Here is a 70,265-nt window from a genome sequence, read left to right on the forward strand (position 1 = left end):
GTGCATATGGCTAACGTGGGACCTGGGAAATCGAGCCTCAAACCGGGGTCCTTAGGCTTCACAGGCAAGCATTTAACCACTAAGCCATCTCTCCAGTCCCTCCCCCCTTTTTTTGGTTCTCACTCTGGCTCAGGCTGACCTGGAATTCACTATGTAGTCTCAGGGTGGCCTCAAACTCATGGTGATCCTCCTACCTCTGCCTCTTGAGTGCTGGGATTAAAGGTGTGCGCCACTACGCCTGGCTAGGCCTGCCGTTTTTAATTGGGATGCCCCAATGACTCTTTCCTGGGTACCTAGCACATTTGAGAGTGGAAAACTTTGCAATCAATACCCACTTGGAAAAAAAAATACACTCAATGGGGCTGAGGAGACGGTTCAGTGGGTAAAGTGCTTGCCACACTAGCATAAGCACCTGAGTTCAGATCCCTAGCATTCATACCAGGTATGCTGGGCATGGTGGTGCATGCCAACTCCTTGTCTCAAAGCAAAAATTTTATTCTAGGCGCTGGAGAGATGGCTCAGCAGTTAAGGCGTTTGCTTGCAAAGCCTAAGGACCCATGTTCTATCTTTCTCCAGATCCCACGTAGGCCAGACACACAAAGGTGACACAAGCATGAAGTTGCACATGCGCACTAGGTAGCACAAGTGTCCGGAGTTCAATTTCAGCAGCCGAAGCCCTGCTGTGCCAATTCTCTCTCTCTTGCTTGCTCTCTTTAAAAAATTTAGAGCCATGCCGGGCATAGTGGTGCACGCCTTTAATCCCAGCACTCGTGAGGCAGAGGTAGGAGGATCACTGTGAGTTCAAGGCCACCCTGAGACTACATAGCTAATTCCAGGTCAGCCTGAACTAGAGTGAGACCTTGCCTCGAGAAACCAAAAAAAAATAAAAATAAAAATAATTAAAAAAAATAAAAAATTTAGAGCCGCCAGGCGTGGTGGCACATGCCTTTAATCCCAGCACTCAGGAGGCCGAGGCAGGAGGATTGCCATGAGTTTGAAGCCACCCTGAAAATACATAGTTAATTCCAGGGCAGCCTGGACTTGAGTGAGACCCTACCTTGAAAAAGAAAAAAAAATTTACTCTGCAGCTGAGCATGGTGGAGCATGCTTTTTAAAATTTTTTTTTCTTTCTTTCTTTTTTATTTATTTGATTGTGAAACAGGCAGAGAGACAGAGAGAATGGGCACGCCAGGGCTTCCAGACACTGCAGACAAATTCCAGATGCGTGCGCCCCCTTGTGCATTTGGCTAATGTGGGTCCTGGGGGATTGAGCCTCAAACCAGGGTCCTTAGGCTTTACAGGCAAGCTCTTAACTGCTAAGCCATCTCTCCAGCTCTGGAGCAAGCTTTTAATCCCAGCACTCAAGAAGCAGAGGTAGAAGGATCGCTGTGAGTTTGAAGCCAACCTGAGACTACAGAGTGAGCGCCAGGTTAGCCTGGGCTGGAGTGAGACCCTACCTGGAAAAAAAAAAAAACACTCTGTATCCCAGAATGACTTCAACCTTTGGGGCATCCCTCTACCTCAGCATCCCATTACTGGGTTAATAGATGTGAGTCACCACATTTGGCTTCCATTTTCTTTTTAAATGACATTAAAATTTTTTTATTTATCTGGGCATGGTGATGCACACCTTTAATCCCAGCACTCAGTAGGCAGAGGTAGGACTGTCATGAGTTCAAGGCCAGCATGGGACTACATAGTGAATTCCAGGTCAGCCCGGGCTAGAGCAAGACCCTACTCGGAAAAAACAAAGGGGAAAAAAATTAATTGAGAGAGAAAGAGGCAGAAAGAGTATGTGCATATGAGAGAGAAAGAATATGGATATAGGAAGGCCTCTAGTCACTAGGCCATCTTGTTCAGTGGCTTATGTGGGTACTGGGGTCCTTTGGCTTTACAGGCAAGTGCCTTAACCACTAAGCCATCTCTCTAGCCCTTTAATAACTTTCTTGTTTCGTTCTGTTTTCCAAGATAGGGTTTCACTCTAGCCCAGGAAGACCTGAAATTCACTATGTAGTTTCAGAGTGGCCTTGAACTCAGGGCAATCCTCCTACCTCTGCCTCCTGAGTGCTGAGATTAAAGGCCACCACGTCTGGCCCAATGACATTTTTAAGATTTTTTTTTTTTTGCATGTGTGTGTTGGGGGAGGGCATGCCAGAGCCTCTTGCCACTGCAAATGAACACCAGCACTTACATCACCTTTTGGGTCCAGTTTACATGGGTGGCTTGGGAATTCAAACTGGGCCAGAAGGCTTTGCAAACAAGCACCTTTAACCACTGAAACATTTTTCCAGCTCCACAACCCTATCCCCTCTCTCTTTCTCTCTTTTTCTTTTCTTTTGTTTTTGTTTTTCAAGGTAGATTCTCACTCTGGTCCAGGCTGACCTGGAATTAACTATGTAGTCTCAGGGTGGCCTCGAGCTCACAGCAATCCTCCTATCTCTGCCTCCCGAATGCTGGGATTAAAGGCTTGTGCCACCACATCTGACTTGCTTTCAAAAAATAATTTATTTATCTGAGAGAAAATTAAAGAGAGAATGGGCATACCAAGGTCTCCAGCCAGTGCAAACAAACTCCAGGTGCCTGCACCACCTGGTGCATCTGGTTTAAATAAAATATTTAAAAAAAAAAAAAAAACAGGGCTAAAAAGATAGCTCAGTGGTTAAGGCATTTGCCTGCAATGCCTAAGGACATAGGTTCGATTCTCCAGTACTCACAGAAAGCCAGATGCACAAAGTGACACAAGGTTTGTCCGCAATGGCTAGAGGACCTGGAGTTTCCATTCATTCTTTCTCAAATAAATAAATTTAAAACACAAAAAGTCTCTGTGTTCAGAATGACAACACGGCTACCTAATTTTCTAAACCAAGTCCACTTTATTTGAAATTTTCCACATGCCACAAATTTACATGAAAACACCCATTCAGAATGCAGTTCATTAGCGCCAACACAGAATTCGGGAGTGGATGTGGCTCAGATGCCGACTGACCACCACAGACAGTTACGCCAGCTGGGCAGCGAAGGGGCAGTCGGCACTGAAAGGCAGGGGATGGTCACTTAGCACCTGGTCACAAGATATGGCATGACTCCTGGCCCAGGGAATGGCTTTGCCCATCCCCCCCCCACCAAGTACACTGAGCTCTGATGGTTCTGGATAAAGTCACACACAACAGGTCACTGTCGGAAGTGGCAGCGAGGCCCAGGGAGATGCCACTGCTGGCTGCAGACTGAGGAGTCACCCGTGCACACACGTGAGCACACGCACAGCACACTCCTCCTGCTCCGGAAATCCTCACTGACACGCAGGCCTTGCACAATACATTTTGCCACCATGGTGAGAGATCTGGCTAGCACGCCCCTGGTTCAGGAACAGACCCTGCTTAGCTTCAGCAGTGCCAGTTCTAGTGGCTCTGGCCCTGGGCTCCCGGAATGGCACAGCCAGAGCCAGCTCTGTGGTGGCAAAATAGGGTTCACCGGCCAGTGGTCCTCCAAAGAGCTCTATGAAGTGTCATTTCAACATCGCTGCCAAGCCGCTTGCATCAGACCCATGGCTGGTCTACGACTTTGTGGACTATCAGCTCACCACGGCCAGGCCAGCAGAGCCTACGAGCTTCCATTACGACCCTGCACCCCAGCACGAAACAAGACCAGTCACAGAGCTCCCAGCATTACAGCGGGGGCACTAACAGTGGCAAGTAACAATGACTGCCACACCCACAAAGGTGGTCACTGTGCCCTCTGGACATTGGGTTTTATGGCTAGGACCTGTCATCTGTGGGAGTGCAAAGTCATTCTCTCTCCTTATTGAAACAGGTCTCATGTAGCCCAAACTAGCCTCAAACTCATGTAGTTGAGGCTAACCTTGAACTCCTGATCCTCCTTCCTCCAGCCTCCTGTGAGCTGGGACTATAGGTGTGTACCACAACTGACTCTTTCTTCTTTCTAAGTCTGGGGCAATTTCCAAAACTTAAAGGGGGCAGGTCACAGAAAGAGCAAGATGAAGGGGCACCCTGTCACATCTCTGAGGGGAGTATGAGGCCTTAGACCCCCACAGGCCCCCAGAGGCCTCATCTTAGTCTTCACAGCTGCACTGGTGGGTCTAGCTTCACCACAGGCCCCTCCAGGCCCAGGTTAGCCTAGCAAGCAGCCTTCCGCTAGGCAGTTTTTAGCAGTGAGAAGTGGAGGGTGTGGTTTTAGCCACCAAGCTTGCCTTGCCGCCTGGGGCACACAGCACCCGATGGATCCAGAAGCCAGACCTGGCCTCTCAGGCCTCACTCTTGCAGGACTTCCGTGGGCACCTGACGGGCGGCTGGAAGGATGGTCTCTGTCAATTTCTCTCACTGAAAATGACAAAAGCCACTCAGGGATTTTAACTCAGTAATATGCAGCAAGCTGCAGGGTCTCCGCGTGTGGAGTCCAGGGACACAGGGTCTGTGGCGGGTGGGGCTGAGGTGGAGATGCAGGCAGCCACGGGAGAGCGGAGACAGCTGTTTACACACCGGGGTGATACACTCACCTTCCCATATGCGTGCTTGAGCCCTCTCACACACAGAGCCCTCGTGCATGCAGGCACACGTGTGCACGCGCACACACGCACACACGCACGCACAGGCGGGGGTGCTGACCCCGCTCTCTCGGCAAGCAGCACATGGTCTACCACTTAACAGCCCCATCCTGCCAATTGGGGACCATTAGGGTGGGTTCTTTTCCAGCATGAAATGCGGCAGAATATAAACTGCAATTATCACCGGTGCCAAAACAGCACTTAGTGAAAATAAGCACATTATTGACATCTGGTGAATCCGTCTCCGGTGGAGGGAGAGAAGGAGCAAAATTCTTGCTCCAAGTCAAAGGACTGTTGCAGGGGATGCCGACAACACAAGCTCTACTGTTTGGGGGTGGCTTGCCCCCAGCACCCCATTCCTAGGCCCCTCCTTGCCAGCCCTAGTGACAAGTGTGACACCACGGACTAAGACCACTTGTTCATGTGAACTGGCCAGCAGAGAGGACAGGAACAGCCTTCGTTCAGGGCAGCGTCTTAGAGAAACGATGGCTTCCCGCTTGGGTAGGACTGGGCTGGAGGAATGCAAGCTGTAAAGGCCAGAGCACCAGGTGACCCAGGAGCTCCAGGCCACTGGCTCCCTCCTGGGCTATGATTAGCCACAGCCTTGCTTTGAGGATAATCAGTGGTGGGTCCCCAAGGGCCCACAGCACAGGGCCGATCACTTCATGGTAGCCTTCAGGGTGCGTGTGGGGAGGTGCTTCCCTCCTCCGAGACCCTCGTCTACAGCTACGTGGACAGCGAACCACCGCGGTTACTGCACGACCGCAATGCCAGGGAGAGGTGGGACGGGCTGTGGCTCTCAGAGGCTCTGGGAGTCCTCTGGAGGGACCTGAGCTTGGAGACGGCTCCTCTGGCTAGGAGTGACGGTCACCAGCTGGCTGCTCCAGACAGGAGTGAAAAGCAGGGTGAAGGAGGCCTACACGACAGACCCTGGGCGAGCAACACAGCCAGACTGGTAGGGGCCAGCATGAGGGTGTTTTTGGGGCCCAGGGGACCAAGCAGATTGGGGGTGATTCCAAAGCCCAGTCAGAAGCCCAGGTCTCCCCAGGCCTGAGCTGCAGAGCACAGCCTTCCCCAAGAGCCAAGGGCACACACCAGGGGCCAGTTCACCAGCAAGGGAAGTTGAGGGTATCAGAGTGAGAGGCTCTGTTGTCATGGAAACAGGAGACAAGAGCAGGCCGGGTCTGAGGGTTACTGGTGGTGAGTGAGGTCTGCAGACCATGGGGTCTAGGCTGGAAGCCACACCAATGGTGCAAGGGACCCACCCACCCCATGGGGCGGGGCAGGAGCCAGGGGGACACAGTGCAACCACAGGTCCTGTAGAGGTCCCTGCCAGGATAAGGGTAAGGTCTCCAACTCTTCCTCGTCTTCCAAACTGCTCCACTGAATTCTGTCTTGCCCTTTTGTTTTTGGGAGAGAGGGGTAATGAGACGGGGTCTCATGTAGTCCAGGCTGGGCTAACAACTCACTATGTAGCCAAGGATGACCTTGATCGCCTGCCTGGTCCTCTTGCTGGAATTACCGGCATCTGCCACCACCCTTAGTCTTGTGCGGTGCTGGGACTGAATCTAAAGCTCTGAGCAGGCTAGGCAAGCGCTACCAACTGAGCTACGTCTCTGGCCCTCGTTAATTTGTCTAAGGACTAAACACAGTTGCGTGCCAGGTTCCAATCTTACACAAGCACTCAAGTTGTAGGATTTCTACCTGTGCTAACACAGCCCAAGCACACCCAGATCTTCTGGGCAACACTCAAGGCACCCCAGGGAGCTGTGGGGGGAACAAAGTGGCCCCTCCAGCTCAGCCTAGGAGGCCCCACCCAGCACTCCTGACCCACAGGGTAACTGGGTTAAAAATGTATTTTTTTTTTCCCTCTGAGGTGCTAGGGATGGAACCCAAGGACTTTCACATACTAGGCAAATTCTGCCACTAGGCCATAGCCCCAGCCCTAAAATGTCTTAACGGGGGCCCCAATTCTACAGTCGCAAACACACAGATGTCAGTGTGGACTTCTCATAGGGAGAGTGTGGCCCACCCCAGCCCCATGTGGGGCAGACATGGCAAGTGACCATGAACACAGGAGCAAAGGGACAGCACCAGGGAGGGGAGCAGGGCCCCTGACCAGACCCTGCGGGCCAGCCTGGCTTGCCCACTGCCCTCACCTCCACGGCCCACCTGATCACTTGTCACCAGACTTCACTGAGCCACAGTCCTCAGGACAGTGAACAAGAGGAAACACAGGGAGTCAGGACGGGTGCCACAGGGTGACTGAAGAGACGCTTTCTTCCTGTCACAGAACAAGAACCCCACTGTCCACTGGCTCCCGATGGAGACTCGCCCGGAGAGGTTCGGCTGGGGGGAGTGGCAGGGCCAGGACGTGGACTTCTCACCACCACAGGTTCGGCGGCTCCTCAGCTACTCTGCTTTTAAACAAGGTGATCTCGTCCAGGTGCACCATGGGGACATCCCGGATGACATCCGTCAGGCCCTCGTGGAGCAGTGGGAAGATGACGACGTTCAACGCGGGCCTCTCAGCCTGGAAACTGAACCAGACATGAACCATTACCGGGATCCAGGGATGGAGCTTAGCTGGTCGTGTTGCCTAGCATGCACAGGGCCCTGGCTCCATCCTCAGTACCACATGAAGTGGGTGTGGTGCAGGCCAGCAATTCCAGTGCTGGGGAAGTAGAGGCAGGAGGATCAGAAGTTCATCAAGTAAGCAACATAGAGGAGGTATCAGACCAGGCAGGAAGCAGTGGCTACGTGCAGGAGGAAGCTGGGGGGCACTCATGCTGCCATCCCCCCCAAGCCCATGCGAGTCTGAGGCCCGGACTGTGGTTTATGGGAGTCACCTGATGTGGTTGACAGACAGAACCGGAGTTGGGGTAGGGTGGGACAGCCAGGGGGAGCAGGCCCAGAGGTTGTCCTCAGACATGGAGGCGGAAGCCACTCACTGAAAGACACAAGTGACAGGCCCAGGGAGGCCCGCCCTGCCCTGCGGAGACTGGAGGGCAGCAGGGTCCAGGGTGGTGTCACCTAGGGGTGGCTATGCGGAGCAAGCTGCAGATCTAACGCTTCTGGCCAAAGAAGGACCCACTGTAGGATGAAGCCAAGGGACAATGACCAAGTCCACAGGGCCCCAGGCAATCTGAAGAGGCAACAACCCCAAGACAAGGGAGGCGGTTCACAGGCTATGACAGACAGACAGACGGGGAGGTGGCGCACACACAGAAGACCGCCTCCCCGACCGTGGCGCACAAGAACTCGGGGTGCCATTCCACGCGGCAGCACCGTGCACGAGGCCTCATGCCGGGTGTGACGGAGGACAGAGTTTCCTGCTCTCCATGACCTCTGGGGACGACTGCAGACCCTGAGCCGGTCAGGGACAAGTGGAGACCTAACCAGGTGAGAAAGGACCCGGTGCACGACTGCCCCGCCCACCAGGCGCAGAGCCACACCAAGGACGCTCCGGTGCTCATCCCAGAAATCCACCCCACCGGGTTGGGGCACAAGGCAAGAAAGCACCACAGCAGAAAACCCTGACACTGGCCAGAGCTCTGGCAAGCCCCTGCCCAAGTGCCTTTCCTTTTCTCTGTGGGATGTATGCGCACGTGTTCGCATGTGAGCAGGTGTGCACGCTGACGCGCGTGTGGAGGTCAGAGAGCCTCTGGCACTGGTCCTCGCCTCCTTGTTTGGGGAGCGCCGCTCTCTTCAGCACTGAGCCACTGTGTAGCTGAGTGCCCGGCTTCTGGGCACTTCTCCATGCCCACCTCCCACCTCACTATACTGCGCTGTCCAGTTTGGGGTGTGTTCTGGCACCTGGACTCGGGTTCTTATTTACTTATTTTCGAGGTAGGGTCTTGCTCTAGCTCAGCCAGACCTTGAATTTGCTAAGTTGTCTCAGTGGCCTTGAACTCACAGTGGTGATCCTCCTATCTCAGCCTCCTGTGGGCTGGGATTAAAGCTGTGTGCCAGCACACTGACTTGGACTCAGGTTTTTTATTTTTTTAATTTTTGTTTATTTTTATTTATTTATTTATTTGAGAGCAACAGAGACAGACAGAGAGAGAGAGAGAGAGAGGGAGGGAGAGAGGGAGAGAATGGGTGCACTAGAACCCCCAGCCACTGCAAACAAACTCCAGACGCATGTGCCCCTTGTGCATCTGGCTTACATGGGTACTGGGGAATTGAGCCTTGAACCGGGGTCCTGAGGCTTCACAGGCCAGCGCTTAACCGCTAAGCCATGTCGCCAGGCCCTGGACTCAGGGTTTTACACTTGCATGGCAAGCACTATCCACGGAGCAATCTCCCCAGCCTTCTGTTTCTTTTAAGACAAGGTCTCACTAGGTAGGCCAGGCTGGCCTCAACCTCCCAAGTGCTGGGATTACAGGTGTATGCCGTATTTGGCTTCCACAGCTCTCCCCTGCCCCTGCCCCCCCCCCCTACTTTTCTCTTTGAGGAAAACTGGAGGCTTCGGGGGTAAGGGCAGAATCCCTGGGCCATGTGCAGCTCCACACTCACACTGCCAGAGGGTCCTCAGCCAGCGCCCTCACGGCCCTCTCAAGCCACCTCTCCTGGGGTGGGGCCAAGCACCCAGGCCCCAGGCCCCAGGCCCCAGGCCTGACAGCTCGCAGCCCAGCCTCCTGGGAGAGCTCCGTGACGCTGGAACTCGGCAGCCACTCAACTCTGCATCTGCGCAAACTCCGGGGCTTCGGCACGTGCTCAGCCTGCCAGATGGGACTTCCCTGAAGCAGTGCCACAGATGGCGGCGAGCCAGGACGCTGACTCCAGCCACCTCCCCCAGAAGCTGTTCCGGCTACCAACAACTCTCCAGGCATTTTCCTTTTTTTTTTTTTGCATACGTGGGGGTGGGGTGGGGGTGGGGAGGTGTAAGCCCGTGTGCATGTGCATATGGAGCCAGAGGTTGACGTCACACGCCTCCTTCAGTTGTACTCCACCTTACTCTTTGAGACAGGGTCTCTGCTGAACCCACAGCTCTCTGATCTAGCTAGACTGGCTGGCTGGTAGCCCTGAGGATCACCCTGTCTCCAGCCCCTCAGCACTTAAATTCCAGGCATATGCCACCACACCCAGCATTTGACATGGGTCCTAGGATTCTGAACGCAGGCCCTCATGTTTGCATGGTAAGAGCTTAACCCACTGAGCAATGCATGAGCCACCACTTTGTGCCCGTTGGGAGAGAGTGGCCAGAGGCAGGCTCTCACTATAACCCAGGATGACAGAACTCACTCTGCAGCCCTAGACTGGCCGTGGACTCATAGCAATCCTACCTCAGACTCCTGAGTGACGGGCCAAATGTGTGCACACCATGCTGAGCTTCCTTTTTTTGGGACACTGTTTCATGTAACCGAGACTGGCCTCAAACTCATTCACTATGTAGCCAAGGATGGCCTTGACCTGATCCTCCTGTCAACCCAGGGCTGACATAACAGGAACATGCCACCAGGCCTGGTTTGTGTGGTTCTGCAGAGCAAACCCAGTGCACTGTACATGGTAGACACACTGTACAGACAGCCACAGCCCAGCCACTAATTCCATTCTCTAAAACTGACATTCAAGGGCTGGAGAGATGGCTTAGTGGTTAAGGCATTTGCCTGAGAAGCCTAAGGACCCATGTTCACTTCTCCAGGTTCCACACAGCCAGATGCACAGGGTGGTGCATGCATCTGGTTGTTCAACTATAGTGGCCAGAGGCCCTAGTGAGCCATTTTTTTTCTCTTTCCTTAAAAAAAAGGGGGAGGGGGAAGGAGAGTATTACCATGGGATATTTTTTATAATCATGGAAGTTGTTAATAAAAATTTGAAAAGAAAAATAAATAAAAGGGGACTGGAGAAAAAAAAAAAGCCGGTCTAATGGGCTTGCCTCAAAGAAAAAAACAAACCAAACACCTGCCGTTCAAGTCTAAGGCTGTGGGTGGTGGCCAGACTTGAAACAACCCATTGTTCCACCCTCAGCTCTTTTCCATGTGCCTGCAGGCCAGGCCAGACCAAGCCCTCCGCGGTCCTGGGCCGAGGGCCCTGCCCCAGTGCTTGGCAGGCGCACGGCAGCGCGGCGGCAGCAGGGCGGGAGCCGTCTCGTGGCTCTGGAGGCACAGAGACTCGCGAGAGCCCCGCGTTGACAGAGCACCCCCGAGACCAAGAGCAGCTGCCCAGAGCCCTAGGCCCCAGCAGTGTGGCAGCAGGCCATGGCGGAGGCGATGCCAAATGGGCCTCCAGACAGTGATGTGGACATCAGATCTGTCAGACCACACCTCCTCTCGTTCAAGGACAGGATTCCTGAGCACTGACCGGGCAGAGACTGCATGGCACTAACTTGGGTTCACACACAGCGGCAGAGGCAAGAGTGAGTAGGACCCTCCAAAGGTACAGTAGTCCCCTAACACCCTGTAAGTGCCCAGCCCACCACTGCTGCAGGGAAGTGGCACTCTGCATGCCCTCCCCTGACTGGCTCTGGTACTGGCTCGGGACATGCCGGGGCCGGTCACAAACATTCCCGGGCTCAGGTCCCCTGCAGGGAAGGAAGACAAGACACAAAGAGTCCTAGAAGTAGGAGGGGAGCCTCTGGTTGCAGGAAGCAGCCTGGGCCATGCAGGACCACCATGCAGAGTCCAAAGCAGGGAGGGCATGCAGGGGAAGCAACCACTGCCTGTGCTGGAACAGCTGGCGGTACCTCCCTGGTCTGTCCGTGGTGGGAAGGCCCAGGCTGTTCCTGGAGGACACTGCTCTCCAGAGAATAAAGACTGCTTGGGTTGGAAAGCAGGGGTAGGTTCATTTAGTGTTCCAGGGTCATGGAGGGAAGACCCAAGCTGAGCTCCAGCTCATGGACTCTGAGGGCACAGGGCTGTCAGATCTCAACAGTGCCACACAGACCAACGTCCATGGTGTATCATCAAGCCCCATAGAAACCAAGAGACCCCAGGGAACACCGGGTCTTTTCTAGCCCCAGGGGCCATGAGGCCTGGTAGGAAACAGGCCCAAGCGTGAGAATCCAAGGACCTTGGAGGGCCCCTACGCCGCAGCAGTGGGGAAGCAGGCGGCAGCAGGAGCAAGTCTGGGGTGGGTCTGGCAGAGGACCTCAGCCAGGGTCAGGGTCCTGGCACCACCATGCTTCAGATGGACATCCCGGCACGGCAGCCACGCACTAACCTGGCCAGGAGAGACGGCCTGGATTTCTACAAAAACCAAGGAGGCACCTTTCAAAGCCTGGGCGCCAACAGGAGCCCCTTGCCAATGCCTGTTCCCAGGGCCAGTATAGGGTCACTGAAGAAGCCCAAATGGGGACACGCAGAAGAAAAGGACCCAGAAGTCAGCAGAGCCACGCCGTCCAGACAGTGAGGAAGGAGGCTGGGGTGGTGCACAACTGCCATCCCAGCACTTGGGAGGTTGAGGCAGCAGGATCATGAGTTTCAAGGCCAGATTCAGCCACATGACAGGTTTGAAGCCAGCCTGGACTACATGAGGGGTGGGTGTGTGTGTAAAATGGCCGAGAAGGGTGGTTCATGCCTTTAATCCCAGCCCTCAGGAGCTGAGGTCGGAGAGTAAATTCCAGGTCAGCCTGGGCTAGAGTAAGACCTCGAAAAACTAAAATAATAATAATAATTAAAAAAATAAACCAGGGGCTGAGGAGATGGTTCAGCAGTTAAAGGTGCTTGCTTGCAACACCTGGTGGTCTAAAAATTAATTAGTTCAATTCGCCAGCACCCCCATAAGTGAGCTGCAAAGTGGAGCATGTGTCTATGGTATCAATAGGTCCAGGACAACGGGCAAAGGGCCAGGAGAATCCGAAACTCTCAGGCCATAGTCTGACAGTCCTTTTCAGTCTAGCAGTTAGTTTGCAGCAGAGAGCAAGTCTACCTCAAAAAAAAGTGAAACAGACACCCTGAAGCTGTCCTCTGACCCCACACCCGACCTGTCCCATACACACATTTTTTTTTTCCCCAAGGTAGGGTCTCACTCTAGCCCAGGCTGACCTGGAATTCACTATGTAATCTCAGGGTGGCCTCGAACTCATGGGGATCCTCCTACCTCTGCCTCCCGAGTGCTGGGATTAAAAGTGTGCGCCACCAGACTCAGTTCAGTAATTTTTTCTTTCGAGATAGGGTCTCATTCTGGCCCATGCTGACCTGGAACGCACTATGTAGTCTCAGGCTGGCCTCAAGCTCACAGCAATCCTCCTACCTCTGCCTCTCCAGTGCTGGGACTAAAGATGTGTGCCACCACGCCCGGCTAATAATTTTTTTAGGTGTGGGCTGGGGAGATGGCACCACAGGTGAAAGCGCTTGCTGCACAAGCCTGATGACCACCATCTGGATCTCCAAGCCCACGTAAGGCGGGCGCAGCAGAGCACAGGTCTGTAGTCCCCGTGCATCTACCCGCAAGATGGGAGGTGGAGCCAGGAGAACGGGGAACTCATGGGCCAACTAGACTGGCCCTCCCAAGTGGCAAAACAAGTCCCTGTCTCAAGCTAGGCGAGGACGTTGTCTGACCTCCACACACCATCACAAAGAGAATCAGGAAAGGGAAAGATTCCTGCTCCCTGCTTTCTGCATACATCCTCATGGGAGCCAGGCCTGGGGGAGGTGCTAGGCAGCTGGTTGCTGAGAGCCACAGTGCCACCTGCTGGAAGCCTGCAGAAAAGCACCCCGGGACAGGGCAGCACGGCTGGATAGGGTGCGGAGGCTGAGCGCCCACAAGGGCCAGATACTGACCCCGCGGGGAAAGACTGCTGAGAGGCGGGGGTAAGTGGTCCAGCAGAGCCACCCAGCAGAAGATACACCCACAGAAGGGCCTCTACCAGTCAACTGTGAGGACGACCCGGGTCAAAAGCAAGCCTATTTGAGAAAGGCTTTGGGCAGACCACCATCTGGACTCTGCATATGCGATGGTTTGATTCCGCTGTCCCCGTAAACTCAGGTGTTCTGAATGCTGGGCTCCCAGCTGATGGAGATTTGGGAATTGAAGGCAGTGTATTGGGGGCAGATGTATGGGTGTTATAGCCAGCTTCCTCTTGCTAGTGTCTGGCCCACTCTCCTGTTGTCCATCATACACTGGCCAGGAGATGTCGTCCACTCTCCATTCACACCATCCAGGAGCTTCCCCTCGTCTGCAAGCCAACATTGACCCTGCTTTCCCACAAGCTGCTCTTGGTCGGGTGTCTTCTGCCAGCAATGCAAAGCTGACAAAGCTGAGGGTAGCAGCTTATCTTTTTCCTCCTGCTGTGTAACCCAGGCTGACCTGGACCTCGAGGTCCACCTGCCTCCGCCCTGAGTGTGGGGACTACACGCACCACCACACTGAGCTTGCATGGGAACCTCTGTACTTGCAGTGAGACGGCCTGAGCCACCTAGACAACTCTCTAGCCAAGGCTGACCCTGAACTTGTCACTGCCTTGTCTCTGCCTCCCAAGGGATGGTAATGGCAGGCCTGGACTGCGCAGGTAAGCGCCATGCAGCTAAGACCGGACCCTCCGCCCGCTGCACCATGATCGGGGCATTTCACCTTCCCCAGACCCCCGCTGGGAGCCGACAATGCTCCGCCATGAGTCCACACCACTCACCTTCGGAGAAGCGACTGCTGCAGGCTCTTGCAGGTGGCGAGGGACTCCCCCGTAAACATGTGGCACACGACAACCTGCAGGCACCGGGCCATGAAGGCCAGCACGGCCTCGGGCTGCAGGGTGCCGCTGCGGGACACCAGGCACAGGCGCTGCAGGGACGCGCACTGGCTGAGCGCCTGGAAGAACTGGGCGTTGGCACTGAAGTAGGGCTGCTCCAGCCTGCAGGAGAGAGGGCACATGATCCCACCTGAGGGGCTGTCCCCACACTGCCACACCCCAACACAGCCCTGTGGAGCAGCCCAGGGAGAGGACTAGGGACCCCGGGTCTCTGCTCCAACCACCCACTGTCTGAAGACCTCGTTAGGAGCTGCTGGCTCACGGCCAGCTGAGATCCCTGTACACTCTCCTCAGCACCCCACACACTGCCATTCTTATCAGGGACAGAAGTCACCTTCCCTGGGGAGCCAGTTTGATGGCAGACAGGAGAAAGTGGGGACCCAGAAGACCAGGGGGTGGGTGAGGGGCCAGGCTGGACCCTACCAGCCATGACAGGATAGACAACAAACAGCTCCAAGGCTAGGCTGAGTGAGTGGAGGCAGGAAGTGAGGACACCGCCTGTAAGTTAGGGACGGAGCTCCGTCCACCACACCTGGTCTCAGAAGATGGGTGGAGCCTTGCAGGAGGCCAGGCTGCTGTGAAGAGGGTTATCAGGTAAGTGTGGGACTGGGAAGGCAGAGGAGACGCCAACATTCCAGATCCTCAGGCATCTATCCATCCAGACAGAAAGCAAAAAGAACCACATAGAATTTTTTAGGTTTTGTCTTTCTGTTTTGTTTTGGAGGTAGGTTCTCACTGGAACTCACTCTGGAATGCCAGGATGGCCTTGAACTCATAGCTTTCCTCCTACCTCTGCCTCTGGAGTGCTGGGATTAAAGGCAGGTGCCACCACACCTGGCTTAGTTTTTGTCTTTTGAGACACAGTCTCACGTAGCCTAAGCTGCCTTGAACTATGCAGCTAAGGATGATCATGAACTTCTGATCCTTCTGCCTCCACCTCCTGAGTGCTGGGATTCCAGGCGTGCGCCACAACACTTGGTGTATGTGCTGCTGGGGACTGAAGCCAAGGACTTCTGCAGGCTGGGCAAGCACTCTATCCACCAAGCCACAGGCCCAGCCCCGGGCGAGTTTTAAGGATGAAGCGATGGATAAGGGGTGAGGGTAGGTTACTGAAGCTGTTTAGCTGCCCAAGAGGAACATGGCTATGGGGCCTGGGGGACACCTGGCCATTTGAGTCCCTTGAGATGAGAACAGAACAGATGGGGCTGAGAGACATGCCCAGGACGAGTAGGAGTGACGAGAGGGATGGCTGGATGAGAGACAGGAGGAGGAAGCTGAGGTAAGCGGACGTGGGTGCACAGCACGAGGTGGGGGTCCTGGCGGGGCGCTGCGGGACTAGCCCCTCTGGGACCCCGGGACTAGCCCCTCTGGGACCCCGGGACTAGCCCCTCTGGGAACTGGTCTTCTGGGATGTAACTAAGTTAGCCTGAGGTCAGTTCCAAATCCAGTGTAAAGTTTCTTACAGAAAGGTCACACACCAGGAATGCTGGTGTGGCACATACTTTAGGATCACAAGTGTGAGGCCAGTCTGGGCCACACAGATGGGGGAGGAGGTGTATGGAAGCAGAGACAGCCAGCCAGGCGTGCTGGGCTCATTCCCAAAATCTGTGAGTTTGAGGTCAGCTTGGGCCACTGCGTGAGGTCTTGTCTCCAGACAGAAGCGGTGGTGGGTCTGCAAGCTGGGTGACACCAGACACTGACAGCGTATCAGAAGCACCGATGGACCCGCCCTCCCGGCCTGGGAAGGAGCCTGCCCTTCCAACACGTTGACTGAGCACTCTGGCTGAGGCAACGCGCTCGTCATTTCAAGCCCCAGCCTGTGGTCACTCATTCCCATGGCCCCAGGACGCTGAGCACACATGCACAAGAGGGCTGAGGGCAAAGACGCTACCTGCAGACAGATGGGTCCTTCCGACCCTTCCACAGTGATTAGGACCAGGAGTGGCAGCACACCCGTCATTCGGGTCATTCAAAGATGAAGGCAGGGGGTCAGGAGCTCAAAACCAGCTTCAGCTAAATCAACAGTCTAGACAGATGGACCAAGGCAGGTCTAGGCAGAGACCAACCCGATACAACCTGTGTCCTGCGGGGAACGGGGCCACCTCTGCTCTGCATAAGTGCACACACCTCCTTTTATCTTCACAAGCCTTGCGCTCCCGTCACAGGTGCCACTGGTCACCTGACCAGAGAAGCGTCGAGGCTGGCAGAGGCATCTGTCTAGAGTAGGCAGGAGGGTTTCAGGAGATGAGGGAGTTGAGGGCATCTGTGGGAAGGAGCTGACCACCATGACTGAACCACATCAGAGTCCCAGACCTGTCACCACTGGAAGGCCCCAAAGGGAGTATACGCAGAAAGATGTCCTCAAGAAGCAGCTTCCCTCTGCTAAATGTGGGTTCATCCACCCCCAACCCCGCCCTACCCAGGCCACCTGTGTTTGACCATGGGAATGTCACTCCTGGCCAAGCATGGTGTGGTGGTTTCAGTGAGGTGTCCCCCATGGCCTCATGAGCTCTGACCACTCAATCCCCAGCCGGTGGCAGCTGGGGAGGTGGAGCTCTACTGGTAGTGAGTTGCTAGGGGCGGACAAAGGTTGGACAGAGCCCAGCTTCCCACTGGAGAGCGAGCTCACTCTTGCTGCTTTGTGCAGAAGTGATGCGCAGCCTCTGCTCCGCCAACTTCCCGGCTATGACGAAGCTTCCCTCAAGACTGTAAGCTGAGGCCTGGGGAAACAGCTTAGCGGTTAAGGAAGGCCCTTGCCTGCAAAAACCTAAGGACCCAAGTTTGATTCCCCAGGACCCACATAAGCCAGATGCAGAGTGGCGCACGCATCTTGAGTTTGTTTGCAATAGCTAGAGGCCCTGGCACTTTCTATATATAAATATATGTTTCTATATGTAATATATATATAAATATAAATGTATTTCTATATATAAATAAAATGTTTAAAATAAAATGTCTTTTTAAGCCAGGCGTAGTGGTGCATGCCTTTAATCCCAGCACTCGGGAGGCAGAGGTAGAAGGATCACTGAGAGTTTGAGACCACTCTGAGACGACATAGTGAATTCCAGGTCAGCCTGGGCTAGAGCGAGACCCTACCTCAAAAAACAAAACTAAATAAATAAAATGTCTTTTTTGAAAAAGACTAAGCTGAAATGCATCCTTTCCTTCCACTAGCCATTTCTGCATTTCTGCTCCGGTGGCATGTCCTAGCAAACACGACAGAAACGACAACACGTGACCCAGAGCTGCAGACTATTTTGGCAACTACATGAGACAGAGAGAGGGAGGGAGAGAGTGGGCGCGCCAGGGCCTCTAGCCGCTGTAGATGAACTACAGACACGTGCGCCCCCTTGTGCGTCTGGTTAACGTGGGTCCTAGGGAGATGGCTCAGCAGTTAAAGGCACTTGCTTGCCAGGCCTCTGGGCTCCTGTTCCATTCCTCAGTATCCACATAGAGCCAGATGCACCAAATGGCACATGTACTGAAATTTCCTTACTGTGGCAAGAGGCCCTGCTGTGCCAATTCTCTCTCCTTGCACATAAAAATATATACATATTAAGAGTCACCACAAGGAAGGGAGGAGGATACTTAATAGGTTGATATTGTATATATGTAATTACAATGACTGTAATGGGGAGGTAATATGATGGAGAATGGAATTTCAAATGGGAAAGTGTGGGGGTGGGGAGGGAGGGAATTACCATGGGATATATTTTATAATCATGGAAAATGTTAATAAAAATTAAAAAAAAAAAAAGAGTGATCACACCTTCCAAGGCTCCGGATATGCGGAAGAGGTGGCAAAAAGAATGTAAGAGCCAAAGGAAGAGCAGGACTCCGTACAACGTGCTCCCTCCAGACACAAAATGTCCTGGATATCCATGACCTCACAGTGCCTGACACTACCTACACAAGACCATCATAAAAGGAGGAAAAGATGATGACATCAAAATAAGAGAGGGGGCTGGAGAGATGGCTTAGCGGTTAAGCGCTTGCCTGTGAAGCCTAAGGACCCCGGTTCGAGGCTCGGTTCCCCAGGTCCCACGTTAGCCAGATGCACAAGGGGGCGCATGCGTCTGGAGTTCGTTTGCAGAGGCTGGAAGCCCTGGCGCGCCCATTCTCTCTCTCTCCCTCTATCTGTCTTTCTCTCTGTGTCTGTCACTCTGAAATAAATAAATAAAAATTAAAAAAAAAAAATAAGAGAGGCTGATTGAGATGGGGAGGAGATATGATGGAGAATGGAGTTTCAAAGAGGAAAATGTCAGGGGGGAGGAAGGGAATTACCATGGGATTTTTTTTTATAATCATGGAAAATGTTAATAAAAATTTAAAAGTTAAAAAAAGTAAAAAATAAAAGGAGGAAAAGATGATGACATCAAAATAAAAGAGAGACTGATTGAGATGGGGAGGGGATATGATGGAGAATGGAATTTCAAAGAGGAAAGTGGGGGGGAGGGAGGGTATTACCATGGGATACTTTTTATAATCATGTAAAATGTTAACAAAAATTGAGAATAATAAAATAAAATAAATATATCCAAACCAAAAAAAAAAGAGTCAAAGTTGGGGGCTGAAGAGATGGCTTAGCAGTTAAGGCGTCTGCCTGCAAAGCCAAAGGATCCCAATTTTATTCTCCAGGACCCATGTAAGCCAGATGCACAGGGAGGCACATGAGTCTGGAGTTCATTTGCAGTGGCTCAAGCCCTGACGCACCCATTCTCTCCCTCCCTCTGCCTCTTTCTCTCTCAAGTAAGACTGGGCGTGTTCAGGGAGGTATGGCCGTAGACTCCCCCTCCCTCTCTCTCTCAAATAAATAATAAAATACTTTTTTAAAAGAGCCAAAGTAGCTGGGTGTGACAGCACATGCCTTTCCAGCACTCAGGAGGCAGAGGTAGAAGGACAGCCATGAGTTCAAGGCCACCCTGAGACTACATAGTGAGTTCCAGGTCAGCCTGGTCTAGACCCTACCACAAAAAAAACACAAAAAGAGCCAAAGTCAACCAGAGAGAGTAGGGCTGTCCACCCACGCGGCTCCAAGCTGCCCGTGTGGGGCCACCACTGGCTACCCATGGCTCCTCTCCTAGGATGCAGCTGGAGACGGTTTCGTAAGACTGGGGAAGCACAGGGGCTCCGGGGGGCGACTTGGAGAAGGCCGAGCACAGAGCACGAAGCCTACCACGCAGGCCACAAGCACGACGGTGCGGTCCTCAAAGGCACAAAACCAGGTGGCCGGGAGCAGAGTGGACACTCTCCAGGCTGTGAAAGTGCCGGGTGGCTTGGTCTCTCTCACCAAGAGTACAGGTCACCTATGTCATCAGCAAGGCCCAGCCAGCTAACCAAGCAGTGACACTCCTCCAGATGGGCTTTTTTTCTTTTTGAGATAGGGCCTCACTGTAGCCCAGGCTGAGCTGGACAGATTTTTTCCATTTTCATGGTGCTCGATGGTGGAGTGCAGTGCCTGACGTGCCAGGCCAGCACTCTACCACCGCACCACACCCTTCTAGAAGTGTGGGCACACATGTGCTGGCGTTCACGGTCGCAGGCCATGTCTACTGTGTTGGTTTTTTTTTTTTTTTTTTTTTTGCTTTGCTTACCAAGGTAAGTTCTTACCCTAGCCCAGGCTGACCTGGAACTCACTCTGTAGTCCCAGACTAGCCTCAAGCTCACAGCGATCCTCTTACCTCTACCTCCAGGTGCTGGGATTAAAGGTGTGCACCACCCCATTTTCTTTAATGAAGGGCAGACGATGCACTGTGTAGCTCAGTCATGATGCCCTGCAGTAGCCCCTTGAGTAACTGGTGTGAGAAGCCTCATGCTTGCCTGAACTGACCTACCTACACATTTCTTAAAAAAAACAAGGTAGGGTTTGATCTAGCGCAGGCCCTACATTCATTTCTTTCTTCCCTCCTTCTTTCCAGTCTCAAGTAGCCCAAGCTGGCATCAAAGTCATGATGACACTCCCATCTCAACCTCCCACATGCTGGGATTACAGGTGACAGCCACCACACCTGACTTGGACTTTGTGTATTTCTGCTTTGGTTGTTGTTGGTTTGAGGTGCTAGAGATGGACCCCAGAGCCTTGAACATGTGTATCCCATTTTTCAGACAAGCTGGGGAGGGAGCAAGCGCCTCAGGGTTCCCCTCCCCTCACCCACACACAGCAGGGGATGGAACAGGGCGTCAGACCACAGCTTCCGCCTCGGCCACTAGGGGGCAACGTGGGTCTGTGCTACCTGCCTAGGTCACCCCAGGCCAACTGGGTTACAGCAACTAGCAGTACAGTCAAACTTTTCAACTAAAGCTCATTTCCAGAGCCTTGGCCCTGAAGGAAGTCACCTGTCCCAGGTTCAAATGGTGGGAGCAGTGTGTCCTCCCCCAGCTCCTCTTCAGTAGAGTGGGCAGGGCCAGCTGACTGCCGCCCAGCATACAGGACAACTTGGAGAACTGACCTAAGACAGCTCCTGGTGGCATGTGAGGCTGGGCAGGGGACAAGGAAATGGTGCCCACCCCAACTGGGCTTCACCTGATTGTTCCTTAAATTTCCAGCCAACAAGTACCCAGGCATCAGCTCACACTTCATGGGGTGTCTCTGCAGGCCCTCTCCCCTCTAGCCTGGGGGACATAACTCTGTTCCTGGTGGGGTCTATGAGGTGCTCCTGGGACTGGGCCGGACCTGGCTCACACCTCTCATGCTTCCGCCCCGGGAAGCCCAGAGTGACTCAGACGAACACCCTACCTCCAGCCGTGGGAAAGGTGGTGCCCTGTTCTGTCCAGCACGTGACCCTCTTGCCAGAGGTGTGCCCCAAGCCCACAGCCAGAACAACCTGTCCCTGCGGCACCGGCACCTCCACCCACAGGAAGCAGGGCAGGCCCACGCACGCCCAGGCTCATCAGGCTGCAGGGCAGCAGCCAGCAGGTGGGCTGCCGTATCAGACAGAACGTTTCCCCAAGAAGTACAGGAACCCTACAGCCAGGGCCTCAGAAGAGAGCCCAGAGTGCCACTTCCTCGGGACATGCTTGCCCACAGCCAGCACACGCCACCTACCTGGGTCGGCCACCATGGAAAACAGCAACCCAGATGAATGCGACCACTTGGCAGCATTCTGGAAGCTAGTCTGTTGGGAACGGGCAGTACCCTCAGAGCAGATGTGTTCTGTAGCTGTGGACACAGGCTAGAGCTGGACACACAGATATTACCAGGAACTGCCATCAAGCTCTTGGGACAGCCTTCCAGACCCATCTTCCCCAGATCTGCAGGCTCCATGCTGCATGCATGGTCCTGCCCCTAGAGGAAATGCTCAGCTGCAGGGACCACGGCCTGGAGTCCACCGTGACCGCAAATGCTGCTACATGGCCTGGACAATACTTAGTTGCCCCATGAGGCTGGAGATAGGCACAGCTGCCTGGGGCTAGCTATGTGACCCTAGCAGATTTATTAAGTCTTTGGGCCTCACTTTTCCCATCTGCAAAGTGGGGACAACACTATCTACACTCCCAGGATGCTGAGGGTCTCACGGGGTCAACACGTGGAACCCCATGAGAAGCGCCTGTAGCATCAAGAGGCTCAGCCCCACGTAGCTGCTGCCCTGGTGCACATGCTTCCTGTTTCGTCTTCTATCTCCTGACCCCTTCTCTTCTGTGTGTGTGTGTTCATGGGTGTGGTCACACATGTGCTCAGAGAACTTCCAGTCAGTTCCCACCTTCAACGATTTCTGTTTTGTTTTTCAAAGTAGGGTCTAGCGCTAGTCCAGGCTGACCTGAAATTCACTATGCAGTCTCAGGCTGGTCTTGAACTCACAGCAATTCTCCTACCTCTGCCTCCTGAGTGCTGAGATTGAAGATGTGTGTCACCACGCCCAGGCACTTAAAAAAAATGGAGGTGGGGGTGGGAGAGATGGCTTAATAGTTAAGGCACTTGCCTATGAAGTCTAAGGACTCAGGTTTGATTTCCCAGTATCCACATAAGCCAGATACACAAGGTGGAACATACTTCTGAAGTTTGTTTGCAGTAGCTAGAGGCCCTGGTGTGCCCATTCTCTCCTCCCCCCCCCCCCCGCACCTTTTTCTCTCTCAAATAAATAAATAAACTATATACATAGCGCCAGGTGTGGTAAACCAAAATAAATAAATAAATAAATATAGTTAGGTGTGGTGGCGCACACCTTTAATCCCAGCACTCAGGAGGCAGAGGTAGGATTATTGTGAGTTCCAGGCCACCTTGAGACTACAGAGTGAATTCCAGGCTAGAGTGAATCCCTACCTCAAAAACCCAGAAAAAAAAAAAACAACTATAATAATAAAATAAATAACTATGAGTCCCTACCTCAAAAACAAAAAAACTATAATAATAAATATATATACATATATATAGACATATCTATATTATCTCTATCTATCTATCTGTCTATATATATATAGAGAGAGAGAGGGAGAGAGCACGCACGTGCGAGAGCAAGCACGCCAGGCATGGTGACACACACCTTCAATCCCAACACTCGGGAGGCAGAGGCAGGAGAAATGCTGTGAGTTCAAGGCGACCCTGAGACTACAGAGTTAATTCCAGGTCAGCCTGGAACAGAGTGAGACCCTACCTCTAAAACCCCAAAACATGGGCTGAAGAGATGGCTTGGCAGTTAAGGCGTTTGCCTGCAAAGCCAAAGGATCCTGATTCAATTCTCCAGGACCCACAAAAGCCAGATGCTCAAGGAGGCACATGAATGTGGAGTTCGTCTGCAGTGGCTGGAGGCCCTGGCATGCACATTCTCTCCCCCTATGCTTCTTTCTCTCAAATAAATAAATAAAATATATTTTAAACAGAAAGACATGCTCAGGTCCTAGTCCCGGGAAGTAAGTAGGGAGCGGTCCCAGGAGAGGAGCCGTCCACCGAATGTATCCGTGACCCAGTGCTCTGACCTGCACTGACCACACATCACCACAGCTACAACAGCCAGGAGCACGACAGGAAGGTGTGCCGTGGGACACAGCAGGCTGAGGAGGCAGCAAGGAAACACCTGTGCCCAGGGCCACAGAGAGGAAGGCCAGACACAGCACAGGAGGCACGTGCCCATCCATGCCATGGGAGGTGGCAAAGACCGGCTGGGCAGGTGGAGGAGGGCTGGCTACTGCTCTTTCCCATGCACCTGGCTGGCTTTCTCAGTGCAGAAGAGGCAGAGCCTGCGATGACAACAATTTTTTCTTTCTGTGAAATAAGGTTTCATGCAGCCCAGTTAAGCCTCCAACTTCATAAGTAACTGAGGATGACCTTGAACTCCCGCCTCTATCTCCCAAGTGCTGGGATTACAGGTACATGCCACCACACCTAGCCCTTTCTTTCCTCCTTTTTTTTAAAGACCAATCTCACTCTGTAGCCCTGGCTGGCCTGGAACTCACTATGGATACAGCTCAAGCTTAACTTGAACTTAATACTCCTGCCTCAGCCTCCCGAGAGCTGGGATGGCAAGCATCAGCCACCATATCCAGCTGACTTATATTTGTTTAGTTATCTTTTTATTATTTTTATGTTTATTGATTTATGAGAGAGAGGATAAAAAATGAATGGGAGCACCAGGGACTCTAGACACTGCAAATGAACTCCAAACACATGTGCCACCTTGTGCATCTGGCTTACATGGGTACTGGGGACTCAAACCTGGGTCTTTAAGGTTCTCAGTTAAGCATCTTAACCACTAAGCCATTTTTCCAGCCCTTACTTAGATTTCTAAACAGGAGTCAGAAACCCCACAGGCATGTTCCACAGTGAGCCTCTCTCTGGGATGGAAAATACCAGCCGCCTCAAGCCGGAGCCCAGGGCAGGAAGTACAAAGGCTTCAAGCAAAGCTCCAACACCAGCAGGAACAATCTCAGCATATGCTCTGAGGAAGGCAGGAGGCAGAGTGCAGACTGGACACACAGCTGTGGAAGATTCCAGGCTGTGAGCAGCACAGGATCTGCCAACTTCCTCTCGGTGACTTCCACTAGGATGTGGCTCTGGTGGTGGACTGAGGGCTGAGACAATGTGGTGCTGTGGCTTCCTGCTTCAGGCACCAAGTCTGATGCAATGTTATGGCCTCAGCTAAGAACGTATCGTCAGGCTGGCCTCGAACTCACAGTGATCCTCCCACCACAGCCTCCCGGGTGCTGGGATTAAAGATGCATGCCACCACATAGGGAGGGAGGGGATATTTTTCATATCAACTCTAAGTACAGAGATTTTGAATTACGTCTTCCTTAAATAATTCTTATCCCGTGGGCTGGAGAGATGGCTTAGTGGTTAAGTGCTTGCCTATGAAGCCTAAGGACCCCGGTTCGAGGCTTGATTCCCCAGGACCCACGTTAGCCAGATGCACAAGGGGGCGCACACACATCTGGAGTTCGTTTGCAGTGGCTAAAGGCCTGGCACACCCATCCTCTCCCTCTCTCTCCTTCTTTCTCTGTCACTCTCAAATAAATAAATAAAAATAAACAAAAAAATTTAAAAAAATAGTATGGTGCTAAGCCATCTGTGGTGCTTTGATTCAGGTGTCCCCAATCAACTTAGGTGTTCTGAATGCTAGGTTCCCAGTTGATGGAGATTTGGGAATTAACACCTCCTGGAGGGAGTGTATTGTTGGGGGCAGGCTTATGGGTGTTATAGCCACAGTCCCCTTGCCAATGTTTGGCACACTCTCCTGTCACTATTGGCTACCTTATGTTGGCCAGGGGGTGATGTTCACCCTCTGCTCATACCATCATTTCCCCCTGCCACAGTGGAGCGTCCCCTTGAGCTTGTAAGCCAAAATAAACCTCTTTTTTTCACACACACACCTCCACACAAATAGTATGGGACCAGGCCTGGTGGTGCACACCTTTGATCACAGCACTCAGGAAACAGAAGTAGGAAGCTCACCATGCGTTCAAGACCACCCTGAGACTACACTGTGAATTCCAGGTCAGCCTGGGCTAGAGTGAGACCCTGCCTCGAAAAATCAAAATAAATAAATAAATTAATTAATTAAATGAAAGGTAGTGGTGCACACCTTTAATCCCAGCACTTGGGAGGCAAAGATAAGAGAACACCAAAGAGTTCAAGGCCATTTCTGAGACTGCATAGTGAATTCCAGGTTGGCCTGGGCTAGAGTGAGACCCTACTTGAAAAACAAAAACAAAATAAAAATGAGCATGGTGGTGCACACCTTGAGTCTCAGCACTCAGGAGGCAGAGAGGTAGGAGGATTGCCGTGAGTTCTGGGCCACCCTGAGACTACACAGCGAATTCCAGGTCGTCCTGGAATGACACCCTGCCTCAGGAAGAAAGAAAAGTATCGTGAATAAAACATTGCCAATGAAACAAGGACTCTAACAAGATGCTTAGCTAGGAGATCTGCCTTCCTAAGCCACACACTGCACTGAAGACCCTCATCCAGGACAGGAGCTCCACCCTGGCAGGCCCACCACAGTCCTGCACACCAGATGCCCTCACCTGAGGTCCTTCAGCCGTTGGCAGTGCTTCAACATGTCCGCTAGGGCAGGCATGTAGACCACCTTCCCCATCATGCCCAGGTTGGCCAGCGACAGAGACTGCAGCTGCTGGCACTGCAGGCCAATGCTCACCAGCCCAGAGCCCGTCACGATGCCGGGCAGTTGGGCCAGTGTTAGGTGCCGCAGGAAGGCCAGCTGGCCAATGGCAGCCACCTCTGAGTCCCCAACATTCTGTGCGCGGCTGCAGGGGGGGAGAGAGTTTCGGATGGCAGGTTCGTTGCGAGGCATGGCAGAGGAGAAGTTAGAACCAATCAACTCGAGGTGTTCCAGAAAGGGCAGTTTCTTCAGCAGAGACCAGAACACAGAGGAGGGCTGGGGGGCCGACTGGCCCAGGAAGGGGCTGGGATACGCCTGAACCCCAATGCGCACCTTCTTGCCGAAGCCACGAGGTACTGCATGCATCGCTGGCGGGGCAGGCGCCCGGTCAGCCCTAGGCGCCGAGTCGGCAACAGAGCAGACAGGCAGGGAGAGGGAGCGCAGGTGGCACAGGCGGGCCAGAAGCTGGCAGAGGTGCCGGCCCACGCCCTCGGAGCTGTGGTGGTGGGCAGCCGAGAGGTTCAGGTGGCGCAGGTTGCAGCAGGATGCCACGAGTGTTTCTAAGATGCCACTGTCAATGTCATCCTCTGCCTTGCGCAGCAAGGAGTCTGGGGACAGGCAGTGCACACAGCCGCTGAGGTTCAGGCTGGCCAGGCTGCGCAGGTCCTTGCCCCCATTGATGACTCGCTCAATCAGGTGGCCGCCGGACAGCGTGCAGCGGCTGAAGCTGAAGTAAAAGGGGCTGTTAAACTTCATATGCTGGAGGAGGGTGGAGCCGTTCAGCCAGGATCTGGGCAGCTGCAAGGCATCCAGGGCCACGTTGCGGGCCATGGACTCCAGCAGGTTTTTGGTGGCCCCGCTCTCAGCAAAGCTACCGGGGACAGAGATGAGGAAGGCGTGCAGGTTCTCAGGCGTGCGGTCACTGAGCACGGCCAGGTACAGCCGCACCACTTCCTGATTGATGTAGCCGGGGGCCAGGCGCGCATAGAAGACACGTAGGTTCTGATAGTGGGGCACATTGCTCTGGCCCACCATGAGCTGGCCTGAGAGGACAGCGCCCTCACGGGTACGGTCCAGGATCTCAAAGTAGAGGAGCAGCTTCTGCAGGCTGGCGCAGCAGGGCACCACGCCGTAGGAGGGTGTGAACAGTGTCTGTTTGAGCTCCCGCACACGGCTCAGCGTGGCCTTGCACTCGCTGCTCAGCTGGCTGGCATCAAAGCCAGGACTCACATCGATGGCCAGGGAACGCAGGTGCTGCAGGGCTGAGAGTACCTTGGAGAGGCGCAGGGAGGTGAGGTGGCAGCCCGAGAGGTTCACCTTCACCAGGCCTCGGCAGCGGGCCACATGCTCGATGGTGGAGCCTGACAGCCAGTAGCAGCCGGCCATGTTGAGATGCTGGATCTCCCGGCCAATCTCTCTCACCAGCTGCTTCACCTTGTCCTCACTAGCCTACAGGACAGGAATGGGTAGGAGAGGAACAGGGGCTGAAGGTACGCATGCAAGGGTGGGGCGTCTTGGCCATTCCACGCACACAGTACCTAGGACACTAGCTGAGTCATGTGGCACTCTGCACTAGCTCAGAGGGGAACCGCCCGCTCCCCTTCCTCCTCCCACAAATCTGCCATTGGATACCACCAGGCTCAAGGGACAAGAACAGTACTGCAGCCACTGTAGATGGAGGTTTGCTAGGCCTGGAGAGATGGCTTAGTGGTTAAGGCATCTGCCTGCGAAGCCTAAGTACTCAGGTTCGATTACGCAGTATCCACATAAAGCCAGCTGCACAAGGTGGCGCATACTTCTGGAGTTTGTTTGCAGGGGCTAAAGGGCTGGAGATCCTGGCGTACCCAATATCTATCTATCTGCCTCTTTCAAAAAAAGATGTAAAGTGGTCAGCTGTGTGTAGTGGTGCTCACCTTAATCCCTACACTTGAAAGGAAGAGGCAGGAAGATCACCGTGAGTTTGAGCCTACATACTGAATCAGGTCAGGTCAGTCTGGGCTACAGTGAGACCCTACCTCGAAAAACCAAAAAAAAAAAAGGAGTTTTTTAGCAAAACACTTTTATAAGACCTTTTTTATTTTTATATATTGATTTATTTTTTAATTAGTTTTCTATTCTTTTTTTTTTTTTTTTTTGAGAGGGGGGAACGGGTGTACCACCAGGGCCTCTGACAGCGGCAAATGAAATCCAGACACATGCACCACCTTGTGCAACTGGCTTACATGGGTCCTGGGGAATTGAACCTGGGTCCTCTGGCTTTGCAGACCAGTGCTTTAGCCATTAAGTCATCCCTCCAGCCCTTTTTTTTTTTTTTTTAATTTTTTATTTATTTATTTGAGAGCGACAGACACAGAGAGAAAGACAGATAGAGGGAGAGAGAGAGAATGGGCGCGCCAGGGCTTCCAGCCTCTGCAAACGAACTCCAGACGCGTGCGCCCCCTTGTGCATCTGGCTAACGTGGGACCTGGGGAACCGAGCCTCGAACTGGGGTCCTTAGGCTTCACAGGCAAGCGCTTAACCGCTAAGCCATCTCTCCAGCCCCCTTTTTTGTTTTTTGAGACAGAGTCTCATGTAGCTTTTACTATCCTGGAACTCACTATATAGCCTGGGCTGGCCTTGAATTCTTAGTGATCTCTGCCTTGGCCTCTCAAGTGATAGATTACAGGCATATGCCACCACTCTTAGCTGCTTGTTCTTGTTCAATTTTTTTTGGGGGTGGATGGGTCCGAAGTAGGGTCTCACTCTAGCTCAGGCTGACCTGGAATTCACTATGGAGTCTCAGGGTAGCCTCGAACTCACAGTGATCCTCCTACCTCTGCCTCCCAAGTGCTGGGACTGAAGGCGTGTGCCACCAAGCCTGGCTTATGGTTGTTCTTTTAGTGTGTTTGTCTGGCATATGTTTGCGTGGTGTGCACATGTGTGCATGTGGAGACCGGAAGCTGGAATTCAAGTCTTTCTCAGTCACCTGCCACCTCGTTTTTAATTTGAGGGTCAGTGAGCATGAGTGCTCCAGGGCCTCAGGCAGATGGACACATACTCCAGACACATGCACTACTTTGTGCTTTACATGGGTACTGGGGAACTGAACCCATGACAGCAAACAGGCACCTTTAACCTCTGAGCTATCTCCCCAACCTCTACCTTACAGTTTAGACAGGGTTTCAATGAACCCCGTATATACTAATCCAGCTACACTGGTTGGCCAGCAAGGCCCAGGGATTCCTTGTCTTTGCCTCCCCTGTGCTGAGATCAAAACTCAGAGCCTGGGCTGGAGAGATGGCTTGGTGATTAAAGTGCTTGCCTGCAAAGCCAAAGAACCCAGGTTTAATTCCCCAGGACCCACATAAGCCAGATGCATAAGGTGGCTCAATTGCAGCACCTGAAGGTACTCTTATACCTATTCTCTCTCCCCCTCTATCTCCAGCAAATAAAAAAATAAAACAACCCAGGTGTGGTAGCACACGCCTTTAGTCCCAGCACTTGGAAGGCAGAGATAGAAGGATCACCATGAATTCAAGGCCATCCTAAGTCCACATAGTGAATTCCAGGTCAGCCTGGGCCAGAGGGAGACCCTACCTCAAAAAACCAAGATAATTCTATATATAAGCCAAATCTGCCTGAACAAATCCCAAGGCCTTGACAAACAAAAAACAAGATAATTAAGTAAACAAATATTAAAAAAAAAAAAGCAGGTCCTCATGCTTGTACGGCCACTACTTTTCTGACTGAGCACTCCCCAATCTATTTTTATTTATTTTTTGCTTGTGTATGTGTGAGAGACAGAGAGAGAAGTGTGAGCACCTGGATGTGCCCTCACAGTGCATGCCCCATGCACTTGCCTGCAGTGCCCAGAGCAGAACACCAGATGTCCAGCTCTTCCACCCTTTCCTGTGTCAGCGGGAGTCTCTTATTGACCCAGGAGCTTGCTGATTTTTTCGCAAGCCCCTGCCTCTGCTCTCCTGCAGGACCAGGGTTCAAGGTTACAGGCACTAGAGTCACAGGTACAAGTAACCATACTCTGCTGTTTAACTTGATTCTGAAAATTTGAATTAGAGAGGCCTCAGGTCCCTCAAGCCACAGGGCTTTCACAGGAAGTACAGTGAACTGCTGAGCCATCTTTCCAGTTGCCACTGTACCTTACTTTTACTGTTGTTATGTGTTTTTGTTTTTCAAGCTAGGGTCTTGCTCTAGCCCAGGCTGACCTGGAATTTACTACGTAGTCATAGGGTGACCTCAAACCCATGTTGATCATTCTACCTCTGCCTACCCGAGTGCTGGGATTAAAGATATGCACCACTACATCCCACCTCTTGCTTCTTGGTCTTTTGTTTGTTGATACATTGCTAAATTGCCCAGAATAGCCTGCAACCCACAATCTTTCCACCTTGGGCTTCAGATCACTAGGAGTAGAACTGTGCCCTAGGAAGCCAGGCTCATGCCTCAGAGTTAACAGGCCTCAAGAAAAGCACCTGCTGCCCTCACACAGTGTGATGGTGTTAACAGTGCCACCCACCCCATGCCACTGCTTTCCAGGAACTCCCAGCACCTACTCTATGATGCACTAACTCCACCTGGGGTGCCTACAGGGAAGCAGGCCTTTCACTGACCCCTGCACCAGATGCCATGCTCCCTCCCAGAGCCACACTGCATCCCAGAGACTGCTCTCATCTATGTGAGGAGTGCTTCCCACACACACCCATAGTGCCTGCTGCAGGGACCCACCAGACCCCAAAGGCTGGCTCCTTGGTGGATCCAACCTCCTGCCCCATGCCTGCCTCACCTGATAGTCCTTCTGCAGTAGCACGGTGTGGACAAGGCTCTTGTCCAGACTCAAGGCAGCCAGCTTCCGGCAGGTGCGCCGTACATTCAGCACCAGGTCTGTGCTGGGAACGTTCCTCAGGATATGCAAGAGGATCTCGTCAGAGAATCCCAGCAAGTGGGCACCACCTGTCGCCTCGGTTGCTGGGGAGGAAGCCTCATCATCGTTGGACATGTCCTGGTAAGGAAGAGGGACAAAAAATTTCAAGGACTTCCCCAAGGGGTATTCAAAAGGGATTTGGGGCTGGAGAGATGGCTCAGTGGTAAGGCAACGTCTAATGACCCGAATTCAAGACCCCAGAACCAATGTAAAGTTAGCTGTACAAAGTAGAAATTCTGCTGGGCATGGTGGTACACACATTTAATCCCAGCACTTGGGAGGCAGAGGAAGGAGGACCACTGTGGGTTTGAGGCCACCCTGAGACTACAAAGTGAATTCCAGGTCAGCCCAAGCTAGCATGAAACCCTACCTCAAAAAAACAAAGTAAGCCGGGCATGGTGGCGCACGCCTTTAATCCCAGCACTAGGGAGGCAGTGGTAGGAGAATCACCATGAGTTCGAGGCCACCCTGAGATTACCTAGTGAATTCCAGGTCAGCCTGGGCTAGAGTGAGACCCTATTTCGAAAAACCAAATAATAATAATAATAATAATAATAATAATAAGTTAAATAAAATAAACAAAAAAATGGAACATGCATCTGGAGTTCGTTTGCAGTGGCTAGAGGACCTGGTATGACCATGCCTATCCTCCCTCCCTCCCTCCCTCCTTCCCTCCCTCTCTCTCTCTGACAGTGGCACACATCGTTAATCCCAGTACTTTGGAGGCAGAGGTAAGATGACTGCTGTGTGTTTGAGGCCAGCCTGAGAGCTGAGACAATACAGTGAATTCCAAGTCAACCTGGGCTACAGCAAGACCTTAAGTGGAAAAAATAAAGCCAAACAAACAGAAAAATGCACTTTGCCAGGGCTGGGGAGACGGCTCAGCAGAGCATGAGGATCTGAGTACAATCTCCAGACACACAGCATGCCTGGCATCCTAGCTGGAGAGACAGACAGAGGGATGACTGGGGCTTGCTGACCAGCAGGTCTAGCTAAGTCACTCAGTGCCAGGCTCAATGAGAGATCTTCTCTCAACAACTAAGTGGGGGCTGGAGAGATGGCTTAGCGGTTAAGTGCTTGCCTGTGAAGCCTAAGGACCCTGGTTCGAGGCTCGGTTCCCCAGGTCCCACGTTAGCCAGATGCACAAGGGGGCGCACGCGTCTGGAGTTCGTTTGCAGAGGCTGGAACCCCTGGTGTGCCCATTCTCTCTCTCTCCCTCTATCTGTCTTTCTCTCTGTGTCTGTTGCTCTCAAATAAATAAATAATTAATTAAAAAAAAAAAAAACTAAGTGGGCCAGGCATGGTGGCATAGGCCTTTAATCCAAGCACCTGAGAGGCTGAGGCAGATGAATCGCCATGAGTTCAAGGCCAGCCTGGTCTCCATGAGTTCAGGACAGCCTGAGCTATAGAGTGAGAGTCTTAAAAACAAACAAATAAAGTAAGGTAGAGAGGGTCTGAGGAAGATGTCCGATTTGAATCTCGTTTTCACATGTACCCAGAGGTGCATGTGGACAAACATATATATGCAGTACACACGCTACACACACACAAGAAAGAAAATGATGGAGAGAGAGAAATCCTTCTTACTAACAACCTTCCCAGCCAACTCTAACATGTTTTGGATTCTTAAGGTACTTTTTAGCAATATTTTAAATTTTTTTATTAAAGAAAGAGAAAAGAGGCCCTAGCCACTAAACCATTTCTCCAGGCCTTTTGTAACAATTTTTTAAAATATTTCATTTTTACTTATTTATGTGAGTGGGGAGAGAATGAATGAATGAGAACAGGCGTACCAGGGCCTCCAGCTGCTACAAACTCCAGAAGCATGCACGATCTTGTGCACCTGGCTTATGTAGGTCCTGGGGAATTGAACCTGGGTCCTTTGGCTTTGCAAGTAAGCACTTTAACTACTAAACCGTCACTCCAACCCAAGGATTTTTTTCCCATTTTATTTATTTATTTATTTATTTGCACGTGTGTGTGTGTGTGCGTGCGCGCGCGCGAGAGAGAGAGAGAGAGAGAGAGAGAGAGAGAGAGAGAGAGAGAGAGAGAGAGAGGAGGGAGAGAGAGAGGTTCTCTTGCCATTGCAAACAAATGCCTATTTGGCTTTATATGGTGGCTGGAGATTTGAACAGAGGTTTTTCAAGCAAGTGCCATTAACCATTGAGCCACTTCCCCAGCTCTTTTTTTTAAACATTTTACTCATTTTTAAAATTTATTTTATGGGGGGGGGGAAAGACTGGCACACCAAGGCCTCAGCCATTGCAATCAAACTCCAGACGTACACACCATCTTGGGTGCATGTGTGACTTTACATGCTTGTGTCACCTTGTACTTCTGGCTTACATGGGACCTGGAGAGTTGAACCTGGGTCCTTAGGCTTCACAGGCAAGCACCTTAACCACTAAGCCATCTCTCCAGCCCAAAACCTTTTATTTTTATTTATTTGCAAGGGGAAAGAAAGAGAGAGTGTGTGTGTGAATGAGTGCTCCAGCTAAATATATATTTTTTAAATTTTGTTTATTTTGAGAAGGAGGCAGACAGAGAGAGAGAGAATGGGTGCATCAGGGCCTTCAGCTGCTGCAAACAAACTCCAGGTGCGTGCGCCCTTTGTGCACACGTGTGACATTGCGTGCTTGCGTCACTGTGCACCTCTTACCTGGGACCTGGAGATTGGAACATAAGTTCTTGGGCTTTGCAGGCAAGGGTCTCAACCACCAAGGCATCTCTCTAGCCCTAAATATACTTTTCCAATACTTTTATCTATCTGAGAGACAGACAGAATGGCACGCCAGGGCCTGTAGCCACTGCAAATGAACTCCAAATGCATGCGCCACGTCGTGCACCTGGCTTTATGCAGCTACTGGGGCACTGAACCTCAGTCCTTAGGCTTTGCAGGCAAACACCCGCACCACTGAGTCATCTCTCCACCCCCCCAATAAATATAAATACACACATATATTTCAAGGTATGGTTCACTCTAGCCCAGGATGTCCTGGAATTTAGTATGCAGTGTCAGGGTGGCCTCAAACTCATGGTGATCCTCCTACCTCTACCTTCCAAGTGCTGGGATTACAGCCACCAAACCAGCCAATAAATATATTTTTTAAAAATATGGTGGACAGTAATTGAGGAAGACACCTGCTGTTGACCTCTGACCTCAACACACATACATGTAAACACACGAGTACCCACACACATAAATGCACACACAACCAAAAAGGAAAAACAAGAATGGCCCTTTACATTTTTTCCAACAGCCTTTCTTCTCCCCATACTCTCTCCCAGCTTCTGGGAGATTCTAAGCCTGGAATTACAGTGCCAGGGGAGTAAACACAACCTTCAATTAGTAGTCTGTCTTGTTCTTTGAGATTTCTACTACATTTTGTCAAAAGAATAACAACCTGGCCTGTAATTCCAGCTACTTGGGAGGCTGAGGCAGGAGGATTACTTGAGTCTGTAAGTTCAACACCAGCTTGAGCAACACGGCAAGACATGATCTCAAAGAGTCAGACCTGCCAGTCATAGTGGCGCACATCTTTAATCCCAGCACTTGGGAGGCAGAGGTAGGAGGATTGTCATGAGTTCGAGGCCATCCTGAGACTACATAGTGAGTTCCAGGTCACCCTGGGCTAGAGTGAGACCCTACTTCAAAAAAAAAAAAAAATTAATTAAAAAAAAAAAAGAATCAGACCTTATTAGACATGTTGTCAACATGTGCTTCAAAGAGGAGGGATTTCTGAGTCAGGACGCCATAAAGACAAGTGACAAGATAGCCCATGTGTTTGGAGTTTGTTTGCAGTGGCTGCAGGCCCTGGTCCACCCATTCTCTCTATCTGCCTCTCTCTCTCTCTCTCTCTGCCTTAAATAAATAAATAAATAAATAAATAAATACATAAATAAATAAAAACAAGGGAAAGCCAAGCGTGGTGATGTATACCTTTAATTCCAGCACTTGGGAGGCAGAAGTAGGAGGATCACCATGAGTTTGAGGGCACCCTGAGACTACATAGTGAATTCCAGATCAGCCTGGGTTAGAGCAAGACCCTACCTTGGAAAACAAAAAAGGAACTCCTACTTAGATTTAAAAGTGAGGGGCTGGAGAGATGGTTTAGTGGTTAAGGACTTGCCTATGAAGCCTAAGGATCCCGGTTCGAGGCTCGTATTCCCGAGGACCCACATACAAGCATCTGGAGTTTGTTTGCAATAGCTGGAGACCCTGGTGTGCCCATTTTCTATCTGCCTCTTTCTCTCTGTCTGTCGCTCTCACATAAATAAATAAATAATAAAACAAAAAAAATTTTTTAAAGTGAGAGGCTGGAGAGATGGCTTACCAGTTAAGGCGCCAGGACCCACGTTAGCCAGATGCACAAGGTGACACATGCATCTGGAGTTCATTTGCAGCGTCTGGAGGACCTAATATGCCCATTCTCTCCCTCCGTTCCTCTCCCCTTCCTCTTTCTCTTTCAAATAAATAAAAATACTTTATTTTTAAAAAGCTGGGCGACGTGGCACACACTTTTAATCCCAGCACCCAGGAGGCAGAGGTAAGGAGGATCACTGTGAGTTCGAGGCCACCCTGAGACTACATAGTGAATTCCAGGTCAGCCTGGGCTACAGTGAGACCTTAACTCGAAAAACTAAATAAATGAAAGTGCCCTCGCAGGTGACAGTTCTGAGATGACAGATATAAAATCCAAGCTGGGGAGATTGCTCAGCGGTTGAAAGCGCTTGCTCACATACAAGTAGGCAGGAAGCTGAGAAGCCACATGCCCGATATATCCCCGTGTCTACACAGAAAATCCCTTGCACCATTCGAGGACGCAGGGGGACTTGCCCATCCGCCTGAGATCTATGGAGCGTTTGTAGCAGGAATGGCAGGGTGAAGTCCTAAGTCCCTTGGATGAAGTTCTTCCTCCCATCACTTTCCCGCATAGAGCAAGAAGGCTCCAAGAGAGAAGGGACTGAACCTAACCTGACCACAGATTCCAAAGCAGGAGCAAGTGGGGTGCCGCCCCAGACTGCGAGGCCGGACCCGAGGCCTCGGGGGGAGCACGGGGAAAGGGTGTGGAAACTCAAAGAGACGAAGCGAAGGGAGGGTCACCCCGGCCATCGCGACGACCGTGGGGCTGGGGACGGGATGGAGACGGAGGCGGGAGAGTGCGCGTCTTCCGAGTCAGGACGAGGGCCTGGGGCGGAGAGCGGGAAGAAGCCGGGCCAGGGCCTGGAGGGAGGGGTCGGGGTCGCGAAGAGAAGGACCGAGGGTCCCCCCACCGGCCGCCGCAGACGGAGCACGGCGCACCGGGGCGCGGGCCGTACCTCTCCGAAGCTAGCCACGTCCATGTCACGGGCGGACCGCGTCACGCGGCCGCCGGAGCCGCAGCCCCGCAGGCAGCAGCCTGGACGCCAGGTTAGGGATGCTCGAAGCCGGCGCGTCCGCAGCGCCAGAGACCCCGGCGAGGGGCGGGGCTGCGTGCCACTTCCGGCGCCCGCCAGACGCACTTCCGCTCTCAGCCCGCTGGGCTCCGCGCCGCCGCCATGTTGGGTGTGGCGCGGCCTTGGGCCCAACCCGGACGCGTAGAACCCGGGGTCATCGCCAGCGACTGGGCATCGGCTCCGAGTTTCTTCTATAGACACCCTGGCCTTCTCCTGCCAGCCCAGCATACTGCCTCCGCCAGGACTGGGCATTTGCCTGCAAACAACCCACGGGGTTCACAAAGCACCTGTCAGACCGCTGCCGCGCCTTGCATAAAGGAGCATGGCCCTATCCTAAACTTGCCCCTCAACTTCTGGTTTTGTTTTGTTTTGTTTGTAGATTTTTTTTTATTTATTTGTAGGCAGAAAGAAAGAGAGAATGAGCACGCCAGGGCCTCCTGCCACTGCAAAAGAACTTGAGGCACATGGGCTACATTGTGCAGTAGCTCTATGTGGGTGATGGGGAATCGAACCCTGACTGTCAGTATTTGTAAGCAAGTACCTTTAACTGCTGAGACTTCCAGCTCTTGTGTCAGATGGATGGATGGATAAATAGATAGGTAGGTAGATAAGTAGATCATAGATAGACTGGTGGTAGATAGATTATGATAGATAGATTGATAATAGGAGTTTTGTTTGTTTGGTTGGTTGGTTTTGGTCTTTCGAGGTAGGCTGACCTGGAACTCACTATGTAGTCTCAGCGTTGCATTGAGCTCACTGCGATCCTCCTACCTCTGCCTCCAGAGTGCTGGGATTAAAGGCGTGCACCACCACACCCGGCTCCTTGTGTTGTTTTTTGTTTATTTTATTTCTTTATTTATTTGAGAGCGACAGACAGAGAGAGAAAGAGGCAAAGAGAGAGAATGGCCGGCCAGGGCCTCCAGCCACTGCAAACGAACTCCAGAAACGTGCGCCCCCTTGTGCATCTGGCCAGCTTGTGTCCTGGGGAATCCAGCCTCGTACGGGGTCCTTAGGCTTCACAGGCAAGCGCTTTACTGCTAATCCACCTCTCTAGCCTTCTTACTGTATTTTTGGAGGGTCCTCCTTTTAACCCTTATTAACTAAGCAGGGGCTTCAGCTAGAACTGTTCATCTCACTGATCACATATTTAAATGCTAACTGAATGTATGTTTGATAGGCTGTTTACAAATGCATTTGCAGGGTTTTTTGTTTGTTTGTTTGTTTGTTTGTTTTTAGAGGTAGGGTCACAATGTAGCTCAGGCCTCATTTGCAGTTTTAAAAAATGGATGACCAAGGTTGGAGAGATGGCTTCATGGTTAAAGCATTTTTCTGCAAACCCAAAGCATCCTGGTTCCATTCTCCATGACCCATGTAAGCCAGATGCACAAGGGGGCGCATGCGTTCCTTTGCAGTGGCTGAAGGCCCTGGCGCTCCATTCCCTCTCCGCGCGCCCTCTCTCTCCTTCCCTCTCTCTCCCTCTCTCTCTCTCTCTCTCTCTCTCTCTCTTTCTCTTTCTCTCTCAAAAAAAATAAATAAATAAAATTTTTAAAAATATATTTAAAAAAATGTCCAGCCAGGTGTGATGGCGCTCGCCTTCAATCCCGGCACTCAGTTGGCAGAGGTAGGAGGATCAGATTGCTGAGAGTTCAAGGCCACCCTGAGACTACATAGTGAATTCCGGGTCAGCCTGAGCTAGAGTGAGACCCTACTTCGAAGAAACAAACAAACATTTAAAAACAAAAAAAATAGATGACTAGGGATTGGGGATGTAGCTCGGTTGGCAAAGTACTTGCCTAGCATGAGCAAAACCCCTGGATTTACCTGGCATGGTGGCACATGCCTTTAATGCCAGCACTTGGGTGGCAGAGGCAGGAGGATCACTGTGAGTTGAAGGCCAGCCTGAGACTACATCTACATAGTGAATTCCACGTTACCTGGAGCTAGGAGATCCTATCTAAAAAAAAAAAAAAAGCCAGCCATGGTGGCACACACCCTTTATCCCAACACTAAGGAGTTAGAGGTAGGAGGATTGCTGTGAGTTCAAGGCCACCCTGAGACCACATAGTGGATTCCAGGTCAGTGTGGTCTAGAGAGAAACCCTACCTCAGAAAATAACAAAAGTGGGGACTGGGGAGATGGCTTAGCAGTTAAGGCGCTTGCCTGCAAAGCCAAAGGACCCAGGTTCCATTCCCCAGGACCCATGTAAGCCAGATGTACAAGGTGGTGCATGTGCCTGGAGTTTGTTTGCAATGGCTGGAGGCCCTAGAGCACCCATTCCCTCTATATATGTGTGTCTTTCTCCCTCCCTTTCCCTCTCTCTCATAAATAAATAAAAATAGGGCTGGAGAGATGGCTTAGCACTTAAGTGCTTGCCTGTGAAGCCTAAGGACCTCAGTTCAAAGCTCAATTCCCTAGGACCCACGTTAGCCAGATGCACAAGGGGTCGCAAGAGTCTGTAGTTCATTTGTAGTGGCTGGAGGCCCTGGCGCACCCATTCTCTCTCTTTGTATTTGCCTCTCTCTCTCTGTCTGTCGCTCACATAAATAAATAAACAAAAAAATTTAATAATAATATATCGTAAAAAATAGCAAGCAGGGCATGGTGGCACACACCTTTAGTCTCAACACTCAGGAGGCAGAGGTAGGAGGATCGATCGCTGTGAGTTCCAGGCCACCCTGCGACTACATAGTGAATTCCAGGGCAGACTAGGCTAGAGTGAGACCCTACCCTGGGGAGAAAAAAAAAAAAAAAAAGATAGCAATGGAGATTCCTAGCTACTGGAAATTATTAGAGCACATGTGGTTACTTTAAGAGTCCCACGCTGCCCAAGCTGAGGCAACCCTCAATTATAACTATTTTATTGTAGATGGGCCTGCATGCCTTACAATCCCAGCCCTGCCTTGGGTCCTGGTGCCAGGAAAACGCTAGGCCACCTGAAGTTATAGTGAGTTGTGTGGAGAACTGTCCCCTTTCCCTAAGAGTTATAGTGCAGCGTTGATGGTATAGTGGTGGGCAAAGCTGCCTTCTGCAAAGCTATGAAAGTGTGGTGGTTTGATTCAGGGGTCCCCCATAAACTTAGGTGTTCTGAATGCTAGGTTCCCAGCTGATGGAGATTTGGGAATTAGCGCCTCCTGGAGAGAGTGTGTTGTTGGGGGCGGGCTTATGGGCTTTATAGCCAGTTTCCCCATGCCAGTGTTTGGCACACCCTCCTGTTGCTGTGGTCCACCTTCTGTTGGCCAGGGGGTGATGTCCACCCTTGGCTCATGCCATTGTTTTCCCCTGCCATCGTGGAGCTTCCCCTCAAGCCTGTAAGCCAAAATAAATATATTTTTCCCAGAAGCTGCTCTTTGTTGGGTGATTTCTACCAGCAATGCAAACCGGACTGCAACAGAAAGCAAGAAGCTTTCTGTGCTCTTCATGAACTGAATCCCCTTCTGGCTTTGGTAATACCACCATAATCTTTCATGCTGTACCTACCCCCTCTAATAAAACTTTTCCCCAAAGTGAAATCTGTCTCTAGCATTTCTCTGATGAACTTAGCTTTTCTTTCTTTCTTTCTTTCTTTCTTTCTTTCTTTCTTTCTTTCTTTCTTTCTTTCTTTCTTTCTCTCTCTCTCTCTCTCTCTCTCTCTCTCTCTCTCTCTCTCTCTCTTTCTTTCTTTCTTGACAGAGAGAGAATTGGTATGCCAGGGCTTCAGCCACTGCAATCAAATTCCAGATGCTTGTATCACCTAGTGTGAATGTGTGACCTTACACTTGCCTCACCTTTGTGCACCTGACTTATGTGGATCTGGAGAGTCGAACATGGGTCCTTACACTTTGCAGGCAAGTATCTTAGCCACTATGCCATCTTTCTAGCCCTATTATTTTTTTTTTTTTTTTGAGGTAGGGTCTCAGTGTATAGAACCCAGGCTGGCTTTGAACCTACAGAGATCCTCTTGCCTCAGCCTCCCAAGTGCTGGGATTATAGGCATGAGTCACCATGCCCAGCTCTACTGAATTAGCATTTTTAGTCAATCTTTCTGCTAGTGTCCTTTTCTTTTTTGTTTGTTTGTTTGTTTGTTTTTGTTTTTTTGAGGTAGGGGTCTCCCTCTAGCCCAGGCTGACCTGGAATTCACTATGAAGTCTCAGGGTGGCCTCGAATTCACAGTGATCCTCCTACCTCTGCCTCCCAAGTGCTGGGATTAAAGGCATGCGCCACCACGCCAGGTTCTTTTAGTACACTTGAATAAATGCTACCAATTCCCAGTGAGGTATAGTCTATACCCCTGTTACAGAAAAGATGGAGCCAAGCCAAGTGAGTGACTGTTGCAGTATGAATCCAAAAATGTCTAAAATCCACAAATGAAGGCTGGATAAATGGCTTAGTGGTTAGGATGCTTGCCTGCAAAGCCAAAGGACCCAGGTTCAATTACCCAGGACCCACATAAGCCAGATGCACAAGGGGGTGCACGCATCTGGAGTTAGTTTGCTGCAGCTGGAGGCCCTGGCATGCCCATCTCCCCCATCTCTTTCTCCCTCTTTCTCTCTCTCAAATAAATAATAAAATTTATTTTTTTTAATTTTTATTAACATTTTCCATGATTATAAAAAAAATCCCATGGGGCTGGAGAGATGGTAGCGGTTAACCGCTTGCCTGTGAAGTCTAAGGACCCCGGTTCGAGGCTCGGTTCCCCAGTTCCCAGTTAGCCAGATGCACAAGGGGGCGTACGTGTCTGGAGTTTGTTTGCAGAGGGAAGCCCTAGCGCGCCCATTCTCTCTCTCTCTCCCTCTATCTGTCTTTCTCTCTGTGTCTGTTGCTCTCAAATGAATAAATAAATAAAACTTTTTAAAAAATCCCATGGTAATTCCCTCCCTCCCCCATGACACTTTCCCCTTTGAGATTCCATTCTCCATCATTTTACCTCCCCATCTCAATCATTGTACTTACATATATACAATATCAACCTATTAAGTACCCTCCTCCCTTCCTTTCTCTTCCCTTTATGTCTCCTTTTTAACTTACTGGCCTCTGCTACTAAGTATTTTCCTTCTCACGCAGAAGCCCAATCATCTGTAGCTAGGATCCACATATGAGAGAGAGCATGTGGCGCTTGGCTTTCTGGGCCTGGGTTACCTCACTTAGTATAATCCTTCCCAGGTCCATCCATTTTTCTGCAAATTTCATAACTTCATTTTTCTTTACCGCTGAGTAATGAAATATATTTTTTAAATTGTGTTGTTATTTTGAAGAAGGGTTTTGCTAAGCCAACCTTGAACTCACTATCTATCTGAGGCTGGACTCAAAATCACAGCAAGCTCAGGTGTGAAGGTGCACGCCTTTAATTCCAGCACTTGGGAGGTAAAGATAGGAGGATCACTGTGTGTTTGAGGTCACCCTATGACTACCTAGTGAATTCCAGGTCACCCTGAGCTAGAGTGATACCCTACCTCAAAAAAAAAAAAAAAAAAAAGGAGCTGGAGAAATGGCTTAGCAGTTAAGGCACTTGCCTTCAAAGCCAAAGGAACTGGGTTCAATTCCCCAGTACTCACATAAGCCAGATGCACAAAGTGGTGCATGCATCTGGAGTTCATTTGCAGTGGCTCAAAGCCCTGGCATCCCCATTCTCTTTCTCTCTCTTTCTCATTATCTGCCTCTTTCCTTCTCTCAAATAAATAAAAATTTTAAAAAATATTTTTAAAAAATCTAGGGGGGGTGGAGAGATGGCTTAGCAGTTAAGGCATTTGCCTACAAAGCTAAAGGACCACGGTTAGAGTCTTTAGGACCCACATAAGCCAGTTGTACAAGGAGGCACATGCATCTGGAGTTTGCAGTGGCTGGAGGCCCTGGTGCACCCATTCTCTCCCTCTCTATTTCTCTCTCTCTCAAATAAATAAATAAAATATTTTTTAAATCCAGGTGTGGTGGTGCACACCTTTAATCCTAGGACTTGGGAGGCAGAGGTAGGAGAATTGTCGTCAGTTCAAGGCCACCCTGAAACTACATAGTGAATTCCAGATCAGTGTGGGCTAGAGAGAGACCCTACCTTGAAAAACTAAAAAAAAAAAAAAAAAAAAAAAAAGCAATCCTCCTGCCTCAGCCTCCCAGCTAGAATCACTGGAATCACCAGTGCTCCCACACTCAGCTTTTACTAAATGTGTTCAACAGCAAGAGTGACTCTGGGGGGCTGGAGAGATGGCTTAGCAATTAAGCGCTTGCCTGTGAAGCCTAAGGAACCTGGTTCGAGGCTCGATTCCCCAGGACCCACGTTAGCCAGATGCACAAGGGGTGCACGCATCTGGAATTCGTCTGCAGTGGCTGGAAGCCCTGGCGCGCCCATTCTCTCTCTCTGCCTCTTTCTCTGTCTGTCGCTCTCAAATAAATAAATAAAAATAAACCAAAAAAAAATAGTGACTATGGAATCTGGGGAGATAGTGCACTGTTGTAAAGAGCTGGTCATGGGTTGGAGAGAGATGGCTCGGATTCAATTTCCAGTACCCACGTATCACCAGATGCACAAAGTGGTGCATATGTCTGGAGTTCATTTACAGTAGCAAGAGGCCCTTCTATGTCTGTATTCTCTCTCTCTCTCATAAATAAATAATATTTTAAAGAAGAAGCCAGACACTATAGTGCACACCTTTGATCCCAGCACTTGGGAGGCAGAGGTAGGAGGATCGCTGTGAGTTCAAGGCCATCCTGAGAGTACATACTGAATTCCAGTCAATGACACCTATTCAGAAATAGAAAAGTTTTTTTTTTTCTATAATCCTCTAGATTTTGAGAGCTTTGGCCTCCCTGAAGAGCACCAGATTGCACATCTCCCCTTGAATGGAGTGCCTCTCACGATCTTTAAAGAGGAGAAAGAGCTTGAAAAGCTATTGCACCTGGATCCCCCTTCACCCTTGAAGATGCCGACTTCATCATGGAATTCTAATCTATTACAGTCTCCTTCAGGCATCCTGTCGAATCTGGACAGGAGGATCGCCTGTGAGTTCGAGGCTACCCTGAGACTACATAGTGAATTCCAGGTCAGCCTGAGCTAGAGTGAAACCTTACCTCGAAAACCAAAAAAAAAAAAAAAAAAAAGACTGGAGAGATGGCTTATCGGTTAAGGTACTTGCCTGCAAAGCCAAAGGACCCAGGTGGTTTGATTCCCCAGAACCCCATGTAAGCCAGATGCACAAGGCAGGCACATGCATCTGGAGTTTGTTTACAACTCTCAAATAAATAAATAAAAGTAAAATATTTACTTTATTTTTATTTATTTATTTATTTAAGAGAGAGTGAAAGAGGCAGAGAGAGGAAGAGAGAGAATGAGTGTGCCAGGGCATCCAGCCTCTGCAAACAAACTCCAGATACATGTGCTGCCTTATGCATCTGGCTTATGTGGGTCCTGGGGAATTGAACTAGGATCCTTTGACTTTGCAGGCAAAGCTTTAACTGCTAAGCCATCTCTCCAGCCCAAAAATAAAATATTTTAAAAAAAGAAAAAGAAAAACCAAATTTTTTTTCCTTTTTAATTTATGGATATTGTATTAATAAAGCATTTTTTGGTTTATGTAAAAAAAAAAAAAGAGTGAAATCAGCCTGGACTAGAGTGAGACCCTACTTTCAAACAAACAAAACAAAACAAACAAACAAACAAACTCTTTGGGGGGGAGAGAGAGATTGCTCGGTGGTTAAAGGCACTTGCTTACAAAGCGTGACAGTTCAGATTTGATTCCCCAGTGCACACATAGAGCCAAATGTACAAAATGGCACACATGTCTGGAGTTCATTTGCAGTAGTGGAAGGCTCATGCACACCTGTTCTCTCTCTCTTTCTCTCTGCTTGCAAATAAATAAATTTTTTGTTTTGGTTTGGTTTTTCAAGGTAGGGTCTTACTCTAGCCCAGGCTGACCTGGAATTCACTCTCTAGTCTCACGGTAGCCTTGAACTCATGGTGATCTTCCTACCTCTGCCTCCAGAGTGCTGGGATGAAAGGTGTGCACCACCATGCCTGGCAAGAAAAAAAAAAAAAAAAACATTTTTAAGGGCTAGAAAGATGGCTTAGTGGTTAAGATTCTTGCCTGCAAAGCCAAAGGACCCAGGTTCAATTCCCCAGGACCCACGTAAGTCAGATGCACAAGATAGTGCATTTATCTGGAGTTCATTTGCAGTGGCTGGATTCCCTGGTGCACACATTCTGTCTCTTTCTTTCTCTCCCTCCCCCTCTGTCAAATAAATAAAATATTTATGAAAAAATAAATAAGTAAGATTTTTTTTTCAAGGTAGGGTTTCACTCTAGCTCAGGCTCTCCTGGAATTAACTATGTAGTCTCAGGGTGGCCTCAAACTCACAGCAATTCTCCTACCTCTGTCTCCCAAGTGCTGGGATTGAAGGCATGTGCCACCACGCCCGGCTAATAAGTAAGAATTTTTTTTTCAGTGTTGAGGACCAAACCCAGGGTCTTGTGTTTCCACTGAGCTAAATCCCCCAAACCCATAAGAATATATGTGTGTGTGTGTATATATATATATATATATATATTTTTTTTTTTTTTTTTTTTTTTTGGGGTGGGGCCTCACTCTGCCCAGGCTGACCTGGAATTCACTATGCAGTCTCAGAGTGGCCTCGAACTCACAGAGATCCTCTTACCTGTACCTTCAAGTGCTGGGATTAAAGGCTTGCACCATCAAGCTCAGACCATAACAATATTAAAAAAAAAAAAAGATGAGGCTGTGCTTGCTTCGGCAGGACATATACTAAAATTGGAACAATACAGAAGATTAGCATGGCCCCCATGCAAGGATGACAGGCAAAATCGTGAAGCATTCCATATTTTTATGTACATAAGTAGTAAAAAAAAAAAAAAAATCTGGGCGTGGTGGCACATGCCTTTAATCCCAGCACTTGGGAGGCAGAGGTAAGAGGATCACTGTGAGTTCAAGACCACCCTGAGACTACATAGTGAATTCCAAGTCAGCCTGGGCCAGAGTGAGACCCTACCTTGAAAAACCAAAAAAAAAAAAAAAAAAAAAAAGCTGAATCTGGAGAGATGGTTTAGTGGTTAAGGCACTTGAATGTGAAGTCTAAGGACCAAGATTCACTTCCCTAGTACCTATGTAGCCAGATGTACAAGGTGGCACATGCATCTGGAGTTCGTTTACATTGGCTAGAGGGCCTGGGGCAACCATTCTCTCTCTCTAGCTGCATCTTTGTTTCTCCCAAATAAATAAATAAATAAATACTTTTTATTTATTTATTTTTAAATGTGGAAGCCAAGTTTGGTAATGCACATCTTTTATTTATGTATTTGTGTTTAGATACAGAGAGAGAGTATGGGCATGCCACAGCCTCTAGTCACTGCAAACAAACTCCAGACATATGTGCCACCCTGTGCATCTAGCTTACATGAAACCTGGAGAGTTGAACCTGGGTCCTTAGGCTTCGTAGGTATGTGTCTTAACCGCTAAGCCATCTCTCCAGCCCACTTTCACATATATTTTTTTGAGGTAGGGCCTCACTTTTAAATATATTTTTAAATCTATTTATTTATTGGTGTTTATTTCAAGGTGGGTCTCGCTCTAGCCAAGGCTGACCAGAAATTCCCTATGTAGTCTCAGGGTGGCCTTGAATTCAAGGTGATCTTCCTACCTCTGCCTCCTGAGTGCTGGGATTAAAGGTGTGTGCCACCACACCTGGTAAAATATTAAAAAATAAATAAAATATAAGATGGACAGGCCAGGTATGCATGATGATGCATGACTTTAATCCCAGCACTCTGGAGGGAGAGTCAGAAAGATTGCTATGAACTTGACGCCAACCTGGAGCTATAGAATGAGTTCTGGGTCAGCTTGAACTAGAATGAGACCTTACCTCAAAAAAAAAAAAAAAAAATAGGGCTGGAAATATGGCTTAGTGGCCAAGGTGCTTGCCTGCAAAGTCAAAGGACCCAGGTTCAATTCCCCAGGACTCACATAAGCCAGATGCACAAAGTGGCACATGCATCTGGAGTTCATTTTCAGTTGCTAAAGGCCCTGGTGTATCCATTTTCTCTCTCTCCCAAATAATAAATAAAAATATTTTAAAAATAATAAAATAGACTGATGGGGGGGGGAAATGATGGAGAATGTAGTTTCAAAGGGGAAGGTGGGGGGAGGGAGGGTATTACCATGGGATATTTTTTTATAATCATGGAAGTTCTTAATAAAAATTTTTTTGGAAAAAATAATATTAAAATAACATGGGGAGCAATTGAGGAAGATGTCCAATGTCAACCTCTGGCCTCCACACGCACACACACTCACACCACACCACATGCACACACACACAATACAAAGAGGGAACCTAAGGGCTGGAGAGCTGGCTTAGCAGTTAAGGCACTTGCCTGGGGAGCCTAAGGACCCAGGTTTGATTTCCCAGAACCCACATAAGCCAGATGCAGATAGTGATGCATGTGTCTAGAGTTCATTTGCAGTGGGTAGAGGCCCTGGTGTGCCCATTCTCTGCACACCCCCTCTCTTTCATAAATAAATATATTTAAAGAGAGAGAACCTTGAAGCATACTACAGATTCTGGCACCATGGGGAATAATGATATGTGTGTATGCATGTGTGCATGTGCGTGCTTGTGTGTGTGTGTGTGTGTGTGTGTGTGTGTGTGTGTGTGTGCGCGCTCATCAGTAGTAACAAACGTACCACTCAGCTTCCCCATGTTGGCAGTTGGGCAGGCCGTGGGTGGGGGGAGACGAGAAGTACAGGGAACCCTCTGTACTTTCCTTTGGATTTTACTGCTAGCCTAAAACTTTTCTAACTAATATTTGTTTATTTTGCAGTGCTAAGGATCCGTAGCAGACAGCTTCAGGTTGGCTGAGGTGAACTTCCCGACCAGGCACAGTTATGGAGGAAGGGATGTATTGAAGCTTACAGATCCAGGGGAGGGTCCATGATGGCAGAAGCTGGCCCTGATTTCACAGGTCCAAGCAGAGAGAGAGAAGCCACAGGCCGCACAGCACACTTCAGGAACTGCAGGTGGAACTAGGCACTTTGCTTATCTTCAGATTGGAATGTCAGACCCATCATCACCACACCTTAAGTTCTGCCCAGTGACACCTCCTCCAGCAAGGTAGCTACAGATCCAAACTACAAACTAACAAAACCCTGAATATATCTAGACACAATACCACAGGATCAATCCAGGCACTGACTTTTACATGTTAGGAAAGTTCTCTACCATTGGGCTATATTCCCAGCTCATTTTTTAAAACTATTTTTATTTTATTTATTTGACAGAGAAAGAAGGGGAGGGAAAGAGAGAGGGAGGGAGAGAGAGAGAGAATAGGCGTGCCAGGGCCTCCAGCTACTGCAAACAAACTCCAGACGTGTGTGCCCCTTTGTGCGTTTGGCTAACGTGGGTCCTAAGGAATCAAACCTTGGTCCTTTGGCTTTGCAGGCAAAAGCCTTAATCACTAAGCCAACCCTCCAGCCCGCAGCTCATTTTTTTTTCTAGGTAGAATCGCTCTAGCCTGACCTGGAATTCACTATGTAGTTTCAGGGTAGCCTTGAACTAAAACAGGCAGAGAGAGAGAGAGAGAGAGAGGGAGGGAGGAAAGAAAGAGAGGATGGGCATGCCAAGGCCTCCTACCACTGCAAATGAATTCCAGATGTATGTACCATTTTGTGCATCTGTCTTTACATGGGTACTAGGGAATCAAACTCAGGACATCAGGCTTTACAAGCAAGTGCCTTTAATTGCTGAGCCATCTCTCCAGCCCTGAAATTTCTTTGGACCTCACTCTGTAGTCCCAGGCTGGCCTCAAACTCACAGCAATTCTCATACCTCAGCCTTCTGAGTGCTGGACTTAAAGATGTGTGCCACCGTGCCCAGCTCCAGCTAATTACAGGGAAAAAAAAAAGTGCATGTGGGGAGTGAGGTGTGGTGGTACACACCTGTAATCTCGGTATTAGGTTGGGAGGTGAAGGCAGGAAGATCTGGAGATCAAGTTCATACTGGAGTATATAATGAGTTCAAGGCCAGCCTGAAATATAGGAGATACCAGCTCAAAATAAATAAATAAGTAAAAGCAGGGGTGAGGGCGATGGCTCCATGGGCAAAGCACTTGTTGCACAAGCACAGGGAGTGAGGGCCGAGCACCCAGGTAATGCTGGGGGGTGTGCTGGCCTGCCTGGAGTGCCAGCACATGAGAGGCAGAGACAGGGGACCCTGCAGGCTGGGCAAGCAGGTGAGCTAGCCTAGCTGAATGGGTGACATCTAGACTCAAGTGTGAGACCCTGCCTCACTAGAATAAAGAGTAGATTGAGGGAGACACCTGACAACCAGTCCAGCCTCCACATACAAGTGCACACATGCACACACACACACTATATATATATATATATGATTGGTGGTGCACGCCTTTAATCCTAGCACTAGGCAGAGGTAGAAGGATCATCACCATGAGTTCAAAGCTACCCTGAGACTACAGAGTGAATTCCAGGTCAGCCTGGGCTAGAGTGACAGTCTTCTTGCCTCAGAAACAAAAACAAAAGCAAAACAAAAAGCCAGGCATGGTGGTGCACACCTTTAATCCTAGCACTTGGGAGGCAGAGGTTAGGAGGATTGCCATGGTGAGTTCAAGGCCACTCTGAGACTACATAGTGAATTCCTGGTCAGCCTGAGCTAGAGTGAGACCCTACCTTGAAAAACAAACAAACAAATTCCTGTTTCCAGTCAGTCACTCACTCACATTATATTACGCTCAAGGTCCTGGAATCAGTCCCTGTAGGGAGCTAATGCAGACGCCATTACAAGATGGCGCTGGCTTCCTGCCAGTCTTGAGGTAAACAATTCCTTATTTAGGCAGCGCCTTGGCACCAACCTCGCTTGAGGCTGCGCATGCGCTTGACGCACCTTGTCCCGAGCCTATCCCGTGGCTCCTGTGGGCAGGTGAGCCTATGGCAGCCAATCAGCAGGCGCCCCGTAGTACTCTGCCCTATAAAAGCAGCTACACTCCTGCGTTCCTCGCCCCTCGCCATCAGCTTTCCTGTTAACCAAGAGGCTCTCCAATAAAGTGTGATCAAGAAGGATCTTCGTCTGGTGGTCGTTCTTCTCCTGCAGGACAGGGGGCTCGCCCCAAAGTGGTGCCAAAATCCCGGGACGCCGGGTGCTTTGTGGTCACCGGGCGAGGGGCCGAAGAGGATCCAGAACTTGACACACGGAGAGGAAGACGTTGGTAAGTCATCCCCAGTCATAATGCTTCTCCACTTAGACCCCTACCTGATCCTTGTTATTTTCATTCCTGTGTGGTTTATTGTCCTTGTCGTTTGCTGTGAGCGCAACATGGGCAACTCTCAGGGTGCGGACTTTGCGCCCGTTGACTTCGTCCAGCCAATAAAAGAACTGCTTAAGCAAAGGGACATTAAGGTCTCCTCCACAAGAATAAAAAAGATTGTTAAAGATTTGGACGAGATTGCGCCATGGTTTGCGGTGTCGGGGGACTTCTCTCTCCCTACTTGGGAGAAGCTAGGTAGAGACCTGGAAGCGGCAAAACAAGAGGACAGAATCGGTAAGGGTACATTGCCGTTCTGGCGGCTTATTCACTCCTGCTTGAGTAAGGGGAACCACACAGACATTATTAGAAAGGGATGGGAGGCTTTGGCAAGGCATCAGGATAGCCTTTCTGAGTCAGATCCAAATGGGGATTCACAGACTAGGCCTAGAAGAAAGGGAGAAATAAAAAAGGAAAAACAAGGACAAGACAAAGATAAAAGTTTACAAGATGAGCTCAAAGAAATAGGTGAAACTTATGATCGCCCGCCCCTTGAGGGGGGCAAAGGAGCCTTTGACAGGCTCTATCCTCCCATTGAGGAGCTTGCACATTTAAATGTACTTGACACAGATGAGGAGGCTAGCTCCGATTCTGCAGAGGAGGAAGAAGAAAAATTATTTAAAGGGGAAGAGGAAAGACTAAAGGAGGCCACCGCCTGTTATAAAAGGGAGCGATATAGGTCCCCGCCTAGGCGCCCTCTGCTGACAAAGGGGCCTAAAGGCCAAGGGTGTGGTCCTTTACAGTCGATAGAGCCTTCCGCACCCCCACCCTATAACTCCCCTGGGGCCACATGCCGCTTCATTAAAACAAAAACCTGGTCGCGGCTGGCCTCCGCTTTTCCCGTTTTTGAGGACCCAGTAACTCAACAAAGGAGACATGAACCAGTTCCCTATAAACAACTAAAGGATTTGGTTCAGGCTGTCAAGGATTTTGGACCAGGTGCAGATTATTCCATTGCGCTGTTGTGCAGGATCATTACAGCTCCTTTGACTCCTACAGATTGGACAGAGCTGGCAAAGGCTTGTCTTTCAAAAGGCCAGTTCCTTGAGTGGAAATCTTTGGTTACAGATAATGCTCAGACACAGGCTAGACAAAATATCCAGAATGGCCATCCGGGATGGACAGCCGACATGCTCCTGGGGCTTGGCCCTCACATGGCTGACCAAGTAAATTTTCCCATAGAGGTATATCAACAGGTTAATGACATTCACTATCGAGCATGGAGAGATGTCCTCAATAAGGGGGAAGTAGCTGGCAACCTGACAAAAATTATACAAGGCTCAACAGAACCTTTTGCAGATTTCGCTGCCAGATTGATGGAGGCTGCTGAGAAAACTATAGGTACTACAGATCATACCATGCCCTTTGTGCTCCAATTGATATATGAGCAAAGCACAAAGGAATGTCAGAGAGCTATAAACCCAGTCAGAAAAAAGGGAATTGAGGCCTGGATCAAAGCATGTCGCGAAATTGGCGGGCCACTGTCTAATGCAGGCCTGGCCGCGGCAGTTCTTGCTGCCACAAAGTCTCAACAGACTCAAAATTCAAAAGGATGTTTTAAATGTGGACAGCTTGGGCATTTTAAGCGTCAGAGCCCTCAGGCCGGGGAATCTGCCCCGCTAGTCAGGGAGGGACCAAAGCAGCGACCACCTGGTACTTGCCCAAGATGTAAGAAGGGTAAACATTGGGCTAATGAGTGTAGGTCAGTGAAAGATATCAATGGTCTACCTATACCTCCCCTTCAACGTGCTCAGGAGTCAAAAAACGGAATGAGGGGCCCCCGTCCCCAGGGCCCACAAATTTATGGGGCACTCCAGGCGCCAGTCCCAACATTGGGCCCGCCGCCATCCTCCCGCTCAGAAGAGCCACATCAGGCTCCGCAGGGCTGGACCTCTGTGCCGCCCCCGGACTGGTCCTGACCCCTGAGATGGGTATACTAGCCATAGAGACTGATGTCTGCGGACCTGTACAAAAGGATACCGTGGGCCTCCTCTTAGGACGTTCATCATCAACTTTAAAAGGACTGCTTGTTTTCCCTGGAGTCATTGATCCTGATTATATGGGCACAATAAAGATTCTCTGTCATTCCCCTTATGGGGCTGTGTCTATTGCACCAGGAGATCGTATTGCTCAATTGCTGATTTTGCCTTCTACTCATTCCACATTCCCTGCTGAACAGAGACAGAGGGGAAATGGGTGCTTTGGGTCCACTGGGATAGACCTGGCTTGTTTATCACTAGAACTGGATCAGAGACCACTCTTACAGTTGACCATTGAGGGTAGGACATTTTCAGGCCTGGTCGACACAGGTGCAGACAGGAGCATTATTCAGATGGATTCTTGGCCTAAGTCTTGGCCCCTTCAAAAATCTTCCCAGACCCTACAAGGTCTGGGATATGCAGAGACACCCCAGATGAGCGCAAAAGAACTAACGTGGTGTACCGATGAGGGGCAAAAGGGAAAAATACAGCCTTTTGTATTGGCAGTCCCAATTAATTTGTGGGGTAGGGATGTTCAGTCCCAGTTGTGCCTCCGTCTGACTAATGACTATTTGGAGGCTAGCAAAAATATGATGAAAATACAAGGCTTTGTCCCAGAACAGGGACTGGGAAAATTCCTCCAGGGGCATCCAGACCCAATCATCCCAAAAGAAAAGTTGGACCATTGTGGATTGGGTTTTTCCTAGGGGCTGTTGAAAACGCCGCTTCCGAGAGAGTCCAGGTGCCCATTCCTTGGTTGACTAACAAAGCCATATGGGTTCCTCAATGGCCCCTATCACATGAAAAACTGGAAGCAGCAAAAGGACTAGTCCAGGAACAGTTGGATCTTGGTCATCTGGAGCCCTCTGTTTCTCCTTGGAACACCCCAATATTTGTGATCAAAAAACAATCAGACAAATGGAGATTGCTCCATGATCTGAGAGCGGTTAATGCCCAAATGCAGATTCTAGGACCTGTTCAGAGAGGCCTGCCAGCACTTTCTGCCTTGCCCAAGGGTTGGCCAGTGATGGTCCTAGATATTAAGGACTGTTTTTTCTCTATACCGCTTTGCCCTCAAGATAGGGAACGTTTTGCTTTCACTCTTCCCTCAGTCAATCATGAGAGGCCGGATGCTCGTTTCCAGTGGCGTGTGTTGCCACAAGGAATGGCTAACAGCCCTACTATGTGTCAGCTACTTGTGGACACTGCGTTGGCCTCTGTCCGCCAGGAGTTCCCTTCTCTCCGCATGATCCATTATATGGATGATATTTTGTTAACAGCCCCCACGTTGGCTACTCTGCATACCTATTTCCAAAGGGTCATTCAGGCATTAGAAAATCATGGCTTAACAATTGCCCCTGAAAAGATTCAACAGACGGATTCCGTCACTTTTCTGGGGTCTGTCATTGGCCCGTGTTCTGTGGGGCCACAAAAGATGTGCATTCGCACCTCCCATTTACATACTCTCAATGATTTTCAAAAGTTACTGGGAGATATTAATTGGTTGCGAGGATTCCTTCATGTGCCTCGATCAGAGTTGTTGCCGCTCTTCTCCGTCCTTGAAGGCAACCCCGATGTTTTGTCTCCTCGCACGCTTACACAACCTGCCCGTGAGGCGCTTAATAAGATTGAAGAGGCACTTAGTAAAGCACAACTTGATCGGTTTGATCCTTCTAAACCACTTCTTTTATGCATCCTAAAAACTAAAGATGTCCCTACAGGAGTGATCTGGCAGGAGGGGCCTCTATTATGGCTTCATGGAAACTCCTTGGGAGCCTGCACTCTCCAATATTTTCCGCAGCTGGTAGCCCGACAGGCTTGTTTGGGGCTTAAATATTGCTTAATACACTTTACAAAGTTGCCTGACAAGCTTATCATTCCCTATACTAAGGAACAAGTAGAGGTCTTGTCTGGCACTGTGGATGACTGGAGCATTCTCATGTGCGCTTTCCCAAATGTCATAGATAATCATTATCCAAAGAGCCCTATTTTGTCCTTTGTTGAAAATAATCTGGTTTACTTTCCTAAAATCACTGTTCAGGAGCCTATTACATCAGCCCCTGCCATCTTTACTGATGGTTCAAAGTCTGGTCGTGGGGCCTACTTGGTACAGGGCTCGGAGCCTATAGTAAGAATGTTTAGACCCGATTCCCCTCAAATTGTTGAATGCCTAACTGTTTTGGAGGTCTTTCAGACATTCTCTACTTCTTTTAACTTGTTCACGGATTCCCTATATGCAGCTAATGCGGTTGCTGGCCTAGAGATTGCCGCTTCGGTTCGCTCTACTAGTCTAGTGTCTAATATTCTTTTACAACTTCAGTCTTTAATATTGCAGCGAACTTGCCCTTTCTATGTAACTCATATTCGGGCACATTCACTACTGCCTGGCCCCTTACCACAGGCTAATGACCTCGTGGACCGGGCCACTAGGCTCGCCATGATTTCTCTTGAAGATACAAAAGCTTCAGCTACTGAATTCCATAGACTATATCATGTTCCTGCAAACACCTTGAGAAAGAAATTTTCTATTTCCAGAAATGAAGCACGAGACATTGTAAAATCTTGTCAGTCTTGTGTCACCTTTTTGCCCTCCCCACATGTGGGCGTTAACCCCTGGGGCCTATGTCCTGGAGACCTTTGGCAAATAGATGTGACACATCTTCCAGAGTTTGGAAGATTAAAATACCTACATGTCTCAGTGGACACTTGTTCAGGCATTATTTTCGCCTCTCCATTGGCAGGTGAAAAGGTCTCTCATGTCAAGACTCATTGTTTGGAGGCCTGGGCTGCTTGGGGAAAGCCGCGCCATTTAAAAACTGATAATGGCCCAGCATACACATCTACTGGTTTCCGAGCCTTCTGCGCACAAATACAGGTCACTCATACCACTGGCCTTCCTTACAACCCACAAGGTCAAGGTATAGTAGAAAGAACAAATAAAAGTTTAAAAGCTCTCTTATTTAAACAAAAAAGGGGGATAACAGAAAATGTGACCTCCAAGGAGAGAGTTTCCTTAGCCCTTTTTACCCTTAATTTTTAAATTTTAGACAACAATGATAAATCTGCAGCTGACAGGCACAGTCAACATAGGGTCCAGTCATCTAGTGAGATGGTGATGTGGAAGGATGTCTTAGATAATAAATGGAAAGGACCGGATCTTGTTATAATAAGATCCAGGGGAGCTGTTTGTGTTTTTCCACAGGAACAGGATTCCCCTCATTGGTGAGGACAGTCAAGCGATCTCCGGAGGAGGGTCCAGAAGACAGTAAGGTCCATCAGGGCGGAGATGATAAAGGTCTTGTGGATAATCTTCCTCCTGTGCCTGGAATCCATTAAAGGAGAGCCACGTTGGGGTATTCTGTCAACCTTTCCCAAACCTATGCCAGTGCTCCATTCTGCCACGGTCTTCCCTCGCTTCTTTACAACTCCATTTTCAAAGTGGATTTTATGTGGGACAAATGGCAGCTGCACGGACTTTACACCCTTTGTACTGTTACAAGGAGGACTTGTAGCTTGCAATAATGTGTCCGGGACCCTCCATACGGAGAATCAAGTGGAAGAGGAAGAGACACAAGATGAAGGGGCGTTTTGGAAGCGCCTCAGTACATCTGGGGGTGTTAATGACATTGGACATGGCTGTGGGAGGAATACTTCCTTTGCCCCTGCGCCGGCGTGTGTTCACCCACCGTTTCTGTTCGTTCTTAGTAACTTCTCTTTCAGTAATTGTACCAATGCTTCCTGTTACTTGTCTCAATGCTGGAATGCCAAGGTATTCAAGAATGCTATGGTCCTTAGGGTGCCCCGGTGGGTCCCTGTGCCTGTAGAGGCCCCCAGCAAGCTATCGCTATTCAGACAAAAAAGAGATTTTGGTATCACGGCAGCGGTGATAGCAGCTGTGGCCGCAATAGCAGCTGCTGCCACAGCAGCCGGTGTGGCCATGGCCACTTCGGTACAGACTGCTGAAACTTTGAATAGTTTGGCCTCCTCCGCTACCGTGGCCCTGGAGACTCAGACAGCCCTAAATTCCCATCTAAAGAGTGTTCTCTTATTTTAAGGAATGGGTAGGAGTGGGAATGTTCCTGGTGTGCTGCCTGGGAGGATGCGTACTTTGCCTCTGGTTGGTTTGCCGCCTGCGAGCCCAGACCAAGAGAGACAAGATGGTCATTTCTCAAGCGCTCGCTGCCTTGGATAGTGGTTCCTCCCCCCAAATTTGGCTGTCAGCTTTAAAAGGCAAATAGCTCCCCTGGCCCTTGCACCCTCAGGGTCTCAGAGTACCCATTGCACGAGGATGGGCAGGGATCTGGTAGCTTTCATTTGACCGCCGCCTTTGCACTCTCAGGGGACCTGTCCCATTGCACTGAGGAAGGGGAGGTTGAACTTCTTCCCTTGATCGGTCAACACATCATGAGGTGCGGACCTGATCGGGAAGGTGGCTATTTTTCCTGAGCTATGCCATAAGTTAATAAAAAAGGGGGAACTGTAGGGAGCTAATGCAGACGCCATTACAAGATGGCGCTAGCTTCCTGCCAGTCTTGAAGTAAACAATTCCTTATTTAGGCAGCGCCTTGGCGCCAACCTCGCTTGAGGTTGCGCATGCGCTTGACGCACCTTGTCCCGAGCCTATCCCGTGGCTCCTGTGGGCGGGTGAGCCTATGGCAGCCAATCAGCAGGCGCCCCGTAGTATTCTGCCCTATAAAAGCAGCTACACTCCTGCGCCCCTCGCCCCTCGCCATCAGCTTTCCTGTTAACCAAGAGGCTCTCCAATAAAGTGTGATCAAGAAGGATCTTCGTCTGGCTGGTTGTTCTTCTCCTGCAGGACAGGGTGCTCGCCCCAAGTCCCCAGCAAGGAAACAAACAGGATCCTGTCACGGTCCTGCTACCCACTCTGCGCCTGCCACTGGGAATGTCCCTAGCTGGCATCATCACCCAGCCCACCCCCGCGAGACTGTTTGGCTAACATCTGTCCTCCAGTGATAATGGCAACCTGTCTTATCTGTGTTGCTGGGTAGCCGCTAGCTATTGCACCCTCGCAATGTGGCTATGTGACTGAGGATCTGAATTCTCCATTTTACTTAATTTAAATTTAGTCAAGTGACCAAGGGCCTCCACATATGACTGCACAGCAAGGCCAAGTTTCGTGGACTGGAGGTGACAGGACAGTCCAGGAGTAGAGCTCTTTGCATAGAGACACCAGTGAGGGGCTGGGGGTGTGGCCTAGCATCAGAGCCCTTTAGCATGCACAAGGGTTCCCTGGGTTCCATACCCAGCATAGCATAAACCAGGTATGGTGGTGGGATGTGTAATCCTAGCACTCAGGAGGTGGAAGCAGAAGAATCAGGAGTTCTAAACCATCCTCAGCTACATAGGGAGTTCTAAGCCAACCTAGGCCACATGATAGCCTGCTGGGACCATTGTGGGGACTTCTGAAAATGTTGGGAGCAGCCAGGTATGGTGGCACACGCCTTTAATCCCAGCATTTGGGAGGCAGAGGTAGGAGGATCACCATGAGTTTGAGGCCACCCTGAGACTACATAGTGAATTCCAGGTCAGCTTGAGCTAGAGTGAGACCCTACCTCGAAAAACAAAAACAAACAAATAAATGTTGGGATTGTTGTGGCCTGGTTGTGGTAGCACTCGTTTATAATCCCAGCACTCAGGAGTAGAGGCAGGAGGATTACCACAAATTGAAAGCCTGCCTGGTCTTCACTCCTAATCACACTTACCAAATGCTGGGATTACACTCAGCTACACAGCAACTTCAAGGCCAGCCTGAACTACATGAAGCCTTTTCTGTGACCACATACAAAGTATGCTGGGTGATAGGAGACTGAACAAAGAGGCTGTCAGTGGTTCCAGCTGTGCTTGACTCCAGCCCACGTTTGATCACTCCAAGAGAAGTCAGGTCAGATGTAGAGCCCCTTGAGTGGCCACCTTCCATTCGGCCTCACCGCCTGTCTATCTTGTGATGGATGAAGGATTGATAATGGCAGATTCCTGGCCTTGCCTCCCTAGGCTGGCATGTTCAAATTGTGCCAGTCTTGCCCCACAGCTTTGGTACCCTCCCAGCCTCAGCCCCCCCACAGGGAAGACGGCCGCCCTGTAAATGGGGACATGACAGTTGGCAGATACTCTCCATGACCTACGCGAAGAGGGGTCAGGATGACGGATGAAGTTCTGCTGGACCGTAGCCTGTGGGGGGGAAGGTGAGTGTCAAGGGGCCAGAGCTGCCTCAAGGGGGAGCCAGTGACCTGACACAGAGGGAGACACCTGTCGGGGGTGGAACCGGCCTGCTTGTGTAGGAGGGAGGGCGGCTGAGGGAGGCTCTGGCCCTTACAGAGGAAAGGTTTCACATTTCTGGAAAACAAGGATGGGGACTTTGATTTGTCCACTTCCCGCCATGCCATGGCTGCCTTTTGTTGTTGTTCTTGTTTTTAATTTATTAACAACTTCCATGATTATAAAAAAATCTCATTATGGAAAATGTTAATAAAAATTGTGAAAATTAAGAAAAAAGAGTCCAGAAATAAAATATATATATATATCTCATGGTAATACCCTCCCTCCCCCCACTTTCTCCTTTGAAATTCCATCATATCCCCTCCCCCTCTCAGTCAGTCTCTCTTTTATTTTGATGTCATGATCTTTTCCTCCTATTATGATGGTCTTGGGTAGGTAGTGTCAGGCACTGTGAGGTCATGGATATCCAGGCCATTTTTTGTCTGTGGGGAGCACATTGTAAAGAGTCCTACCCTTCCTTTGGCTCTTACATTCTTTCTGCCACCTCTTCCGCAATAGATCCTGAGCCTTGGAAGGTGTGATAGAGATATTGCAGTGCTGAACACTCCTCTCACTTCTTTCCAGCACCATGATGCCTTCTGAGTTATCCCAAGGTCACTGCCATCTGAAAAGAGAAGATTATCTACCAAAAGTGAGAGTAGCATTAACATATGGGTATGAACATTAAGAGAAGTGCTTACTGGACAGTTTGATAAGCATAGAATATACATTTAGCCAGACATCAGCAGATGTTACACCCCTAGTGCTCATGACTACCCCTGTTTTAAGTTTTCAGTATCAGGGATGTATTCCCTCCCATGGAGCGGGCCTCCAGTCCAAATATGGGCAGTTGGTTTCCCCCATGACAGATGTGCCACTACTGTACCCCTTGGCTCATTTGGCCTGGCTGGCCAAATATAAGGCTTTCAGTGTTCACTATTGAGTATCTTCACTGATGCTTTCTCTTTCTCCCATTGAACTGCATGCAGAATGGCTTCTTCCAGCTTTCTGTCAGCTGGTTTACATGGAGGAGGTTATCAGCTCAGCTCCAGCAGGATTTCTCACTGGCCTTGCAGCTCAAGTATGTGGAGTCTTCAGCAATAGGATCTTGCCATCTATTCCTGGTGGGAAACCAAGGGCCTTGGCAACGGCCTGTAATGTTTTGGGGACATCAGAGACCTCCCTGGCCAACCACTCACTGGAAGGCATCCCATCCCATGGCTGCCTTTTGAGACCAGGACTCAACGTGGAGCTCAGGCTAACCTGGAGCTCCTGATCATCCTGCTGCTTCAGCCTCTCCCATGGTAGAATGACCAGGCTGTGTCTTCTTATGGCTTGATTTGGCCTGTGGTTTTTTTGTTTTTTTGTTTGTTTGTTTTTGGTTTTTCAAGGTAGGGCCTCACTCTAGCCCAGGCTGACCTGGAATTCACTATGTAGTCTCAAACTTGGTGAACTTCCTATCTCTGCCTCCCAAATTCTGGGATTAAAGACATGGGCCACGATGCCATGCTTGGCCTGTCATTTACAGCAGGGGGAAAAAACTCACAATTCTGGAGCAGGGAGTGATGGCATACACCTTTAATCCCAGCACTCAGGAGGCAGAGGTAGATGAACTGCTGTGAGTTCAAGGCCACCCTGAGACAGGTCAGCCTGAGCTAGAGCGAGACCCTACCTCAAAAAACAACAGCAAAAAAAAACAAAACAAAAACAAAAACAAAAACAACCTCTGGGCTGGGGGGGATGGCTTAGTGATTAAAGCGTTTGCCTGCAAAGCCAAAGGACCGAGGCTCAATTCCTCAGAACCCATGTTACCCAGATGCACAAGGTGGCGCGTTTGTCTGCATTTCCACCCCCCACTGGTTTTTTGAGGTAGGGTCTCACTCTATACTCTAGTCCAGGCTGATCTGGAATTCACTGTGTAGTCTCAGAGTGGCCTTGAACTCACAGCGATCCTACCTCTGCCTCCTGAGTGCTGGGATTGGGATTAAAGGCATGCACCACCATGCCTGGTCTTGGTTTATTCATTTCTTTTTTTTTTTTTTTTTTTTTTTTTGGTTTTTTGAGGTAGGGTCTCACTCTAGCCCAGGCTGACCTGGAATTCACTATGGAGTCTCAGGGTGGCCTCGTACTCACAGCAGTCTTCCTACCTCTGCCCCCCAAGTGCTGGGATTAAAGGCGTGCGCCACCATGCCCGGCTCTTGGCTTGTTCATTTCTAAGAATGGGGAACTTGAGGCCTGCCTCTCATCCACACTAAGCCTCAGGCACCTAGCCTGTGAAATGGGGGCAGACACAGGTGTGTGGTTCATGCCTATAATCCCACCAGTATGGGCTGAGGCAGGAGGATCACAAGTTCTAGACTAGCCTTGGTTATATATACCTTTATTCATACCTTGCCTTGTGATATAGTACCGGTCAGTAATCCCAGCTACTCAGGAGGCTGAGGGAAGAGGATCACAAATTCAAGGCCTGCCTGCCTGAACCATTTAGTGAGACCCTGTGTGTCAAAATAAACATTAAAAGGTTAGAGGGGGGCTGGAGATTGACTCAGTGGTTAAAACACTTGCTTGCAAAGCTAAACAACCTGGGCTCAACTGCCCAATGGCCATGTAAAGCCAGATTCACAAAATGGCACATGCATCTGGAGTTCGTCTTCAGCGGCTGGAGGCCCTGGTGTGCCCATTCTGCCTGTCTGTCTCTCTTCTATATCTCCCTGCTTGCAAACAAAAATGAAAACAGCTATGCTGGAGAGATGGCTTAGCGATTAAACACTTGCCGCTTGCCTGTGAAGACTAAGGACCCTGGCTTGAGGCTCAGTTCCCCAGGACCCACGTTAGCCAGATGCACAAGGAGGCTCACGCATCTGGAGTTCGTTTGCAGTGGCTGGAAGCCCTGGTGCACCCATTTTCTTTCTCTCTCAAATAAATAAATAAAAATTTAGGGCTGGAGAGATAGCTTAGCAGTTAAGTACTTGCCTATGAAGCCTAAGGACCCAGGTTCAAGGCTCGATTCCCCAGGTCCCACGTTAGCCAGATGCACAAGGGGGCACATGCGTCTGGAGTTCGTTTGCAGTGGCTGGAGGCCCTGGTGTGCCCATTCTCTCTCTCTCTCTGTATCTGTCTCTTTGTCTGTCACTTTCAAATAAATAAAAAAATAAAATAAATAAAATTAAAAAATTAAAAATTAATTTAAAAAATTAAAAGCTGGCGCTGGAGAGATGGCTTAGTGGTTAAGGCACTTACTTGCCTGCAAAGCCAAAGGACCCAGGTTCAATTCTCCAGTACCCACATAAAGCCAGTTGCACAAGGTAACACGTATCTGGTGTTGGTTTGTAGTGGCTAGTGGCCCAGGCACCACACCCATTCTCTATCTCTCTCAAGTACACACACACACACACACACACACACACACATATATATATATATATATTTGATGATAGAGGGACTGGGGATATAGCTCAATTAGTAGGAAGCTTGCTTAGACTGGACAAAAGCCCTGTGTAAATGGTGCCCGGTGGCACATACCTGTAATCCCAGAATTTGGAAGGTGGAGGCAAGATGATCAGAAATGAAAGACCAGCCTGGGCTAAATGATACCAGGCCTTGGGCTGGAGAGATGGCTTAGCGGTTAAGCGCTTGCCTGTGAAGCCTAAGGACCCCGGTTCGAGGCTCAGTTCCCCAGGTCCCACGTTAGCCAGATGCACAAGGGGCCACACGCGTCTGGAGTTCATTTGCAGAGGCTGGAAGCCCTGGTGTGCCCATTCTCTCTCTCTCCCTCTCTCTGTCTTTCTCTCTGTGTCTGTCGCTCTCAAATTAAAAAAAAATTAAAAAAGAAAACCAGGCCTTGAGTAGCCAGCTTGCCTACTGGTCCCAGGGAATAAGGGGCAGGGTCAGAGGCGCTCCAATGGCAAAGCTTACATTTCCAGAGCCTTTAATGGTAAAGACTGATGGATCACCTGTGCAACAGCTCCCCTCTAGCTGCTCAAATAGGGACTTGGCAACTAACCCATGTCCTGTTCTGTCTTGAGAGCTTCTGTCCTTAGTCAACTGGAGGCTTGTTGACACACAAACCACACCATCTGCTGGCCTCTGAGACCTGCTTACCCAGTCTGCAAGGTTCGTTTTGCTCCAAAAAAAGGCAAAATGTTTTTTTTTTATCTGCATTTTCACTATGTAGTCTCAGGGTGGCCTCAAATTCACAGCAATCCTATTACCTCTGCCTCCTTGTGCTAGGATTAAAGGCGTGTGCCATCACGCCCTGACATGAGTGTGTTTTGTTTTCTATTAGTAATATATATTTTTGATTTTGTTAAGAGGGAAAGAGGTGGATGGATGGAGAATGGGCGCTTCAGGATCATCAGCCACTGCAAATGTGAACGCCAGATGCATGTGCCACCTTGTGCATCTGGCTAACTTGGGTCCCAAGGAGTCAAAGCTGGGTCTTTTGGCTTTGCAAGGAAGGACCTTTACCACTTTACCGCCAAGCCATCTCTCCAGCCCTAGTCTAAGTTCTAGCGTGTCTACCTCAAACCGGACCGTATCTGACAATGCCAACGGCCTCTTCTAATTGTATACACATTTGTCCACATTCATAGTCTCTGTCCTACATTGGATGCCTCCCAAAGTCACAGGCTACCATTTGGTTTGCTCCCCATTGTACTACCAGAGTGGTTGAATGAGTGAATGGCTGAGTGGAGGGTCGGTGGATGAACAAGTGGGTAGGTAGGTAGTCATTATGGAGGCCTTCCTAGAAGCCTCAGGCCTAGCAAAGAGTTGGCACCCCAAGTGGCCCAACACAGGGCTTGCTTGCATAGCTCCTGAGCTAATGGCTCACTACTAGTGGAAGCTAGACCTGCCCCGCCATGGGACTGCCTTTCCTCCACAGATGGCCAGGGACTCTTGCAAGTCAGAGGCAGGAACTTCCTCCTCTGGAACAGCAGCTGTCACAGGTCAAACCCTGGTCTCCCACTGGAACAGGAGGAGCCTCCCTGCCCCACAGCCCTGGCAGAGGCCCCAGCAGGACCTAACCAGAAAACTGACAGGGCAAACCAGCCCCCTGTCACTAGCTACCTTCCAGTCCCAAGTCACAATTCCCCTCCCAGCTATCTGGCCCACTCCCCTACCCTAGAAACTGCAAGGGGGCACCAGAAAGCTAGTAGGGATGGGCCCTGAGCCTCAGCCCCTGCTGGGACCCTTACGTCCCACTTGCCTTTAGTGGTCCCACTTGCCTTTAGTGCCGACAAGAGGGCAAGGCTGTGACCTAGAAACTCCACTTACCTACTCTGTCCATCTCAAGTGCAGAGTGGGAGTGACCTACCCCCATGATGGCCTTGGAGAAGCCAACATCCTAACTCATGAAGTACTGACTTCAAAACCCAAAGAAATGAGGGTAACTCAACTAAGGGCTGAGAGCCTTAAAACCCCACTCACCCAAGGCTGACTGTCAAGTGCAAAGCCCTTAGCCAAAGCCCACCTCCTTCCTCAGGTGTGTTAGAGCCTCCCCTCCAGTGTCACCCAGTCTGCCCACACCCAGCAATGCCACAGAGCCATGCTTGCCTGTTTGTAAAGTGTGCACTTTTATTGAACTGGTCTCAAGTCAGTGTACAGGCAAAGCCCAGGCTGCCTCCACACCTCAACCCACTCCCAGGGAGACCAAAAGCCTTCATACATCGTAAGTTGGGGGGACAAAAAAAGGGGGTCACGATGGCTGACCACTCAAAATAAAAAACAAAAATAAAAAAAAGTATTAAGGCGAAGATTAAAAAAAATTTGCAGTACATAATTTACACAAAAGCAATGCTGTCGCCTCCCCTGCGTGGACTCAGGGTGTGGACTGGGCCATCCTCCTTACGGGAGCGGGGCGGCTTTTGGGAGGGCGAGGGACTTCCTGTAGCCATGTATCTCATGGGATACTTGGAATGACTATAAAAAAAAGGAACAATGTACAATCAAAGTCCTCGGGCCACATTGTAGAACTTTGGGGATGCTTGCTCCAACCGACTGCTGTCACCTTCACCGTTCCAGTTTTTAAATCCTGAGTCAAAAGCGCCAAAAACAAAAAAACAAAAATTTAAAAATTAAAAAAAAGGAAAAAAAAAAAACAAATAAAGCCATGCCAATGTCATCTCGTTTTCTGCGCAAGTTAGGTTTTGTCAAGAAAGGGTGTAACGCAGCTCGGTAACAGTCCGCCTAGAAGCATTTGCGGTGGACGATGGAGGGGCCAGACTCATCGTACTCCTGCTTGCTGATCCACATCTGCTGGAAGGTGGACAGCGAGGCCAGGATGGAGCCGCCGATCCACACAGAGTACTTGCGCTCAGGGGGCGCGATGATCTGTGGAGAGAAGGGACAGCGGTGGTGAGGGGCCTGGGCATCGCTGCACTCCCATCCCCTATTTGGTAGGGCTCAGAGCAACACACTGCTCTGACAACCACAGGGCACATGGCCATGACCAGAGGCTGAGCTCACCTTGATCTTCATTGTGCTGGGCGCCAGGGCTGTGATCTCCTTCTGCATCCTGTCCGCAATGCCTGGGTACATGGTGGTACCACCAGACAGCACTGTGTTGGCATACAGGTCCTTGCGGATGTCAACATCACACTTCATGATGGAGTTGAAGGTAGTTTCGTGGATCCCGCAGGATTCCATGCCTGAGAGGAAAGAATGGAGGCATATTTAACTTCCAGCAGGGTCCTTATGGGTTACCCTGGGATACGGAAGAAGGGACCAGAAGGTTACCCCAACTTACCCAGGAAGGAAGGCTGGAAGAGTGCTTCAGGGCAACGGAACCGCTCATTGCCAATGGTGATGACCTGGCCATCAGGCAGCTCGTAGCTCTTCTCCAGGGAAGAGGAGGATGCAGCAGTGGCCATCTCCTGTTCAAAGTCCAGGGCGACGTAGCACAGCTTCTCCTTGATGTCACGCACAATTTCCCGCTCGGCTGTGGTGGTGAAGCTGTAACCACGCTCGGTCAGGATCTTCATGAGGTAGTCTGTCAGGTCCCGGCCAGCCAGGTCCAGACGCAGGATGGCATGGGGGAGAGCGTAGCCCTCATAGATGGGCACAGTGTGGGTGACCCCATCGCCGGAGTCCATCACGATGCCAGTGGTACGACCAGAGGCATACAGGGACAGCACGGCCTGGATGGCCACGTACATGGCTGGGGTGTTGAAGGTCTCGAACATGATCTGTAGGGAGAGAGAGGCCTGGTCATCTCGAGCCACCAGCGGCAGTCAGGATGGACTGGAGACATGCAGAAAGTGCAAGAACACAGCTAAGGAAGTGTGCTGGGAGTTTCAGGAAGGGGGTTCTATTTAGACCCACTGTTCACCTATGGAATACACACTCCAAGGCCACTTTATGCCAGCCTCATTAGCTTTATCACACGAGTCAATGTTAGTACCTACACCCACAGCACTGTACTTGTTTAAACACCTAGTCAGAAAGGCAATCGCAAGAAAGACCTCATCTGAGAAAAAGCAGAACCTGCAAGGTCCAATGAGACTCAGCTCAGAGAAGAAAGTCCTATGGGAGAATGGCAGAAGAAAAGATCAAGTGAGAAGAGGGTGTGGCAAAGGAAGGAAGGGAAAGACGGAGGACAACCACCCGCGTCTACTCACCTGGGTCATCTTTTCACGGTTGGCCTTGGGGTTGAGGGGGGCCTCGGTGAGCAGCACGGGGTGCTCCTCGGGGGCCACACGCAGCTCGTTGTAGAAGGTGTGATGCCAGATCTTCTCCATGTCGTCCCAGTTGGTGACGATACCGTGTTCAATGGGGTACTTCAGGGTCAGGATGCCTCTCTTGCTCTGAGCTTCATCACCTACGTAGGAGTCCTTCTGGCCCATGCCCACCATCACACCCTGCCAAGAGGAGAGCAAGCGGTGTCAGCGGACACCGCCCCTTCCCAAAGAGCCCCATCCGGGATGTCTCGCCCCAAGTCCCCCTTCTAACAACACAGCGGGGAAGGGTCCCTGCCATGGTCCCCGAGGCCAGCAGCCAGCCATCCTACCTGGTGCCGCGGGCGCCCCACGATGGAAGGGAAGACGGCCCGGGGAGCATCGTCACCGGCGAATCCGGCCTTGCACATGCCGGAGCCGTTGTCCACAACGAGCGCAGCGATATCATCATCCATGGTGAGCTGGACGAAAAGAGAAGCCTGGTGACCACCGGGTCTCAAAAAAAAAAAAGTTCAGCCGCCCCCGCCCTGCCCACTTCCGGCACGCCGCGGCCCTGGGCCGCCAGGGGGCGCGGGTGCGCGCGCCCAGCTCGGGGGACAAAGGAAGCCGGGGCCGGCCGCGTTATTACCATAAAAGGCAAACGCTGGTCGGAGGCGGCCCCGCAGAGCGCGGCAGGAAGCCAGGCCCCCACCCCCTCCCCACCGGGCGCAGGCCACGCCCCCTCCCGCCTCGTTCAGACAGCGCCTGGCGAGCTGGTCAGGAGTGCGCGCGCGCGCGCCGAGAGCGCAAAAGACAGCCACACCCGGCAGGAAGCGCGCGCATGCGCCCTAGAGTCCGCGGCGACCCCACCCCTTCCGGCCAGCGGCCACGCCCTCAACCCAGAGGAGGGGGGAGGACGCTGCTACGCCTCAGGTCTCGCTACGCACGCGCAGCACTACCCAAACCCCGCCAGCGCGCACGCGCAGAAGCATCCCAGCCCCCTCCCCCAGAGCCGGGGCCAGGCTTGGCCCTGCCGCGCCCGCCCAGCAGACGTGAACCAGCAGCGGGTTTCAGACACAAAAGGCCCGCGGGCCACCGGGGCTCGACGGCAAGCACCCCCGGATGGTAGCGGCGGTCGCCCCGCCACAGTGCGGAGGAATGCAGTTACCCACCCGCAGGCCGAACAGAGCGGCTCCCCCAAGTGCCCACACCACGGCCCGCGCGGGCCCCCGAGATCTGCGCCTCAACCCCAGTCGGGGTTTTGCACTGCGGGGCTGCTCGGGGCGTGCAGGCGCCTGCGCCGCGCACACGCGGGTGCATCTGTTGCACTGTGGCCCGAGCGGCTCTGCGAGGGACCACCCGCCCCACCCCCACGCGTCCCCCGGGGCGCCTGGGCGCTCCCCGCGTCTCCGCAGCGGCCGGGCACCGGAGCCGGGCACTCGGGCCGGGCGGGCGCCCCGGCTTACCTGGGAGGCGGGCGTGGACCGGCGGCGGCGGCGGAAGAGCTGCGAGGGGCTGTGCTCGCGGCGTGGACGCGGTCTCGACAGTTGGCTGCGCGTCGCGCCGCCGGGTTTTATAGGGCGCCGCCGCGGCCGCTCGAGCCATAAAAGGCAACTTTCGGAACGGCGGGCGCTGATTGGTCGCGCGCCGCTCACTCACCGGCCTCGCCGCACAGTGCAGCATTTTTTTTTTTTGCCCCTTCTCCCCTCCTTTTGCAAAAAAAAAAAAAAAATGAGAGAGAGAGAGAGAAAGATTGAGGAAGAGGATGAAGAAGAGAGTTCTGGCGTTGGCCGGCCCCCATGGACCCAGGATGCTTTGCATGGCTTCCGCCCCGGTGGACAGCTGTCCCGATTCAGGGTCCCCCATGGCCAGAGCTGCACCCTGGGGTCACCCGCCCACCCTAGGACGGTATGGGTGTGAATGTCGCGTGAATAGAGCACCCAGGTGGGCAAGGGTCAGCATAGAGGCCGGAGGCCTGGTTCATCACCTCCTCTTGCTTACGGGGTCTAGAGTGAGTTTTCAGGGAGTCACTCCCCTGTCAGCACTACCTGGGTGGTCCAGAAAGCCAGATCTGGGGACCTCCTGGTGGGGTTCCTGCTTGCAGTGTGGCTCTGGGTTAGTATTTGCAGTCATAGGGTGTGGTTGCGGAATCCAGGGAGTCTTAGAGCCGCTTCGGTAGTCTCATGGCTACACTTCCCCGAGACCCAGGGGTCCAATGGCTAGTGAAGGCCTGGTAAGAAGTCTGCAAACTCCTGCTCCAGGCCTAGGAAGAAAACTGCTCTACAGAGCAAGCAGACGTCATGGAAGCAGGCTGTTTCAGGAGGGCTGCCCAGTCACACCCAGACAAGGCCTCGGCCGTTAGCTGGTGGCTCTGGGTAGCTGCCAGACGCCGTTGGGCTAGGAGGACCCACCGTCCATCGTCTGTCACATGTAAAGCCAACAGCTGAACTGGACCCCTGGTCCGTCTGCAGACTGTGGGGATTCTGGAGAGCTACAAAGTGCCAGAGAGGAGTTGGGGGTGGGACCTGGATCACCAAAACTATTGGAGAAGACCCTCTCTTATCACCCTTTCTTGCCTGGGTCTTTCTGCCACACAATCAGGCAACACCTGGGTGCTCAGGAGTGTTCTTGCTCTGCAAGGTGCCACTTGCCCACAGTGATCTGGGTAATGGGCCTCCGGAGGGGCCACCCGTCTTAGCCTAGAGGGACACTCGCCTTCTAGGATAGGGTGGCCAGCTGCATTCTGCGGGAAGAAACGGGGAGGGTGCTGCGGGCCTGACCCAGCTTTGCACACACACACACACACACACACACACACACACAGTAGGAACTCACAGAGAGTGGGTGTTGAAACCAGTGAAGGCTTCGTCCATATATGGATACCCAGCGGTGGCCGTGGACAAGGAGGCCAGACCAGGCTCACTGTAACGGGGCTGGTGGCAGGGTGCTCTGAGGGTAGAGGCCATAGTTGTCTGGGAAGGGTGACCACTCTCCCAGCAAACAGGCCCAGGACCACTCGAGCATTTTGGAGATTTAACAAAGCTCCCCTGTCACCAATCCAGAGCCAAGGTGAACTTTCTCAGCCTGTCTACTCCCTGCCTCCCGGGGACGGGACTGCCCTGTCCCTGGCCTGACCGTGTATCTCTCAGTCATGTGGGCGGATTGCCAGCTGCCTCAGGACCTGCCAACCCTGCAATTCATGGGTGGGGGTGGGGTACCCCCGTGCTGCTGGGCAGGAGGTCTGCCTGGGGCAGTCCCTGGGTCCCAGTGGGGTGGGGGGGGCGAGAAATGCCACCCACTAGGGGTGCAGGATGAGGTGGGAGGCTCTTGGGTGGCTTCAGGTAGCTACACAAAGTAGGAGCAGACCTGATTTCCAGGCAGGACCTGTGTTGCCACTTTGTCTCCTCTCAGTCCCAGACTGGTCAAGGGGCAAGAGCTTCAGCTCCACCCGATCTCAAACTGGAACGGATTCTGTCCCACTGGCTTCTGATGGCTCATCAGCAGTGGCCAGTGGCCATTTCCTTGCCCTTGCCTTGGTTACGCCCCTTAGAATTTATAACATTCACTTCAGATCATACCTAGGCACCAAGCTGGAGAGCGTGTGTGGTGTGTGTGTGTGTGTGTGTGTGTGTGTGTGTCTCACTCTAGCTCAGGCTGGGCTGGAACTCCTAATCTTCCTGCCTCAGCTTCCCCAGTAGCTGGGATGAAGTCGTGGTACCCAACCAGGCCAATAACTACTAACTCAGCACTCTACACCCCCCCCACCAGAAAACAAACAAGGCCCTCGAGGGGCTCCATCTCCCACATTTCCACCACACACACCCAGGAATTCAGCTCTCCTGGGTGATAATGTGAGCACCTGGGTGTCCTCAGCCCTTGGAGAGGAAGCGCCCTAAGAAGGAAGCAGGTCTCGGGAGGACGCTGGGGCTGGGTTTTGGGGGTTCAGGCAAGAGGAGCCAAAGAGAGAAAGCAGGGTGAGGGGGAAAGGAAAAGAGGAAGTGCAGGAAGGGGGCGGTGGAGGGAGAGGAAGTGAACCAGTGCTACTGGGAACTTTGCCCTAGCAGGGAGATTTCAGAGCTGTCACTCAGCCTCGCCGACTCAGCCCGGCCCAGCCAATGGGACACCACCTGCAGCTGTGACCTTTTCTTTTTCTTTTCTTCAACCCCTGAACCAGTGGGCTTTCCACCCTACAAGGCCTTGGGACAAGGGAATATTTACAGCTCACACCTAAGGCCTGTTCCTTGGCCTTCCTCCTCGGAGCCACAGCCATCTGCCACTTTTCTAGGACATTGGAACCCCTGGGCTCCCAGCTGGAAAGAACCCAAATTCCAGTTTTCAGGGGAAACAACTGAGGAAAATGGGGACTTCCTGTTGAACTGGAGTAGAATATCTGTGGCACGAACTAAATGAAGAAAAATCTGGAACGTTCTAGAAGACACCCCCCCTTTTTTTTTTACAGATAAGGAAACTGAGGCAGAATTGATAAAGCTCTTGAAATCCAGCAAAGTCTGTAGGCTCAGGGCCCCTTGGGCAACAGCCTGGCCTCTGCCTCACTTAGCCCCTCCCTGGGTCAAGTGGCCTCTGGAATGTCCTCAGGGGTTGGGTCCAGGGACTACTCCAAAGTTGGAATCTGGTTCCACCTTCTTCATTAGGATATGTTCCTATCACCTGGGGCCCAGAGAGGCCAGCTGCAGGCTCTGGGTCACACAGCGTCACTGGAAGTGCCTCCTATACCCCAAGTGTGCCTGTGGAGCCCCCCTCACGGGTTCTCTGGATAGGCCCGGGTTTCTCTGGGCTTTTGGATTGCAAGAAGTAGATATTTATGAATGTGGAGTTCTCAGCCTTCAAGGCCAGCTTCAGGCTACCATCTCCAGACCCAGAGAGGGCAAGTAGTTCAGTTAGGATCACT

The 70,265-nt window shown here is 50.9% G+C and overlaps 2 protein-coding genes and 1 non-coding gene across 4 annotated transcripts; 1 reads left to right on the forward strand and 2 right to left on the reverse strand.

The window, feature by feature from the left end:
• Nucleotides 1–2,850: 2,850 nt before the first annotated feature.
• Fbxl18 (F-box and leucine rich repeat protein 18) lies at nucleotides 2,851–36,171 on the reverse strand. Of its 2 annotated transcripts, XM_012951899.2 has the most exons (5): nucleotides 36,042–36,171; nucleotides 30,585–30,800; nucleotides 25,710–27,253; nucleotides 14,136–14,354; nucleotides 2,851–7,101 (listed from the first exon to the last, which is right to left on the reverse strand). In XM_012951899.2, the coding sequence occupies exons 1-5, from the start codon at nucleotides 36,063–36,065 to the stop codon at nucleotides 6,945–6,947; spliced, it is 2,160 nt and encodes a 719-aa protein (XP_012807353.2). In that variant the 5' UTR covers nucleotides 36,066–36,171; the 3' UTR covers nucleotides 2,851–6,944. The 2 variants fall into 2 exon arrangements, with proteins under 2 accessions (XP_012807353.2, XP_044999079.1); XM_045143144.1 differs by lacking the exon at nucleotides 14,136–14,354.
• Nucleotides 36,172–44,862: 8,691 nt separating this feature from the next.
• Nucleotides 44,863–44,965, forward strand: LOC123459011. The gene has a single exon (XR_006635943.1). It is a non-coding gene; the product is annotated as a U6 spliceosomal RNA (small nuclear RNA).
• An 18,288-nt stretch (nucleotides 44,966–63,253) lies between these two features.
• Actb (actin beta) lies at nucleotides 63,254–66,897 on the reverse strand. Its single transcript, XM_045144008.1, has 6 exons — nucleotides 66,823–66,897; nucleotides 65,710–65,838; nucleotides 65,321–65,560; nucleotides 64,450–64,888; nucleotides 64,170–64,351; nucleotides 63,254–64,034 (listed from the first exon to the last, which is right to left on the reverse strand). Exons 2-6 carry the CDS (start codon nucleotides 65,830–65,832, stop codon nucleotides 63,891–63,893), a joined length of 1,128 nt encoding a protein of 375 aa, XP_044999943.1. The 5' UTR covers nucleotides 65,833–65,838; nucleotides 66,823–66,897; the 3' UTR covers nucleotides 63,254–63,890.
• Between the last annotated feature and the right edge of the window lie 3,368 nt (nucleotides 66,898–70,265).

Source organism: Jaculus jaculus, chromosome 2 (genome assembly GCF_020740685.1).
Source record: "Jaculus jaculus isolate mJacJac1 chromosome 2, mJacJac1.mat.Y.cur, whole genome shotgun sequence".
Classification (NCBI taxonomy): domain Eukaryota; kingdom Metazoa; phylum Chordata; class Mammalia; order Rodentia; family Dipodidae; genus Jaculus; species Jaculus jaculus.

Bases quoted from the DNA above. Each gene is read 5' to 3' on its own strand.
- Actb (XM_045144008.1), bottom strand. From the start codon at position 65,832: ATGGATGATGATATCGCTGCGCTCGTTGTGGACAACGGCTCCGGCATG. The intron at 64,889-65,320 runs GTGAGTAGACGC...CTCTCCCTACAG, and splicing joins ACCGTGAAAAGATGACCCAG to ATCATGTTCGAGACCTTCAA. The intron at 64,035-64,169 runs GTGAGCTCAGCC...TTCTCTCCACAG, and splicing joins CCAGCACAATGAAGATCAAG to ATCATCGCGCCCCCTGAGCG.
- Fbxl18 (XM_012951899.2), bottom strand. From the start codon at position 36,065: ATGGACGTGGCTAGCTTCGGAGAG. The intron at 27,254-30,584 runs GTGAGGCAGGCA...CCTGTCCTGTAG, and splicing joins TACTGCAGAAGGACTATCAG to GCTAGTGAGGACAAGGTGAA. The intron at 7,102-14,135 runs GTGAGTGGTGTG...TGTCTGGTTCAG, and splicing joins CAGCAGTCGCTTCTCCGAAG to TTTCCAGGCTGAGAGGCCCG.